Here is a 70670-nt window from a genome sequence, read left to right as displayed (position 1 = left end):
GTTTCAGTACAGTTCGGTGGTTTCTGTTACGATACCAGGGATAATTGTTTTACTGGTTTTTTAACATTTGTTTTTAGAATGGAAGAGCAACCTGTGTGCACCTACTTGGAAAAGATTCTTACTAAAAATATGGAACTGCTGGAAAAGAAACTTGTGGACTACATCGATCAGCGAATATATCGACTCCAGGAACACATGGATACGAAGATGGCTCTGTTGATGGACCTGCTGCAGCATCCCTACTCCCCACCCCCTGGGACGGCCCTTAGACAGTGTGACTCTGGAGAAAGACTTTCAAATGGAGAAAGATAAGTGCTCAACATGTAGGATGTACTGCAGATATTTATTACATATTTATTGCAAAGCCTAAACCCCCAGAGTTCAAAGCAAGTATTTAATGTCATTTGAGGAGCATCAGCTTACTTACATCACGTGACCTCAGTGTTCATTTTAACTGTACTTGTTAACTGTCAATCCAGGACTGTGCACTAAGATTAACATGATAGGGTCATCAATTATTTTTGTTTGCAATGTTGTTTACTCTTACAGAAATTTATGTGTATTTCTGGGTTTAGTGTTTAAAATGTTAAGGATTTTTAAGCAATTCATGAGTCTGTGTTGTATAACGTGTTTGATAGAAGTACATTTTTTATTTATAAAGGGGTTTATTTTATAGTCTTAGGAGTATGAAAAATAATGCTTAGAGTATTTGATAATTTTTCTTTTTCTAATTGATTTTTCATGGAAAATTGGATACTTACACTCAGATCGCTAATTTACATTTTGTAGTGTTTAATTCAGATAATGAGTAAGATGGCAATGTTTGACGATATACAGAGACACTGGGGCCACTCCTGGGGCTGCTATTTTGTGTTTCAATACACTGTAGTGGGAAGTTGGAAAGTAAAAATCAGAACTGGCTTATTCCTTGTTGGGATGAATACTTTAGTTTCAGTGTTTGATGTAAAATGGGAGAATTCATCCTGTTTTAGCTCAATAAACAGAAAGTATAAGGAACTCTCCCTTTTCTGAGCTTATGCAGGTGCTTCCCAGAGCCCTCCTCTGGTATGTTGAAAGTATGACGTGCCGTGGTTGTGCATGGAACGATTGAGGCGTGTGAATCAAGAAGATTGTGCTTCTCTCCAGCAGATGTCATTTTCGGGAATTAGAACTGTTGTATATGTGTTGAAGAGTGATCTGTTTGCACTTAAAAATAAATTTAACCACTTTGGAAACTATTTGTCTTAAGTAATGCTTTATTTTCAATGAATCTTTGCTTAAAATGTTTTATTTTTATGAAAGTGGGGCATTCCACACTCATTTTTTTTTATTTTTTTATTGTTATGTTAATCACCATATATTACATCATTAGTTTTTGGTGCAGTGTTCCATGATTCATTGTTTGTTCATAACACCCAGTGCTCCATGCAGAACGTGCCCTCCTCAATACCCATCACCAGGCTAACCCATCCCCCACCCCCTCCCCTCTAGAACCCTCAGTTTGTTTTTCAGAGTCCATTATCTCTCATGATTCGTCTCCCCCTCTGACATACTCCCCTTTTCTTCCTCTCCTGTTATCATCTTCTTTTTCTTTTTTCTTAAAATATGTTGCGTTATTTGTTTCAGAAGTACAGATCTGTGATTCAACAGTCTTGCACAATTCACAGCACTCACCGTAGCACATACCCTCCCCAATGTCTATCACCCAACCACCCCATCCCTCCCACCCCCAACCACTCCAGTAACACTCAGTTTGTTTCCTGAGATTAAGAATTCCTCATATCAGTGAGGTCATGTGATACATGTCTTTCTCTGATTGACTTATTTCACTCAGCATAACACCCTCCAGTTCCATCCACGTCGTTGCAAATGGCAAGAGCTCATTCCTTTTGATGGCTGCATAATATTCCATTGTGTATATATACCACCTCTTCTTTATCCATTCATCTGTCGATGGGCATCTTGGCTCTTTCCACAGTTTGGCTATGGTGGACATTGCTGCTATAAACATTGGGGTACACGTACCCCTCGGGTCCCTACATTTGTATCTTTGTCCACACTCATTTTATGTTTTGGTGAATTTATTCTTTAAAATAAGTGCTCGTTTAGATCCTCTGTTCATGTTGCCATAGCACAGCAGGACTGCCCTCCAGGGACCAGGCTGTGACCACAGTCACTGGGAGGATTTGCATTTCACCTTTTCTAGTCTTTTCTAACTCAGGGGACATTCACAGCATATATTACAATAGCATCATATTTCCTTTGTCATTCAGGAGAAATGTGTCTCACCAGGAGGAGTGCTCCAGGGCTCACATTAGCCTCACAATTTACAAAGTAGTAAAACATCTGTTCTCATCAAAACCCCTCAAACATTAATAGCTGCCATCACTACCACCCTCATCAACCATGCAGCATCCAGGATCTCTTCCCTTTCCAGAAGAAGCAGGGCTCAGGGGACTGAACTGCTTTGCCAAGGATTCTATAAAGTCGGGGAGGGGGAGTGGGCCTGGAATCCAAGCCCCTTTCCTTCCCTTTCCATCTCTCCTGTTCCTCATACTCATGTGGAAATTGTCAGGTGAGATCTTATTTAGAATTCATTCCCCTTGAGGTTTGAAATCCAAGGCTGTTGAAAGTGGAAGCAACTCTTCTTCCCTGGCCCCCTCTCTCAGGGTAAAGCAGATTTAGCATCTTCCCAGATGCCCCTTCCTTCCCTCCCCTCCCCACGTCCTCATTCGTAAGGACGGTCCCAGGCCCTGCCGTTGGACAGGGCAGACCAGGATGACTGTTTTCTGCCCATTCTGACAGGGTCTCTCCACACGCCCTCAGAATCCCGACAGAGGGCCAAGATGCCCTAGAGGGAAAACACGAGGGTGGACAATCCGCAGTTCTCCTTGCACCTTAGTCCCTTACCTGCTGTGTAACTTTGGAAAAGTGATCTATTTCCTTTGCTCACTCTCTCTTCTGTAAATGGGGCTGTCACAGCCTTTGTCTGGTGGGGTGGGGGAGCATCTAAGAAATGTGAACTGCTCATCTCCCTTCCCTCACTCTGCCACACTGCTGTCCTGTCTTTCTCGACAAACCAAGAATAATGTATAGGATTCTTAGCCCTAGCAGTCTAGGAAATATGGAAGTCCCCCTTCTCCTTTGTTTCTGTGGGGGCCAAAGAGAAGTACGTTCCACCTTCCAGGGCATAGGGCCCCGACCTGGATTGGAATCTGGGCCCAGGGCCCAGCAATTGTGCTTTCGCAAAACCCTCCCTCCAGGTGCTCTGAGACTCTCCAGCTTCAGAACCACGGGGATTGGGTAAGACTTTGGGCCCTGGAACCAGGTGGCTTAGATTCCAGTCCTCTCCCACCTGTATTAGTCTGTGACTTTGGGCACATTGAGTGATTTCCCTGGGATTTCTTACCCACTGAGTGGGGATTAGATTGCATCTACCCCAGAGGGCTGTTGAGAGGTTTGACAGGGAGTTCTCCTGGAGCCCTGAGGGAGGCTCCTGGTGCGGGGCCCTGTGCTCAGCTTGGCCTCACGCTGCCATGACTGGGCACTCAGGGAAAACACTGGTGAGTGGATATTGATTTCAAAATGAAAAGTTAAAGAAAAAACACCCGATGGCCTGGTTCCCACCCCCAGGGATTCTGATCTAATTCTATGGTGTTCAGCCTGGGAATCTGGGTTTTGGGAAGCTCCCCTGCTGATTAGAACGCATAGCAAAGTCTGGGACTACAAGTTTAGTGTTTTAGGGCCTGGAATCCAGAACTAGACTAGCTGGGTATTAATGCTGGTCATTCCATTTACAACGTGACCTGAGACAAGTTCTCCACCTCCCTGTGAGCCAAAGCTGGGAGCACAGTCTTTGGGCAGGCACTTGTCAGCCATTCCCTCACCAGGGGTTTGGGATTTACTACCACAACTTCTAAGAGCACCTGACATCTTTCCACAGAGATTTGCCAGGATGGCCAGAGACTTCAGCCATCCTCTTTAGAAGCCCAAACCCTCTACTTGAAGCAGGAAAGGTGATTCTGATGCTTTTGTGTTCTGATCTTTCTGGTAGCCAGGTGCAGTCCTCGTTGGGATTGAATTGAAGGATTAGGGCTTTGTAGGTCTTACTTCCTACCTGGGATCCCCATACAGCCCCCATACAACTATGGAGCTAAAAGTAAACTGTATTTGGCTCATCACAGCGTAAGCTACCAGAAATGGATTTCCCCTCCATGAAGTTCTGAGGAGAAAAGCATTTATGATTTCTCTGTGTAGAGACCATAAAGAGTAAAGTATATTAGGGCCTGAAGAAAGATCATTTTAGAAAGAAGCTTTAATTGAATGGGAATAAACACATACCTCCTAAAAGGACCTAAGGGTAATATTCCACTTTTAGAGGAACAAAGCTTTTAGGTTTTTTTTTTGTTTTTTTTTTTCTGGACCGGTGAGTGATATTCTTACAAAAATAGTCTTTTACACTAAACATTAGTCTTTTTACTAAAATATAAAACTTATTGTTTTGTAGGTATTATTTTATTTTTGAGATGTGATTGACAAATAAAAATCCTATGTTTTTAAGGTTGTACACCATGATGTTTTGATATATGTGTATATTGTGAAATGATTACCCAAATCAAGCATATTTACATATCACCCCAAATTGTTCCCATTTTGTGCGTATGTGTGGTGAGAACACTTGATATCTACACACTCAGCAAATTTCAAGTATACATCATAGCCATCTGTAGCTATCATGCTGTACATTAGGGTTGCAGAATTTACTCATCCTGTAACTGCAAATTAGTACCTTTAACCAACATCTCCCACTTCCCCCACACCTGGTCCCTGGTAACCACCATTCTACTTTCTGTTACAATAAGTTCAACTTTTTTAGATTCCACATATAAGTGAGATCACGCAGTATTTGTCATTCTGTGTCTGGCTTATTTCACCTGGCATAATGTCATCCAGGTTCACCCATGTTACTGCAAATGGCAGGGTTTCCTTCTTTTTTTTTTTTTTAATAGTTCATATACAGTATTACATTAGTTTTAGGTTTAATATAGTGATTCAGTTCTATATACTACTTAGTGCTCATCAAAGGATTTCCTTTTTAAGGCTGAACAGTAAACTCAAAATGGATTATGGACCTAAAGGTGAGACGTGAAACCATAATAATCCTATAAGAGAGCACAAGCAATAATTTCTCTGACATCAGGCACTGCAACATTTTTCTAGGAATGTCTCCTAAAAGGAAATAAAAGCACAAATAAATTATTGGGAATACATCAAAATGAAAAGTTTTTGCACAGCAAATGAAACAACAAAACTAAAAGGCAACCTACAGAATGGGAAAAGATATTTGCAAATAACATACCGATAAGGGTTATATATCCAAAATATATAAAGAATTTATGCAACTCAATGCCAAAAAACCCAAACAATCCAACTAAAAAATGGGCTAAAGACATGAACAGACATTTCTTCAAAGAAATGAAGAGACCAACAGAAACATGAAAAGATGCACAGCATCACTCATCCTCAGGGAAATGCAAATGAAACCCACAATGAGATACCACCTCACACCTGTCAGAATGGCTAAAATCAAATTGACCAGAAATAACAAGTGTTGGCGAGGATGTGGAGAAAAAGGAACCCTTGTGCACTGCTGATGGGAATGCAACTGGTGCAGCCACTGTGGAAAACAGTATGGAGGTTCCTCAAAGAATTAAAAATAGAACTACCATATGATCCAACAATTGCACTTCTGGGAATATATCTGAAGGGAGCAAAAACACTATGTTGAAGAGATATCTGCCCTCCCATGTTCATAGCAGTACTATTTACGATAGTCAAGACATGGAAACAACCTAAGAGTCCATCGATGAATGAATAAAGATGTGGACACACACACACACACACACACATACACAGAGGAATATTGTTGAACCATAAAAAGAATGAAATCCTGCTGTTTGTGACAACATGGATGAACCTTGAGGCCATTATAGTAAGTGAAATAAGACAGAGAAAGACAAATACTGTATAATCCCACTCATATGTGAAATCTAAAAGAAAAAGAAAAAAACAAACTCCTAGAAATAGAGATCAGATTCGTGGGTACCAGTCGGAGTGGTGAAGGAGGGGTAATTGAAGGGAGGTGGTCCAAAGGTACAAACTTGCAGTTATAAGATAAGCATTAGGTCTCTAATATATTCAACATGATGACTCTAGTTAACACTGCTGTATGGTGTGTGGTGTATGTGAAAGTTACTAAGAGGGTAAATTTAAGAGTTCTCATTTACCAGGAAAAAAAATCTTTTTTTTTTTTGCATCTATATGAGATGATGGATATTAACCTTTTTGTAATTTCACAATATATGTAATTGAAATCATTATGCTGCACATCTTAAACTTATATACAGTGCTGTATGTCAATTATATCAGTAAAACTGGGAAAAACCCCAACGGTTACTGTTTTTCATTAATCTTTTCTATAGTTTTTCTGATCTCTTTTATTATTTCTTCTCCGATCTTTGTTATTTCCTTCCTTCTGCTCTCTTTGGGTTTAGCTTGGTTATCTCTTTCCAGTTCCTTAAGGTGTTTAAAGTTAAGCTATTTATTTGAGAACTTTTTTCATAATGTAGCCATTTATCACTATAAGCCTCCCTACTAGGATTGCTTTTGCAGCATCCCATAAGGCTTGATATATTTTGTTTCCATTTTTATTGGTTTCAAGATATTCTATTTGCCATTTGGATTTCTTCTTTGACCTATGGGTTGTTCAGGAGCATGTTATTTAATTTCCATATTTTTGTGAAATTTTCAGTTTTCCTTTATTATAGATTTCTAATTTCATATCATCATGGCCAGAAACTCAATATGACTTTATTCTTTTTAAGTTTGTTAAGACTTGTTTTGTAACCTAGCATATGGTATGTCCTGGAGAATGTTTCATGTGTGGTTGAGAATAAGTGTATCCTGATGCTCTTGGATGGAATGTTATGTGTATGTTTGTAAGGTCCATCTGGTCTAAAGTGTAATTCAGTTCTAATGTCTCAGTATTAATTTTCTGTCTGAATGATTAATCCATTGTTAAAAGTGAGGCATTAAATTCCCCTACTATTATTGTATTGTAGTCTATTTCTCTCTTCAGATCTGTTAATATTTGCTTTATAAGTTTGGTGCTTTGATGTTGGGTGCATATATATTTACAATTCTTCTATCCTCTTGAAGAATTAACTCATTTTTCATTAAAATGACCTTCTTATCTCCTGTTACAATTTTTGACTTAAACTTTATTTTGTCTGATATAATTAAAGTTACCCCTACTCTCTTCTTGAATGTCCTTGTCATGCTGTTGTATCAGGGTAATGCTGGCCTCCTCAAATGAATTTGGAAGTGTTCTTTCCTCTTCTGTTTTTTGGAAGTGTTTGGGAAGGATTGATATTAATTCTTGAAAAATAAATTTTTAGAAGTAAAACACCTGGTAGAATTCTTTGTGCTTTTTATATTTTTACATATATTTACATATATTGTCACATTATCTTGAATAAACCTGGGACCCATTTAATGTCCTACTAAATACATATGAGTACTTTTTTTACATATTGAGAGTAGCAGAAGGCTTAAAACTAAAGATCTCTGGCAGGTGCCTCTCGAATATCCCTGTGTTGATTCTTACTTTCAGGATGTTCAGTGTTCTTACCTTCAGACTTGGTCCAGTTCAACTCCGCCAAACATGGCACAATGAAGACGGCCAAGAGGACAAGCCTTCTCATGGCCTCCATCGTTGTCAAGGGAAGAACAGCCTGAAGGGTGGGCAGGCTTTATACTTCCCGGGGCTCCGTATCTGGCTTCAGAGCTTTCTGGAGACCTTCAGGGAATGTGTCAGTTTGACCATGCGAGGGCCAGACGTACGTGAGAACAGAGCAGCTGTCTGGCTGATTTATTATCTATCAGCAATCCCGAACAGTGAGTGTTCGGCTCTCCCCAACTCATTCCTGGGACATTCACAGGAAGTTCCCAAGTAAAGCTCTTCCTAGGGGAGCTCCAACACGTGGCGCACAGTAAGCACCGAGTAATTCTTCCGGGCACCGACCTGGAGTTGAGCCGTGGCCCTCTTGTTTGTGCAGATCACGAAGCGGGTAGCGCTACTGCTATCTTAAGCCTTCCCTGCTCTTCTCTAAAAATTAAAGACTTTGGGTTCTAAAGGCAGGTAGTATGGCACCTGGGCAAACCCTGGGTCCAGCAGGGTTGCTCAGATATCCAGCCAGGGTGCTAACACTGAGGAGGGGGTGGCACAGGATGGGGAGGAAAAAGAAAGTGCAGGTCCAGATTCAGTTGCCAGGAATTTCAAACCATTACGTCCACAGAGCCCGAAGCGGGTGGATTAAGCACTACGCTTTGCAGATGATAGAAAGGAATCCTGGTGTCCAAGGTGAGACCGGGAAGAACAAGTAGGTGAGTACGTGGTGTTGCCCTCTCCTTTCTCCTCCCTCCCCCGCTCCTTTCTTTTTTTCTCTCAACAGATATTCATTAGTTAATGTTTTAGGGCTTGAGAATACTTGAACATGAGAGACACAGTCTTGCCTTTATGGAACTCATATTCTAAGTGGGAGAGACAGACAACAAAAATAAACAAAAAATTCCAATAGGGAGAGGTGCTATGGTGTAGGTATAATACGTATACCATAAATAAGGTATAATACAGCAGGTGAGGGGATAGAGAGTGACTGCCTCAGCGGTGGGTGGCGGGGGAGGGGGGCAATGCAATATTACAGTGGCCAAGGAAAGCATCTTGAAGATGAAATCTCAGCAAACAGGGAGTTAAGGGGGAGGCTCTCATGTATGATCGGGGCTAGAGGGGTGCATTAAGGCAAAAGAAAGAGCAAGTGCAAAAGCCCTGAGGAAGCAGCAAGTTGCTTACTTAACACATGCATAAAATACGGGCAGTGTGGCCAGTGTGGTGGAGGTCAATGAAGGGAAGGGAGATGGGAGGGAAGGTAAGGAAAGGCAGATAATGAGCAAATGGTGAAGGATCTGTAGGTCAGATGAGGAATTTGGATTTTATTCTAAATTCGATTGGAACTTCGAATAAGGAGGAAGCAGTAGGTACAGACGGGATATTCTAGGTTGAAACCCTTTCTGGTTGCCCTCAACCCTTCTGCGATAGACTGACCATCCTGCAGCCGAGAACCCATCACTGGGCTCTAAGGCTACTGGGGTTCTTGGGGAGGACACAACTCTATGCAGTGACTCGGGGGATACCATTCCTAGTTAGGGCCCCAGATAAAGTATTTGGCTTCATACCCGCACCACAGCGGCAAGGCCAGCACCTGTGACATTGGGAAGTTGTGCTCACAAGGAGCTTGGACACTCACCAAGGTACCTGGCACCGCTCCACTTGGTTCCTATCGGCTCGGAGACTCCTGGGGCTGGCCACGTACCAGGTGGGACTGGGTGTCCTGGTGTGAGAGTGAGCAGGGGCAGAAGTATAGGGTAGGGACCCTTCTGATTACTAAGGGCCGCTCACCCTCAGCTGTTTCCACAGACCCCCATCCTACCCCCACTTTCTTACTAAAGCCTCTCCCTGTCTCCTATATGGATGTGATCTGCTAGCTCCCTGAGCCACCCTCACTGAGTGTGGGAGCCTGTGGTCACTCTCCTGGGAGGGGGAGGGGGACTGGCAGAGGGAAAACACTGATTCCTTCCCCAGAAGAGGAGGTGAACAGTTCACTGATGTTTACTCTTTTTCTGGTATCCCGTAACTTAAATACTACGATACAAAATTAAATAGTACTTAAATACTGATATAAAGTCAATACCCGTTATGTTACGTGATCTGGGAGTAAAAGAAAGAAAACAAAGATATTTCCTTAATATATGTATTATGTATATGTATACATAAATACATATGTGTGTGTATATATACACCAGCATGTTCATAATAAATGAGGAAATACTCATGTTAATTAGTCCTTGTTTCTGTAATTGATCCCGTGGCAGGAGGTGGGATTGTAACTACCTTCTCCTGCTCATTCTGCATTCCCTTTGCATTCATCAGCAGGATTACACAAACCTGCGTTCCCCAAGGGTCTAGGCCATGAGTAGTCCTGCCTGGATTGCGTCGTTGTAGTTTTCCATTGACTTTAATCCTAGAGTGTGGTATTACGAAGGGATACCCTTTCAGACCTACTCCTCACCTCCATTGTAGCATCTAGTTTCTCCTTGGGAAGTCTGGATCAGTCACCCCTGCCAGTACCGTAACTCCCCTTCTTGGCCCGTTGACTCCCAAGGCTTGGTGGCTCAGAGTGGCCGGGGGGCAGTCCTAACTTACAGTTCAATGGAATCGTTGTATCTCCTAGCAGAAGCGTTCCTCCTTTGGAGCTAAGACCTCTAGCCTGGCCAGCAGAGCAAAAAGTTGCCGGAACAGGAAACAAAGCTTTTGCTGGGAGTGATGGTGCTAGAGGTAAGGGGGAGTGGGGCCACGCCCATGTCCTCCCCTTGATTCCTGCAACTGTGACTCCTGGACGCAGATTCAGAGCACACACCTCCTCCTGGAGAACCCTGCCCCCAGATCTGTGAGCTACTGCCACCCAGCTACTGTGGGGTCTTCGAAAGGCCATTCCACCATTCTGTGAAGCCGGCGGCTTCAGGGTGGTAGAGAAAAAGCCCCATCTAAGCTGCAGGATGTGGCCTGAATGAGCACGGTCCCTGGGAGGGAACCAGGCTGTGGGCATGCTTCCTTTAGACCTGACCACCTCATCTCTTGGGCCCCACAAGGCCCAAGGTGACTTGATCACTCTGTTTGATAAGTCCTAGAGGGTATGGTGCTTTGTGGGCTCTTTTCAAGGTGTTTAGGAGCACCTGAGAGCAGCAGATTCTTATCTCTGGAATAAGTGCCTAACAGAAAGCCTGGAACCCATTAGGTGTCATGGGCAATGACCCCAAAATGAACTTTGTCAACATGGTAATAGCTTTGCTCACCCAAACCTCTAAATTCAAACACAGCAGTAAACTCAAAACACAGGAATAAACCCTGTTAAATTCTTTCCATTACTATTTTTTAAAAAAATATTTTATTTATTTGAGAGAGAGCATGAGCAGGGGGGAGGGAGAAGCAGACTCAAGGAGCCCAATGCAGGGCTCGATCCCAGGACCCTGAGATCATGACCTGAGCTGAAGGCAGATGCTTAACCGACTGAGCCACCCAGGTGCCCCTCCGATCACCCACATTCAGCTATTGACCTCACTATCATCCAGTGTGTTCCCAATTATCCTTTTGAGTTCCAATGGAGATACAGTGGCTCAAGGCTCTTTTAAACAGAAGCGGACACCAAGCTCAGAGAGCAGATGTGACTTCCATGCTCCACTGCAAGTCAGGGCAGATCAGGACCCAGGGCCTGGCTCTGTGATCTTGCTCACCTTGCCCCCCACCCCAGTCCCATTCTCTGCACCACCTGACCTTTGTGGGCCTTCAGAAATGTTCTCCTTTCCCATCCCTGTCCCTCTGATTCTGTGAGCTAGAATGCTCTGGCTCTGAGCTGGAACGTCTGTAAAGAAATTCAGTTGCAGGCAATTTAGAGAGAGGAAGGTTTTTTTTTTGTTTGTTTTTCATTTTATGCCCTAAATACTACCTTCCTGGCAATGCACATTGAATGACATCTAGGAGTGGTGATGAACTCCGGAGGTGTAACAGAGGTGGTGGTGAGTGGCTCGTGTTCCGAATTAGGCAGTTGGAACTTGGTGTTGTGATCCAGGTGACAGGGGCGTGTTTTCTCTGTGGCAAATTCCTTAGAAGTCACACCCACAGGGACTTGCAGCCACATCACTTTTCTTGCCAAGTGTCCATCCTGTGACTAACCCCTGATGCCTACAAAATTGCATCTCTGACGCCAGAAAGGGGCCTGGGTCCCAGGCTCCTAGGAGTAACCCTGTGAACCCCCTTACTTGGCTCAGATTCCATCCCTGTGCCTCTTCCACAGCTCCTACTCTGCTCCCAGGAGTCTCCTCTTTACCCTCAGACTCCTGCACCCCCTCCTGAGGCCGTGGCACGGGTCGGGAGAAGAGTCCAATTCTGCCCACGGGAGGGGATCTCCCTACAGAAACCCTACATCTGCAGAGCCAACTTTGTGCCCAAGGCCCTGGAAGAAATAAGTGTCTGGTTTGACAGTGGGCCCTCAGATGTTAGCACCTCCTGGGGTTGAAAACTGGTTGAGTCTTTGTAAAACCCAAAGGAAGAGGGTTCAGAGTCTCAAAGAGAGGGATCCAGGTAATAAAATCCAAGCAGAATGAATCACCAATAGTAATCAGGAAAAAGTTTGTCTCGTTCAGAAATGCCGTGTTTCCCTTTTGGCCCTGTCTGCTGTGAAGCTTAGTCTAAACTTAGTTTTCAAAGGCTTTGATTTTTCTATCCCAAGCACCTAACACAGTACCCCTTCCTGTGAAGTTGTTTATGTGCCCTTTTTCTTTTCTACTCTAACTCTCCTTATCCTGCAATATGATATTACAAGCTAGTTGCCCCAAGACTCAATGTGGGTAGTACAAAAATTTAAGTAATTTAAGTACATAACCATCATCACCAACAAAAATACTGCAGGCAGAGAGGATTATTTTCAGTATTGCACATTTATTCAAAAATACATAATGTTATAGAGTATATAATATGATGTAAACACTATTTGAACCTGACTTGAATAATAAATTCTACCGGGAAAGAAATACTGCGCATGAAGATACCTGTGCCCACCCAAGTCAGAGTCCCTCATTTACGTCACAGAAGCACGGTGGCAGGCGGTCATAGTCAGCATACAAGCTACATTCGTCACAGCACTGGACGTTGGGATAGGACCCAGTGGTGAGGGCTGCAGCCGCGGCGACCTTGTCCTGAGTGAGCATGGCTGGATTACTCTTTAAGGCCAAACAAAGAGGTGCCTTTGAAGGTCTTAAGAAAAGACATACACAAAGCATGGGATTAGAATTTTTCTTCTCAGTCCACTGGTCACAATTATCAGGGGTATCTGTGAAGTTTAGGCCTAGAGCCAATCAAATACATAACAGCAGCCCAAAACTAGAGCTCTCTGCCCCTGTCCCAAGCTCCTGTCTAATCGCTTCCTCTCCTAGGATGCTAGAAATGTAGAATCAGGTTACAGCAAACAAGGGAGAGCAAACTGCAAGTGTGGATCACCCAGCTGATCGCTGCAGGCCCATCCAAGTGCAGAGCGTGACCGGGAAGGGGCCGCACTTGGCTGTCCCCCCAACATTCTGGGATTCATCTTCTAGCTCCCAGGCTTAACTTCCCTAGCATGGGAACAGCACTGCTTCTAACGACCCATCTCTCCCAGATTTGAAGGTTCCTCTCCCCCCAAGTTAATTATCTTTTGTCTATACTCCCTTGTCAGGTGTCCCCCAGGATCTTCACACAGCTCAGCTTCCCCACAGTCCCACAGGCCCGCCTCCCTGTCCCCAAGGCCATGCACAGTGAATGAGAGAACACCGTGAGAGCTCCCCAACTCAGCTAAGAGGAGATCCAGTCAGCCTGTCCTCTGAGTGAATCCGAGGCACAGACTCATTCACAGCCTCCCCCACGGTCTGCAGTGCTTGGGACGGAGGGAGGGCCCAGCCAGTGTGCTGAGTAAACCAGCTGGGGGTCCACTCTGGGAGGGTAAGTGGAGCAAAGCAGCACGGAGCCACCCAGCTGAGAACATTCTACTCATGAGCTCACAGCCCTAAGCCAGAAGGGGAAAAAAACAAGATTCTACACTCACCTGCTTTTATCTTTTCAAACCTACCTGCTGTTCCTGACCTCACTCTGGGTGCAGGCACAGGGCAAGGAATGACCTTGCTCAAGCAGAGAGCCCCAGGTATCCTATTTGAGGGGGTATTTTTCACCCTTACCCACATCACTCACTTCACTGCGTCGGATATTTTGTAGTAAAGACAGATGACAACACCCATCAGCACAAGAATGGCCACCAGGATACCGCCACCAATGGCAATTATAATCTTGAGGTCAAGCATGTCACACACACCTGGGCAGAGAAGTGCCACTTGGCAAGGAGTGAGTGTGGCCTCCCTCCCCACCCAGCCGCCTCGCCGCCTCAGTGCACTTCCGTCAGCGGGGGATCCAGGAGCCCCAAACCACAGAGCCTTCCACGTGTAAGCGTGTGTGAATGCTCCTAGGCAGCTGGCCGTGGCGGGGAAAGGGTTTCTTTGTGGATGGAAAGCGACTGAATGCACAGTCTAGAGAAAAGGAAATCAGGAGAGAAATTGGGAAGAATCTTTTTCCTTTTCACAGGCAGCGGTGTGTAGCTACAATTAAGACCTCGTGCAGGTAGCTTTATTCCCAAACACCTGGGCCTCCCGACATATAGTCACTGAGAGAGTCAGGAATGACCCCTTGCTGTTCATCAAGTTTAAAATATTTTCTGGGAATGACTAAGTAAATGTCTTTTTTTCAAAATGTCCTGCTGTGCAATGCTGTGAATCTGCAAACCCACATCGTAAGTGATGTGGGTTAAGGGAAAACCGTGTTTCATTCTCCCACCGACACCTGTCATGCCATATTACGGTTTAAGGAGATTCTAGGAGCCCTTGACCTTCATTCTGTCTCTCCAGGAGACCACAGGCCCTTTGGACATTTTTCCTCCTCAATCCTCCCAGGAAAATTTGTCTGGACTCAGCAAACTGTTTAACACTCAAATTAGGGAACAGTGAGCCAGGAAGGAAGAAGCATAAACAAGGTAACATACTTACTCTAGTTAAACTGTCCAGATCTGAAGGCCAACTATTAAAAAAAAATTTTTTTTAATTGAGGGAACAGGATATTTTATGAAACCTGTAATTTGAGAAGGAAGGATCGAATCATCCTTGCTAGAAGGAATTAAGATCCAAGGTCGAAGAACTCGCTTTCGAAGTGCAGCCACCGTCCAGCCCCATGTTCTATGTCATGGGCATGTGACATCAACTCTCGGGACAGCAGCTCTTCCGCAGGGTTCTGAATTCTGTCCCATGCGTAGGTGGACTTCAGCCCCCAGGGAATAGATATGCTATGTTGAACCATTTCTTTCTAAGTCTTTCTCTTTTCAGATCTTCTTTCCCTCACACTGATTCTCAGGATTTGACTGCTCCTCAAAAGCAGGTTTAAGATCAATGGAAAAAAAATAAAAAGATAGAAATATGGGGAGGCTAAAAATCCCCTTACACTTAAAAGTTCAGTTAGAGAAAACCAACTGGATTTTATGCTTTAGCTACACAGTGCAATGCCATTTACAAGGATTCGTTGATCTTGGAAGATTTTCACACTTAATCGGGAAGATACAAGGGTTATAAGCTAGTAGGTGTGTACGATACAGGCAGGCCCCAGCCAGCCAATCCAGTAACATTAAATAAGGAGACTCCAGGTACAGACGACATGGCCTAGACCTGTTTCTCCTTGCCTCTCCCTCCAAAGTACAACTGTAATCCCTAGAAAAAATACAAGAGTCAAATAAAGAAATACTCTGGAAGTTGGAAAGAGGAAAGCAAACAGGTTAGAGACCCCGAGCCTGGATGAGCAACTCCGCAGCAGAACAGAAAGAGGCAGCCCAGGCTGACTCTAGCAGCCGCAGGCGGTACGAGTGGGTTTACTGCCCTGGGATGCCGTGCACGTCTTGCCCACAGCACCACGCCAGCACAGCGACAGTGGCAAAGGTGTGTGGTGTAGGAGCCGCACTGACAGTAAAAGGCCTCACTGGTGCCAAGACGCCTCTGCGCTGGGAGACAGTGGGGTGGCTAGCTGATAGCCGGAGGGGGATCCACCGTAAGAAGCACCTCTGTTCCTATGAGCCAGATTCCCTTCTCCCACTTAGATGTACCAGATGGCTCTGGCCCGAGGAATCTCCTGCTCCTCCTGGCCGCACTGTCAGGGCCCTGAGAGCGCCAGTGGCACCACAGAAACCGAGCAGATCAGAACAGCACCACAAAGCCTCTGGACATTAAATTGCCATTAGAACCTAATTCCACAATCGTAGACCAGGACCTGCATGCTAAACCTAAGCAGGTGACTATATGATAAACTTAAAGATTTACATAGGACTTAGCCAAAATATCCAAGATTCAAGGGAAAATCACCTGCCGGACCAAGAACCAGAGAAGTAACACCTGAATGAGAAAAGACCATGAACTGATGCTAACAGCAAGATGAAGCAAATGTTGGAATTATTCAAAAAAGGATTTAAAGCAGCCATCATAAAAAAGCTTCAACAATCAGTAACAAATCTTCCCACAACAATCAAAATATAGGGATCTCAATAAAGAAATGGAAGTCATACCAAAAGAACCAAATGGAAATTACAGAATTGGAAAAAAAAAAAAAAGCCTCACTGGATGGGCTCCATGGCAGACGGAGATGCCAGGACCAAATCAGCGAACTTGAGGACGGAGCAAGAGTATTTACCCAATCTGAACGAAACTTTAACATAACCTCAAGGACCTGTGGGACTATGACGAAAGACCCAACATTTACATCATCAGTGTCTTAGAAGGAGAAAAAGGATGGGGCTGAGCTTCTGATGAAATAAGACAGATTCAAGAAGTGAAGAAAACTCCAAACAGGAGAAACCCAAGAAAATCCATGGCAAGACACATAATTACATTTCTGAAAACTAAAGACAAAGAAACAAGCTTGAAAGCAGCCAGAGAGAAATAAGACACTACCTACAGGGGCACCGGTCAAACCAGACTTCTCATCTGTAACTGCGGCAGCCAGACAGAAGTAGCACGCGACATCTCTCGAGCGCTGAATGAAAAGAACTCCAAATTCTATATCCAGCAAAACTATCCTTCAGGAACGGAGGGGGAGAGAGACATTCTCGGATGAAGAAAAAGAATTTGTTCTAAATATATCTACCCCTTAAAGAATGGTTAAAAGAAAACTAAAGTGAAAATAGCTAACCCAAGTGATGGGGATGGGGAGGAGGAATTTAGGGATCATAGTCAAGAAAGGCCTTTCTGAGGAGGGGACGTTCCAGCAGACGCCTGGAGAAAGGGAGAAATCAAAGTCAGGAGGCGCATTCCAGGCAAAGCAAATAGTAATGACAGACATCTTGATGCTGCAATGGGTTTGGTGTGCTCAAGGAACAAGAAAAAGGCTGTTGGGGCTACAGTGGGACGCGTAAAGGGGAGTGGGAGCAGGACACCAGTTGGAAAATTAGCCAGATATCCAATTTTGTGGAGATTTAAAGCCTTAGTAAAAAGCCTAGATTTTCTCCCTACCAGTTGTAGAACACCTTTGCGGTATAGCAACAGGAGTTTTAGGAAGGAACTCATGCACCTGGCTGCAGAGTGAGTGCTTTTAGACAAACCAATAAAGTGAGTGGGTACCTGTGTCAGCTGGTGGCCTTCAGGAAATGCAAGGCCTGGCCCCACCCTCAGAGTCTGATTCAGTAGGTCTGAAGTGGTCTGCATTTCGAGTAACTTCCAAGGTGATGCTGATGCTGCTGGTTCCTGAACTAGACTCGAGGACCACTGATCAATAGAATTGATTCTGAGTCCCTCCCACACCTAAGGTAGGATATAGAAGGGGGACTTCAAAATTGCTGGAAAAGTAATGATATTAAGAAACACGTGTGTCATTCTTGCCATTTAAGAAGACAGCACAGTAGAAAAAGGGAGAGAAAAATTTAATATTTGCCATTTAACATCTACTGTGTATCAGAGGTATCATGCTCAGAATATCATAAGCCTCATGCCATAGCATGAGGCAGGCTGTGATTGCCCCCATTTTACAGAAGAGAAAACTGAGGTCAAGAAAAAGGTAGAATCCCTCATCCAAAACTACACTCACTACAGGTGAATGGCTAAGGTGGAAGGAGAGTTCAGGTTCGTTCACCCTTGTGTATTTTCCTCTACGCCATCTTGGAAATATGGCATTTGGAGGGACAATGTCAAAACAGTAGAAAACATGTAGAAGATGCTAAATTTGCTTTACCTTGAGAGAGGGGACCCACAAGAGTTGCTTCCCCTTTCAAAAGCCTTGAATTTCAAATGTCAAAGGGGATCAATTCTAAGTAGGAAGGTCCCACCCCACAATCCACATGAGCCTAGAGAACAAGAGAGGTGAATTCCAGGCCTACCTTCCCCCCATGACTTGTCAGAATCATTGGCAAAGCCATTCAGCTCCCTCAGCCCATTTCAAGACAGTGGGTGCTGTGTGGTTTGACAGGCTCAGGGTGGTGGTGGCTGTAGGTCTTTGAGAGGTTTCAACCTAAACAGACATGTCACACTTTGGAAATTGAGACACACTCATGTAAGAAATTGGCCCCTCTGCTGGTGGCTCATCTCCAGCCATACGTGTGTGGTCCCCAGGCTTGAACCCAGTGGAAAGTGTAAAAGTAAAAACATGAACATTTCTGATGGAAATTCTACCAAGGGCTCTCTGCTAAGGCAAGTCTGCAGTAAAAACAACTATGTTCCACTTGAGTCATTTCATGGTTCAGTCTGACTCTCAAGAAGTCAGAGTTGCCTTAATCTTCCACTACTCTTCTGGAACCCCTGGTTCTCATTTAAACATAAACTTCCAGGGGCATTTCCTACACACACAAGTTTACACAGATACCTGTCCTGGGTGTTTGAAATCATGGGTCTATTTCTTCAGAGACATCCATTCATTAAAGCAGAGGTTCTCTAACTCGTGTGCGCGAGAATTGCCTGGAGAAATCAGATTCCTGCCCCCCCACCCAAGACTCCGCTTCACTGGTTCTGGGATGGAGCCCACGAATTTGCCTTTCCAACCAGCTCCTGGTGAGGTGGATGGAAGGGGCTGATCAGATGGCTACATGTTGGGGTGTATCGTGTTACAGAATTGCCTTGTGAAATCAGATTCCTGCCCCCCCACCCCCAGACTCCGCTTCACTGGTTCTGGGATGGAGCCCACGAATTTGCCTTTCTAACCAGCTCCTGGTGAGGTAGATAGAAGGGGCTGATCAGATGGCTACATGTTGGGGTGTATCGTGTTACAGACCAAAGCAGACTCTCCGAGTTCGGCCTGTTTTAGAATAACCCTGAGATCCTCTGAAATGCCCACTCAGGGGCCGCTCCTCCCTCTGGTCTGATTCAGAAGATCTGCGTTGGGGCTCGAGAAACCTTCACATCTGACAAGTTCCCCAAGTGACTCTGACAAAGACTGGAGGGCAGATGATGAGAAATGCTGACCTAACTTGTCAGGCAATCAGATGTTACCCTGGTTCTGCTTTCCCAGCACCCAGATTCCACTGCAGCGCAAAGCAGAATGCCGAGAAATTCTGCAAGTGGGCTCATGAGCAAAGCCCCGCACTGGCTTGCTTTCTGAGGCCCAGAGCTGACCGTGTCAGTCTCCTCTTAAACCACACAGATCTCCAGAGTGGAGCAGTCACGGTTTTCCAAAGCCAGACCCAGGCCACCTTTTCAGGCCTTACCTCTGGCCGCTACCTGACATGCCTCCTATGCTTTAGCCGACCTCGATTGTTTTACGTGCCCCGAGAGAGAGCCTTCAGCGTTGCCTGTTTCTCTCATCCAGCTGCTTGCTTCCCGACTGGGGAGGGAGGGACCAAGGATGGCTTCATGTTGGCTGCATCTGCGCTGACCCGGACCGACAGCGTAGGGTAGGGAGAGGTGAGACCCACAGGAGGACGACTCCTGTCTGCTGGAACCAACAGCCTGAGGAGCTGCGGGAAGAAAGGACACGTTAGAACAGCAGGGCACGTGGAGGTGGCCGATGAGGCTGGAAAGCTGGGCTGGGGCCAAGTGAGGAAGAGCCTCCCGTGACAGTCTCTGCGGCCACACTTTCAGGGGAGTCCTAGGGCAGCAGCATGCAAACTCACTCTCTGCCCCGCACCCAGAACACCGACAATCCACTGATGAAAAGTGGGAGGGAAACCTCAGCATGCCCCCACGGGAAAGAGGGAGATGAAGTAACACTCAAAGTGGTAAAAACGTGGAAATTAAAATACATAACCTGGATCTTGATTCAACTTCTTGATCATCACACATCCCTTGCAGCTACTTCAAACTGCGGTGGTTACCCGTGAAGGTGCATTTGCTAGCCCTTACTCTGCAGACCCGGCTTATTATATGTGGAGAAAACTTACAGGAGAAAAAAAGACTTAATAGAGAGTTTGTAAGTACTATAGTCTGCTGCTTCTGCTGAGCGAATTCGGGCAGTATTTTCTTAGAAAATAATACTATAGCAATAAACAGATTTATGCACAGCAGTTTATAAATACAAGAAAATCAGTACCTCTGAATTTCTGATACATACAAAATATAAGTTAGGTCTTCATTAACATGGAAAAATTAAGAAATGGAAAATCAGGAATTAAAGCTCATCTGAATTATTTCTAGTACTATAGTCATGAATATTGTATTATTTTCATCATTTTATAACATACCTTGTGTGTTCTAGTTTTAACTATTTCAAGGCAATTTCTGAACCAAAGAACAGAGCACAACTAACAGAAACTGTACAGCTTTTAAACAGGAGGGTTGTGCTTTAAGTGCAACAAGCTTCCCCTGAGTGTAGGAAGAAATGCTACTTACTGGCTACATAGGTTGTGAATAAATTAGGAAAACCTTGATAAAAGTGATATATAGACCTCCCGTCACTGAGTGCAGAATGATTCATAAATGAACACTGTTATGAGCTTTCACTTTCAAGAACTAAATTCACCAAAACATGAAATGAATGTAAAACATCTTTTTCATGTTAAACAAATACTAGGTGAAAGGAAAATATTTCTGGGCTGCCTGGCTGGCTCAGTTGGTCAAGTGTCTGCTTTTGACTCAGGTCATGATCCTGGGATCCTGGAATAGAGGCCCTGAGTCAGGCTCCCTGCTCGGCGGGGAGTCTGCTTCTCCCTTTGCCCTACACCACCCCCACCCCAGCTCGTGCTCTCTCTCTCTCTCTCAAATAAAAAAATAAAATCTTTATATAAAAAAGAAAATCTATTTACTTAAGACAGTTTCCAGAATAGATGATTTTTTAGAGGCAAATACACCACATCTCAACACATATAAAATAGTCATAATTTCTGAAAATTACGTCTGCCAGAGAGAAGTGCAATCTCCTTGATTCATATGCCTCTATCCTCGAGCGCAGAGGTTCAGCACTTCACATGTTAAACATACCAGAGCAGGGCTCTGGAAAGAAGAACCAATATCAGAAGAGAAGAGTTTCTTACACTTTCTGTGTTTACTGAAATGAAACAAGATGACTTCTCTTGTTTTACATCAAATGCAAAATCTAAAGTAATAATCTTAACAAAAAAGGCCAGTTCTGATGTTTCTTTCCTACCCACAGTAGAGCTCCAATGTGACAGAACATAAAACTAATGGCCCCAATGTATACTAATGTTGCAGAAATATCACATCTAATTTTTTATCTGAAATAAACAACATAAAATGTAAATTGGTGACTGGAAATTAAAGGTTGCAAGGCTTAAGTACTCTAAGGTTTCCAAGAACAATCAATAAGGAAAAGAAAAATACATCAAATACTGTATTTTTTTCATATCCCTAAAATATAAGGCCTTTGTATAAATTAAAACAGTACTTAAACACATAAAATACAGACTCATTAAAATAGAAATCCTTAAGAAGTTTAAACACTTAAACAAAAATAAAAGTAAATACAAGTAAAAAATAAAAGTAAACAACATTGCAAACAAAAATAATTGATGACCCTATCATGTTAATCTTAGTGCACAGTCCTGGATTGACAGTTAACAAGTACAGTTAAAATGAACACTGAGGTCACGTGATGTAAGTAAGCTGATGCTCCTCAAATGACATTAAATACTTGCTTTGAACTCTGGGGGTTTAGGCTTTGCAATAAATATGTAATAAATATCTGCAGTACATCCTACATGTTGAGCACTTATCTTTCTCCATTTGAAAGTCTTTCTCCAGAGTCACACTGTCTAAGGGCCGTCCCAGGGGGTGGGGAGTAGGGATGCTGCAGCAGGTCCATCAACAGAGCCATCTTCGTATCCATGTGTTCCTGGAGTCGATATATTCGCTGATCGATGTAGTCCACAAGTTTCTTTTCCAGCAGTTCCATATTTTTAGTAAGAATCTTTTCCAAGTAGGTGCACACAGGTTGCTCTTCCATTCTAAAAACAAATGTTAAAAAACCAGTAAAACAATTATCCCTGGTATCGTAACAGAAACCACCGAACTGTACTGAAACAAGCAGCCAACGTACACTGCGGAAATCTGTCTCCGCAACGGCGCCGTCTGGGTACAAGGTATTTCCGGGTGCCAAAATACACCTACCAACAGCCAACCACAACCCCGAATGCCCAAAGCATTCTGTATCTGATTCTTTCAACATTTCAACATACAAGTGAAATGAGGATAGAACAACGAAGACAGAACGACTACCCTCACAGAACAAGTCTCTTACAAAGGGTCTTTTGATTTTGAGCCCCAAGTCAAAACTGATCTGGCCCATTTTTTTTTAAGGTCTCCACGTATGTCTTCCAAGAACTTCCCCAAACAACCCTACAATTTCAAGTTTTGTCCTCGTCACCCACACCACCTCACTAAATAATGGAAGGTTCTTTTCTAACCTAATATGAAAACATTTAAAAATGAATGTAACTGGAATGGGCAGATAGGAATAAAAATAGTAAAAAGGGGCGGCTGGGTAGCTCGAGTCAGTTAAGTGTCTGACTTCAGCTGGGGTCATGAGCCCAAGGTCCCTGCTCAGGGAGGAGTCTGCTTCCCCCTCTGCCCCTCCCCCCGGCCATGCTCGCTCTCTCTCAAATAAATAAAATCTTTTTAAAAAATAAATAAATAAAAAGCGCTCGTTTCTCAAGCTCACAACCAATGAACACCAGGACAGTGACTTTCAGGGCGTGGTCCACAAACCCCCGGGGTCGCCATGACTTCTTCAGCTTCCGTAAGTGCCAAGTGTTCTTACACTACTACTAAGACGAGGTCCGAACTCTTCATCCTCGGATCCTCACCAACATACAGTGACATTTCCCAGAGGCTACACGAGGTGTAATGTCACTGCTCAGGTGATCAAAAGAAGTTGTGGTTGAGTATTTTTCTCTTTCTTAGACTTTCTGAAGGTAGTCAGTTGAAGGTATAAATATTTTCTTCAGAGATCAACCCCGTTTATTCATTTATTCTCAGTACTTCTGTGGTCTTACTAGCTACTGATGCTATAAGCTGGAGGGCCACATAGATGAGAATGCAACCAGAAGCTAGTATCGATTCTATACTTTTCACATAATACCATTCTAAGGTTGCTTAGAAAACATATTTCTCATAAAAATTGTTATGTTACTGTATAATGGGTTTGTTATCTTTTCTTTAAAGACTTTATTTATTTATTTGACAGAGAGAGAGCACAAGCAGGGGGAGCAGCACAGGGAGAGGGAGAAGCTGGCTCCTTGCTGGACTCGATCCCAGGACCCTGGGATCACGACCCGAGCCGAAGGCAGCCGCTTAACCGACTGAGCCACCCAGGCACCCAATGGGTTTGTTATTTTTAAACCAATGAATCCTGTGCTCGCTTCGGCAGCACATATATTAAACAAATGAATCCTTTCATATACTCTACATAAATAAAGGGCCTTTAGAGTCCTCAATCATTTTTCAGAATATAAAGACCAAAACGTTTGAGAACCCTCTAGAATATATGAGGGGTTTTTAAAACGGTTATTTTTTTTTCCAAATAACTCCAGATTCACAGGAAGTTGTAAAGATACTAGAGTTCCCCAGTACCCTTTACCCAGTGGTCACATCTCACCTAACTCTGGCAGAGTACAAAAGCAGAAAACTGATGTTGGCACGCTGTGCGTGGATGCCGTTCTATCACACGTACACACATTCACGTGAACATCACAACTGAGCTGCACAACTCTTCCCTCATGACGAAGATCTCCCTCCTGCCACCCCCTACACTCACACCCACTCCCCTAACGCCCTCCACCCCTAACACCTGGCAAGCACCAATATGGTCTCCATCTCTACAACTTTGAGGATGTTATGCAAATACAATCACACAGAATGTGACCTCCCGAGATGCTCTTTTGTTCCTCAGCACAATGTCCTCAGGAGCCATCCAGGTTACTGCGGGTGTCAGTGGTCCGTTCCTTTTATTGACCACCACCCTGTGATGTGGATATACCACAGTTTGTTTAAGTGTTCATCTACTTTAAGACATTTTGGTTGCGTCCAGTTTTCGGCTGTCACATAGAAATAAAGCTTTCTTTGCATGAAGAACTGGGCATAGTTTCCTGTGTGGACCTAAGTTTTCATTTCTCCAGGGTAAGTGCTCAGGGGTAGGACTGCTGGGTCACACGGTAAATGTTTACTTCTCAAGAAACTGCCAAAGGGTTTTTTAGAGTGGCCACAGCATTCTACACCCCCACCGCCAATGTAGAAAAGACCCAGTTTCTCCACATCCTCATCAGCATTGGGTATTGTCACCATTTTTTGTTTTTATTTTAATCTTCAAGTAACTGTGCAATAGTATCTTGTGGTTTTGATATTCATTTCCCTGATAGCCATGAGGTCAACGATGATCATCTTTGCACTTGCTTATTTGATATGTGAACCCCTTCTAGTAACATGCCTCCATGTCTGTTGCCCATCTTCTGATTGAAATTTTTTCCAACGTGAATTTTGGGAGCTACAGAAATGCAGGCCATTTGTTAAATTTGTGACTTGCAAATAGTTTCTCTCACTTTGTATCTGTATCTTAATCCTCTTAACGGGGTCTTTCACAAGGCAGAAGTTTTACATTTTGATGGGATCCAATGGATCAATGTCTCCATTACCGCGATTCTGGCATCATCTAAGGGTCTTTTCCTACTCTCAGGTCCCCAAATGTTCTCCTACATATTACTGGAAAAGTTTGATAGCTTTATGCTTGTTTGTTTTTAAAGATTTTAAGTAATCTCTACACCCAAGGTGAGTATCAAACTCACAACCACAAGATCAAGAATTGCACGCTCTGCAAAAAATAAATTTAAAAAATTAAATTAAAAATTAAAAAAAAAAAAAAAGACTTGCACACTGTGCCGACTGAGCCAGCCAGAAGCCCCTCTAGTTTTACGTTTTATGTTTAAGTCCATGATCCATGTTGAGTTATAGCTCCTAAAATTACTGGAAACAGCTACAGGCAGCAGTTAGTGAAACAAATCTGTTTTCCTCCAACTGATTCTTCTATCTACGAAACCTAAACCACATTTGTCTGAAATACTTACGCGACACCAACCACGCCTTCCCCAGCCTTCGTGATGCCTTCCTGCCACTTGGTGTTACGTCCCACACGGAGATGGTTAACCTGACTACATAAATTCTGGAGAAACGGTAGCAACTCAGAGTTAGGTACATTTGAGTTGTCACTCGCTTTTTTCGGCAGGAAAGAAGAAACTGCGTTTCTGAGGTCACTCTCAAGAAGAGAACGGTTTTGTGGCACAAGGTTATACTCTTTGAGGTTTGTAGTGTTTCCTCCACCCGGTGGCTGTGGACTTTTATCAACGTAAGCATTTAAGTCTTCAGTCAGGGTTCCAGATGTCAATCCGGTTCTAAAAGGGAAAGGCGTGGAGGGGGACTTGTCTGAGGCTCCTGAAGCAACTGACGACTGCAGGTCGATCATACGTTTGTAGCCAGTATTTCCCAAAACCGACTGAAGCTGCTCTCCGATGGGAACACAATTCTAAGCAAGGTAAATAAATACATGTTACTATTGGTAGTAGCGACAGCTAACTTTTGGGGTAATTACTGTAAGTCAAGCAACGTGCATTCGTTCATGTGATCCTCTAAACATCCATAGGATGTAGGCTACAGTCTTAAGTTGAGGAGACCACAGCGAAGGTGAAACCAAGGCTAAAGGTAACCTGGCTAAGGTAACACAACTAGTGTAACACACCTAGTAAGTGGCAGAACTGGGACATGAACCCAGACCACCTAACTCCAGAGTCAAGGCTTTTAATGGTTTCACTGTAGTTTTTGCTAAAGGAAATATTAAATGCTTAGTAAAACTGCATTAGCATTAATGCCTCCACTACGAAGGCCTCCTTAATTTACGGTAATAAAACACAGTACTCTCAACTGAGGCACAATAATTAATAATATTCTTAGATTTAAATATCACCCATCGAGTTTCCCATATAATAAGCTAGCCTAAGGAAATCTTTTATAACTAGCTTATCATGGAAGATACACCAGTAGCTTATACACTAGAAGGTTGATGTTTCAGGGCACCCGGGTGGCTCAGTCATTCAGCGTCTGCCTTCGGCTCAGGTCATGACCCCGGGGTCCTGGGATCGAGCCCCGCATCGGGCTCCCTGCTCGGCGGGAAGCCCGCTTCTCCCTCTCCCACCCCCCCCCGCCCCGCTTCTGTTCCCCTCTCTCGCTGTGTCTCTCTGTGTCAAATAAATAAATAAAATCTTTGAAAGAAGTCCGATGTTTCATCAGTACAGTTGCGACATCTGCAATGACTAAAATGAGCCAACTTTTGGCTATGTCTGCCTTAATGATTTGTAGGATAACAGATTATGTTTTACGGCCTCAACTGAACTGGCCATGCTATATTATTTCATGACAGGGTTCTGGCTCACTTCTGAGATGAGGTTACAGGCTCTCCCATACAGGGGCATGTTCTTCCTATGCTCCTTGCTATGCTCTTCAGTTTTTCTACAAGAGCAAAGCAAAACTACCTCTAGCCTACTAAACTGTTTAGTTATAGGGCTGTATCCTAAATTGGAAACACAAAACTCTATTCTTATTCGGGAGATATCAACACATCCGTACTCCTGCTCAACACCTACTGAAAGAGACTGAGACAAATACTATACAGCTTAGCTAAAGAAACTCGGCATGTACATTGTCTAGACACTCTAAAAAATGATCCCTGGACTGAACCAAACCAAAACGCATTTGGTCAACAAGTATTTACCAGAAATCTACTCTGTGCTTCCGGCACAGAAAATAAGTGGCTGAACAAAACAAATGAAAATCACTGATATGTGGAACCAATACGGGAGCAGGGAACAATGGAAAGAAGCAGGGAAGGAAGGAAAGTAGGCAGGAAGGAAGGAAAGTAGGCAGGCAGGCAATAGATCATGTGGACGGAGATGGTGATAAATGCTTTAGGGAAAAATAAAGGAGGCAAGGGGAATAATGAGAGCCAGGGAAGTCGGTGGTGTGGGGGCGGGGGGGCGGGCAGCAGGAGGGTCTCCATGAGACTTCTTTTACTGATCTGTACTTTGGAGGAATACTCTCTATAAAGAAATGTTATCTTCTACCGAATGCAAGGTTTGGATAAACCTTAAATTATTCCTAGAAGACGGACTGTATATAATTATATAAATTACATGTATTGTACATTATATATACAATACATACAATTATATACAAAATTTTAAAATTCAACAACTCTCCTTTGATAGAAAGGAGCCTTACTCAATCATGATGACAAAGCTAAATTATTTTTGGTAGTGGTAAACAGTCCACAAAAACCTTCATGACAGAAAAATGAAAATTCTTTTAATTGAATTTTTTTTATAGAGAGAGAGAGAGAGAGCATGATTGAGGGGGTTGGGGAGAGGCAGAGACAGAGAGAGAGAGAGAGAGAGAGAGAGAGAGAGAGAGAGAGAGAGAGAGAATCCCAAGCAGGCTCCATGCCCAGTATGGAACCCGACTCGGGGCCTGATCTCGTGACCCTGAGATCGTGACCTGAGCCAAAATCAAGAGTCGGACGCTTAACAGACTAAGCCACTGAAGCACCCCAGGAAATCAAAAATTTGGTATAAACAGCAGTGAAATCAATGTCAAAATTGTGTATGGCAACTAATTTGGCAGAAATTTTAATTAAGAAAATGTAAACGCAAATAAGGTATTTGGTATGTGAGGTTTTTCTTTTCTGATATACCAAATCTGGATTAGAAGAAATCCACTGATTATAAAAATCAGTCATATTTTTCTCAGATGAGAGCTTTTAAGGTAATTTCCTTTTCCTTTTCATATTAAATATCACGGAATTCACAGGTAAGTCTATATGGCAGTGCAGTGAATAAGCCAACTTTAGGGGCTGGTGGCTATTCTTCTGTTTCCTTTTGTTTCATTTAATTCAATTCTTTTAATTTTCTTGTGCTGTCTGACACATGTTGCCATGCAAGGTCCACCAAACCCTTTTCAAAGCAGGCAGGGGAATATGTATGAAATAATTTATACATATTTATTGCTTAGGATCCATGTCATATGTTGTATGGGAAACACTGACAAGAGTAGCTGAAAAGGACATAAAAGCATTCATGCGAAATTATGTCCATATACCTATACGTGAATATGTAAAGATTTAGATGTATGTATGTGTATCTGTGCATACACATCATTTTATATGTGCGCATATTTACCCCCAGACTCGTGAAAACTTAAGGGTCTATTTCTGAACATCTCGTCAGATATCTGAAAGGACCAACTTTTATTATAAAAAATGTAAACAGGTATCACCTTGAAAAAGCAAGAAAAAAAGACATTTGTATTTCAGAGGTGAAAAAAGCAAACTGTAAATCCTGCATAAGTATGTTTTCTTCGAGAAAAATGGGGTGCATCCTTTCATTCAGGCAACATTACATGAAAACTATAGGCTAGGCACTTTGATATAGAATTCCTATTCAATTTTGCTAAGTTGTGAAGCAAAAACAAATCAAAGCCAGCAAATGTTAACTTCAAATATAATGAAATAAGAAAAAACTTTAACAAAACTTTCAAGAACACAAGCAACCCCAAAGCACAGGTGAAGCCGGGAAAGGTAGAGGGCTTCTAACGAAGCTTCCCAGGTCACTTCTTTCCCCTTCAGGACAGGCCCTGCCCAAATTAACGTAGGAAGGTTCTAAACAGTGTACGCGGTTACACAGCTTCCGCCGAAGGAACATTTTGGTCATGAAACATCCCTACTATATTTATTTAAGATTTTATTTTTAAGTAATCTCTACACCTAACGTGGGGCTCAAACTTATAAGCCCGAGACCGAGAGTCGCACACTCCACCATCTCAGCCAGCCAGGTGCCCCAAAACATCCCTACTTTAGACTTAACAAACGGTTACATAGCTTACATGACATTTTCCAGGGAGACAGTCCGTAGATTCCTGCTTGTTAGTAACACGCAATCCTAGAAAACCAGGTATGCCCCGTAAGAATCATCCCATAAAGAGAGCCTCCCCACTTGGAAGAGGTCTTTTATTAGCATGTTTAAAAGAACATTTAACTGAATCACCTTCCTTCTTCCGCAGGGTTCCCCAAATGGCCCCGTATACAATGAGTTAGTGGGGGGAGGGGGGCACGTCACAACACGTACACTGGATGGAAGGACTTGCAGGTATTTCTACAGACGCAGGAAACTCTAGGATACACACCAAGCTGGGGAAGAGAATGAAAGCTGGGAGAGCACTTTTATGATTTATTTAAGGCACTTCTGAATGGACTGAAATTAATAGCAGGGAAAACAGGTTATTTTTGGAATTCAACCAACAAACTTAAAACCATGACACACACACACAAAAAATCTATCCATGTTATCTTTTTCCAAAGTTAAGTGTTTAGAACATAAAGATCAGTCCACGAGCTGACTGTACCTCATTAACCCTCTCTGATGTTTCCAAAGTCTTGCACACAAAAAATAATTTCGTCTTGTTTCACATTTTCTATCTCCATGGGATCCTTCTCCTCGATCACTTGTTCTTAGGATTCTTAACTATGCGTTAAGAATCATCTGGGGATGCCTGTTTGATACAATGCCTGGATCCCACCTTCTGGGTTTCAGGTCATTGGTGACAGCCAGAAATCGGCACCTTATAAACATTCCAGGGGATTCCGATACAGGGAAGCTCCTTATCTCTATCATTCTTGAAACAAACCCATTTAACCCGGGTACCTCCACATTCCAACTACCCCCATTTACTGCCCAATCCCTCAAGATCTGGTTTCCATATCACGATCATTCAATCTGAACCCTGAAGATCTCCAAGAAGCACTTAGTTGATAACCCAAAAGGCACATATATCATATTCTTATTTGGAGCCACAAACAGGACAGACCAGCTCCCCGTTTGCATGAAGCTGATATTCTAATGAGATAAACAGACCAACATATAAACAACAACAAAATAGTCAAGAAGGCTCTGATGAAAATATGATGCAGATTTGGAGGGAAAGGCTATTTTAAACCGGTGGTTGGGGAAGGTCTCACTAAGGATGTAACATTTAAGTTGAAATCTTAATAAAAAGGAAAAGCCAGCCCTGCCCCAGTCTGGGGAAGAGGCTTCTGGAGAAAGAGAAAAATTAAGAGTGCAAAGGTCCTGAACACACTTGAATATCTGAGGACTACACACATCAACATATCTGGAAGCCAGGTGTCCCAGGAGATTTGGCAGGAGATGGGGTTAAGGAATCAAAGAAGGCCCAGACCTTAGACGCCAGGGTAAGGAAGCTGGGTTAATTCTGAGTGTGATGAGAAGAAGTCAGAGGGCTTCACACAGGGAAGGATGAGTCTGATTTACCCTTTGAGATTATTCTGGTCACCCTGTGGAGAATGGACTGCAGTCGAGCAGGAGGACCAGTCAGGGACTTCCTGAGGATCGAGGTGCGGTGATGGTACGAGAGAAAGAAAAGTATGGAACTGGTACTTTTTTGAAACCCTTCTTTCCAGGGTTCCCATGATAACCATCAACTCTCCCATTTTCCCTATCTTGCCCATTGCGTCAGTGACACCTGTACTAAATTACTATTGGTAAAGCTCACAAAAGGTACACAAGTTGTTTATTTAGACTATTTCTTTTAAACTCTCCCATGACTCCTTTATCCTAGCAGTATTACCGTTTAGATTTAGAACGTGACAAAATTTACGTCAAAAAACAGGAAGCAGGGGCGCCTGGGTGGCCCAGTCGTTAAGCGTCTGCCTTCAGCTCAGATCGTGCTCCCAGGGTTCTGGGATCGAGCCCCGCATCCAGCTACCTGCTTAGTGGGGAGCCTGCTTCTCCCTCTCCCACTCCCCCTGCTTGTGTTCCCTCTCTCGCTGACTCTCTCTCTGTCAAAAAGATAAATAAAGTCTTAAAAAAAAAAAAAAAAAAGACAAAGCAATGCCAAATTACGCAACTACTTATGTCAGCACCACAACCTGAAATCAGGTCTCCTGACATCAGCTCTTCCCTCGCGCCCCTCGGTCACACCGCTGGTCTGCCGCTGTTCTCCTCCTTTCCTCCTCCCTATTATCCTTACCAAACCTAGCTACTCCCCATGGGCCTTTCTTCCTTGCTCCGGCTCTCCCTTCGGCACTTTCCCTGTCCTCTACTGGGTACATCTCTCAAACCTCCCTTCCGCTCCTCCACCTCCACCCGTACACCCTCTGGTGCTTCCAAGAGCTCGCAGCATCATCCGAGGCACTGTTTGATTCACATCTACAACTTAATATTCCCAAAATCAAGCTCCCTTTTTCCCAAGTGGTCTCCTACCTTGGGTTCCATTTATATCGTAGGTATCACCATCTTCCAAACCTCAACGTCCCCTTTAATTCTATTTTTCTCAGGCAATAGCAACATCAAGTTATCTAGAGCTGATGGCACCATCATGGCAACATCTCACAATCCAGCATCAGGTCATACGTCCAATTTTAGACCCTCCTGGACTCTCCTCTGGATGAGGAAAGGAACATGGAAGTGCTCCCCCTGGAGTCTCACATCCTACTGATTCACTGTTCCTTCTCACTCCTCTCACGCATAGCACTGGGTTAGAGTTTCTCAAAATGTGGGCAAAACCAGGCATGTACTTTTAAAAGTAACGTTCAAAACCCTCTACGATCCAACCCCAAGCTAAACTCCCCCAACCACTTCTTCACCCCAGAGAAGTGAACTTCTATTCATTTCCTAGCTATAGCCTGTTCCTTCTAGCACTGAAGAGTTAATCCATGCTATTTTCTCTCTCTCGAATTGCATCCCTCCAAATTTACTCGCTCGGTCCCATCCTTCTTCCTTAAAGACCTAGATAAAATGAGACTATATAAAGATCCTTAAAGACAGGCTACAAACTAACTGACCTTTGAACTTCCTAACGTGCTCAAAACATTGCCTTATTCACTGAGAAGGTGCTTAATAAATATTTGCTGAATGAATGAGTAAATTCATAGAAAATTGTAAAGATCTGTAGTAAGATATTTTGTAGAAGAGAACGTCTACAAAATGTTATTTTACAAAGCAAATAAAGGTAACGGTCAGATCAACAGTAAAAGTTCAAAGAAAAAACTTAAGTTAATACGTGTCCTTATAAAAATCCGTCATCCTGAAATTTTTTTTTTTTTTAAAGGTGTTCTGGAGGTTTTTTTTGTTTTTTTTTTAAGATTTTATTTATTTATTCATGAGAGACACAGAGAGACAGAGAGCGAGAGAGAGGCAGAGGGAGAAGCAGGCTCCCAAGGAGCAGGGAGCCCGATGCGGGACTCGATCCCAGGACTCTGGGATCATGACCTGAGCCGAAGGCAGACGCTTAACCATCTGAGCCACCCAGGCGCCCCATTCTGAAATTTTTAATGGTACCTGGACAGACTCCATGTCTACGTACCTGCTGCTGAAATTTAACCATATTCATCAGTTGCTGAGCGCCAGGTGACAACTTTGACCCCATGGCCTCCATGAGAGTTTGGACCCTCTGCAGGTCTATCCTTGATCCTAGAGCAGGAGGGCTGGTTGAAGAATTTGTTGAAACCCGCCTCAATTGTACCACAATTTTACTGATGAACACACACTGCTTTTCACCAAAGGAGAGCAACTATTATAAAACAAAGAAGTTCCGGAAAACAATAATATTAAACAGTAATCACTATTTAAGGTCACTTTTCTCTATAAGCTAGCAATAATGTACTTAGGAAAATAAACTTTAAATACACGTTCATTTTTAAGCTTTCCTGAAAACTGTAACGATCCGCACTTGTAATTTACCACAAGGCTCGTAGGAACGATTTACAAAAAGAATACCATGTCAAACTGAATACATACACAGAATATACAAAGGGGCTACGATAAGATTTCATTCACTTAAACTAATGAATAAAAATAAACTATACCCATCTGAGAACTTAACACAGCACAGCTGTAATAGTATTTAATACAAAAGAAGGCTTCACAAAAGTCTTTACTGAAATACGAAAACTAAGTCAGTCCTTTAGAATTGAGAATTTTAAGAGAAAGTTAGATATGGTCTAACATAACCTACTGGTTCACACACAAAAAGATGAGGTCAGGGGTGATTTTCCGACTTGTCAGAGGATTACCAAATTGGTAAAAGTCAAGCTTGGAACCTAGCCCTCTGGCTTCTATAGCAGCGTCCTGCCCACTGCTTTAGGCTGCCTTATTTCTGAACCAAAAGACATTTCTTGTGTGATATGGACAACAAAGTAGCAAAGTAGGAAGGGACCACGATTTAGAATCAGACAGAGTCAGTGATGACTCCACTTAGAGCCTGTGTGACCCCGGGAAAAAGGCAAAAACCTGAGTCAGGAATAAAATGAGGGAGGCTAAAAACAATGATTTTACATGGTTGTTAGGAGGATTAGGTGTTCAAATTCCCAGTACCTACCACTGGGAGTAAGTGCTCAAAAAGATGGGTCCGTGACTTTCAACTTTCATATACCACTGCCCCAGAACAACCTTTAGTAGGCCTAGGATTTCTCTAATGAGATTACTCTTAGCAGTCCCATAGAACTTCCACAGAATAGGTAACAAAAAACACTTACCTGCAGAGACACATACAAAACCATATGTAACGTGACAACACAGGTCAAGAACCCATAATCCAAGAACTCTGAGCGTGGCACCAAAAAGGTGACTGTCCTCAGCAATTAAGGAACCTCCGCATTAAATTTACACACCTACCTTCTAACCTCCCTGCTACCCCCCCTCTGCTTTTTCATCCCCATTGCTCCACCACTGAATATGGGACATATTTTACTCATTGAGTCAGCTTAGAATCTATTTCATCACACTAGAATGTCAGCAACATGAGGGCAGTCATTCATTATGTTACTGCTAATTCCTACATGCCTAGTTACAGTATCTAGCATCAGTAGGCATTCAAATTCTGTTGAATGCATGAAACACTTCATTTAAATAAATCTGGAAGCTATTGATATGTACTATATAAACCAGTATCTCGGAATAATCAGTTCTGTAAATTTGCTACCAGCAGGCTATGAAATTACTTACTGTTTCTTATTCTAAAGTCTCGTAAGCTTGTATAAAAAGTCACGTGGAGATAAAAAGATAGCAAGGATTTATTTCCTCTTTAAAAAACTTAAATTTAAAAACAGCTTTATTGAGATATAATGAAAGTGCCAAACAACCAAATGATTTCAAGTGTACAATTCAGTGGATTTTAGTACATTCACAGAGTTGCGTAGCCATTATAGTTTTATTTTATTCTATTTTTTTTCTTTTCAGATGTTTTTTAAGTTCTAGTTAGTTCACATACAGTGCAATGCTGCTTTCAGGAGCAGAATTCAATGATTCACTACTTACACAGAACACTCAGTGCTCCTCGTAACAAGTGCCCTCCTTGATACCCATCATGCATTTAGCACATCCCCCCACCCCCCCCCTCCAGCAACCCTGTTTGTTCTCTATCTTTAAGAGTCTCTTATGGTTTCTTTTTTCTCCCCCTACCCCATATGTTCATCTGTTTTCTTTCCTAAATTCCACATGAGTGAAATCATGTATTTGTCTTTCTCTAACTTACATCGCTTAGCGGAATACGCTCTAGCTCCCTCCATGTTGTTGCAAATGGCAAGATTTCATTCATTTTGATGACTGAGTAATATCCCATCATATACATACACCACATCCTTAACCATTCATCAGCTGATGGACATTTGGGCCCTCTCCATAGTCTGGCTGCTAGAAACATCATTGTTGATAATGCTGCTATAAACACTGGGGTGCACGTACCCCTTCCAATTGTATTTTTGTATCTTTTGGGTTATTACCTGGTAGTGCAACTGCTGGGTCGAAGGGTACTTCTATTTTTAACTTTTTGAGGAACCTCCACACTGTTTTCCAGAGTGGCCGCACCAGTTTGCATTCCCACCAACAGGGCAAGAGGGTTCCCCTTTCTCCACATCCTCACCAACACCCGTTGTTTCTTGGGTTGTGAATTTTCGCCATCCTGACACCTGTCAGGTGCTATCTCATCACGGTTTTGGTTTGCATTTCCCTGATGATGAGTGATGTTGAGCATCTTTTCTACGTCTGTTAGCCATTTGTATGTCTTTTTTGGAAAATGTCTATTTATGTCTTCAGCCCATTTCTTAACTGGATTATTTGTGTTTTGGGTGTTGAGTTTGATAAGTTCTTTAAAGACTTTGGATACTAATGCTTTATCAGATGTCATTTGCAAATATCTTCTCCCATTCCGTAGGCTGCCTTTTAGTTTTGTTGTGGCCTTCACTGAGCAGAAAGTTTTCATCTTGATGAAGTCCCAATAGTTCATTTTGGGTTTTGTTTCCCTTGCCTCTGGCAAGAAGCTGCCGTGGCCAAGATCAAAGAGGTTGCTGCCTGTGTTCTCCTCTAGGATTTGGATGGTTTCCTGTCTCACATTTAGGCCTTTCATCCATTTTAAATTTATTTTTGTATATGGTGTAAAACAGTGGTCCAGTTTCATTCTTCTGCATGTTGCTGTCCAATTTTCCCAACAGCATTTGTTGAAGAGACTCTTTTTTCCGTTGGATATTCTTTCCCACTTTGTTGACGATTAGTTGACCACATAGTCGTGGGTCCGTTTCTGGGTTTTCTATTCTGTTCCATTGATCTACGTATCTGTTTTGGTGCCAGTACCATATTACCTTGATGACTACAGCTTTGTAGTATAGCTCGACGTCCAGAATCGTTAACGCCTCCAGCTTTGCTTTTCTTTTTCAGGATTGTTTTTGCTACATGGGGTCTTTTGTGGTTCCGTACAAATTTTAGGGTTGTTTGTTCTAGCTCTGTGAAAAATGCTCATGGTATTTTGATAGGGATTGCATTAAACGTATAGATTGCTTTGGGTAGTACAGACATTTTAACAATGTTTGTTCTCCTAGTCCATGAGCATGGACTATTTTTCCATTTCTTCGCGTCCTCTTCAATTTCATTCGTAAGTTTTCTATAGTTTTCAGAAAACAGATCTTTTACCTCTTTGGCTAGGTTTATTCCTAGGTATCTTATGGGTTTTGGTGCGAGCCATCGCACTTTTAGAACATCACCCAAAAAGTAGCCATGTTCCCACTGGCAGTCACTCCCCATCCCACCAATACCCACCTCCCCCAGCCCCAGATAGTAAGTAATCTACTTTCAGTCTCTGTGGATTTGCCTATTCTGGACCTTACATATACATACACACAGAACCATACAATATATGATCCCAGCTTCTTTCCCACAGTATGTTTCAAGGTTCATCTGTGTTTCTTTTTTTTTTAATTTTTTATTGTTATGTTAATCACCATATATTACATCATTTGTTTTGGTGTAGTGTTCCATGATTCATTGTTTGTTCATAACACCCAGTGCTCCATGCAGAATGTGCCCTCTTTAATACCCGTCACCAGGATAACCCATCCCCCTACCCTCCTCCCCTCTAGAACCCTGTTTGTTTTTCAGAGTCCATCATCTCTCATGGTTCGTCTCCCCCTCTGACTTACTCCCCTTCATTCTTCCTCTCCTGCTATCTTCTTCTTTTTCTTTTTTCTTAAAATATGTTGCGTTATTTGTTTCAGAAGTACAGATCTGTGATTCAACAGTCTTGCACAATTCACAGCGCTCACCGTAGCACATACCCTCCCCAATGTCTATCACCCAGCCACCCCATCCCTCCCACCCCAAACCACTCCAGTAACACTCAGTTTGTTCCTGAGATTAAGAATTCCTATCAGTGAGGTCATTTGATACATGTCTTTCTCTGATTGACTTATTTCACTCAGCATAACACCCTCCAGTTCCATCCACGTCGTTGCAAATGGCAAGATCTCATTCCTTTTGATGGCTGCATAATATTCCATTGTGTACATATACCACATCTTCTTTAGCCATTCATCTATCGATGGACATCTTGGCTCTTTCCACAGTTTGGCTATTGTGGACATTGCTGCTATAAACATTGGGGTGCACGTACCCTCGGGTCCCTACATTTGTATCTTTGGGGTAAATACCCAGTAGTGCAATTGCTGGATCGAATGGTAGCTCTAATTTCAACTGTTTGAGGAACCTCCATACTGTTTTTCAGAGTGGTTGCACCAGCTTGCATTCCCACCAACAGTGTAGGAGGGTTCCCCTTTCTCCACATCCCCGCCAACATCTGTCGTTCCCTGACTTGTTAATTTTAGCCATTCTGACTGGTGTGAGGTGGTATCTCATGGAGGTTTTGGTTTGGATTTCCCTGATGCCGAGCGATGTTGAGCACTTTTTCATGTGCCTGTTGGCCATTTGGATGTCTTCTTTGGAAAAATGTCTGTTCATGTCTTCTGCCCATTTCTTGATTGGATTATTTGCTCTTTGGGTGTTGAGTTTGATAAGTTCTTTATAGATTTTGGATACTAGCCCTTTATCTCATATGTCATTTGCAAATATTTTCTCCCATTCTGTCGCTTGTCTTTTGGTTTTGTGGACTGTTTCTTTTGCTGTGCAAAAGCTTTTTATCTTTTCATCTGTGTTTCTATATGCTTTTCATGACCGAATACTTTTCCATTGTGTGGGTATACCATGTTTTGTTTACACATTTAGTGATGGACCGTGGGGTTGTTTTCTTTGCAACCTTTTGGCTGTTAGGAATGATGATGAACATTCATGTACGTACCAAGTTTTTGTTTTGTTTTGTTTTGTTTTTGGTCCTCTAATTTATCCATGAAGTAGTTCGAAAGAAATACAGAGATTTGCCCAAGGTCACCTGACTAGGCAACAAAACAGGAGGAATATTCTGGGCCTATGCCTTCCAGCTCAGTAACTTTTCTCTGGGCTCCAGTGAGAACACTAAAGTTCACCTCTATGATATTTTTCACATTCAAGACATCAGTCCAAAGCCCTTTAACTTTTGGATGCTCTTCTCTAAAACTTCCCCAATTCCCTTCTTTCTTGATATACCTCCCTCTATCTTTCTTGATACAATAAAGCCAAAACTGCTTCTATTTTCATGACACCATATTTTTATACCAAGATAATAAGGAACAAAGCTGGACTAACCATATTACTGAACCAACAGAAAACAAGTACAAATTACACACAAACATTTGCAGTTGTCAAACTAGTTAAAATCTAGTGATGACTTACCTTTACTTTACAAGCATGACTGGAGGACTCCAATTTTAAGTACTTTTTGTAGAAAATAATTTTGTGCTCACTAAAAATAAAATAGAATTTAAATCAATTTTACTTCTATTAGTTTTAATAGTTACATTTAAAAATGAACTGTTCCAAATGAATAAACCAAGAAGTACCCGAATCAGCGATAAATAGAGAAAACAAACTGACGGTTGTCGGAGGGATGGGCAAAATGGATGAAGGGGAGTGCGAGGAGATACAGGCTTCTGGTTATGGACTCAATAAAGAGTGGGAATAAAAGGTACAGTACAGGAAATACAGTCCCTGATACTGTAGCAGACTTGTACGGTAACAGATGATATTGTAATAGCAGTATGTCAATGATATTGTACAGTAACAGATGGTAGTTACACTCGTGGTGAGCCCTGCATAACCTATAAAGATGTCGAATCACTGTGTCGTACACCTGAAACTAATGTAATGTTCTGTCAACTATACTCAAATAAAAAAAAAAACAACAACACTTTTTCTAATTGTGTTTCTAAGCCATTACTTAAATCCTGAGATTGAATTCGGGTAGAATCCTTGTATCAGAACCTAGAGGAAAATCACACGCTAACGGGCGGACTTGTGGGTTACACACACTGGCGTCTGGCACAGTCTTGGGCCTGTGCACCATTTGTAACGGACTTCCTTTCAGAAAAACGTGTTCAACGTTCCAGACTAACTGCCAAATTGCTTTTGGGAAACAGACCACTGTGTGTTCACGGAGAAAGCCAAGAAGCAGGAGTAAGGACTGACTCTAGTCTATACAGTCTGACTAACTGGGACCACCCGCTACCCAGTCACCTCCCCCAGTCAGCTCGAAATTTCCACATTTACAACAACGAGAAAGCTTAGACTATCTCGAAGAGCCCGTAGAGGGAGAAACGGAGAAACTGCTACTCCTGCTGGTACGTGTTTCTCTTCTCTCCCCCGGCGTCTGGCATCTATGTCAGGCAATCAACAAACACCACAAGGGCTGAGCAAAGTCACACCGCTGCGCGAGAACACTCCTGCGTCAAGGAGTTACAAACCTGTCATCCAGATCACTACAAACAGTCTTGCCCCTACTGGTTCCACAGTACTCCTCTCCTAAGTATACTTCCATATTTCTTGCTGAGCTCAAAATGCCAACAGAAACGATTTCTTCGCCTCCGTTAGGGTCACATCTCAGGTAAAGGAAGCAGGGCTTTTCATCGGGGCTGTTCAGGCTGCTCTTCAAAACCACCAGATCTCGGCTGAAAAGAAAAGCGTCCAACATTTTCCTCAGTCTACTTGTCCGAACACCGCTCACAACCCTCTTATTAGGCCACGGTCCTCCTCCTGACTCACTTCTTCATTTACCACTGAGGTCCCCCCACCTTCCCAAGCACCCAACGGACGCTCGGTACAGATTCCCAAGGAAATGCACACTCCGGACACCAGGGCTTCGCCCTCTGCACTTTCCTCGATTGCCGACGCGACCCCCGGTAGTTACTTCCCATTTCAACACAAAAAGTTCGCTGGGACCTACTGCGTGCACCAGAGTGGGAAACAGAAGACACTACGAGGCAAACGCCTATCTTTTCCATAATGAAGCTGATGGGGGCTCTGGACAGTCACATTTACTAACGCCGACGCGGGTCCACAGGAGGCCTTTGCTGGTTTTGCGCGGGGAGGGGGAGGCGGAGCCCGGTTCCGACCCGGCGGAGGGTCAGCCCGGCGCCCGACACTCACGCCCCCGGCCCCGCCCCCCGGCCCCCGCTCCCGGCCCCCGCCTGCCGCCCGCTCCCCTCCCGGATCCCCGGCCCACACCCTCTCCCCGCACGGCCCCCATCTGCCTTCCTGGCTTCCCCAGGAGCGCCACCGTCCCGCACCGGCGGCCCCAGTCCCCGCCGGCCCGGCGCACCCCGGGGCAGGCGGAGCCAGCGGCTCCTCCCAATCCAAGTCCCGGGCGCCGAGGTCAGCCCGGGTGAGACGGAGGCTGTGGCCCAGGGCTCCGCAGGCGGCATCCCAGGAAGAGGCCAGCATCGGGCGGCGGGTCAGTCCCACGTCCTCGGCCCCGGTCTCCATTCTGCGGCCTCCAGCTCAGGCTGAGCCCGGAACCTCTCCTCCAGGGCTTGCGTTTCCGCCAGGGACGGAGGGGAGGCGAAGAAGCCGACCGACTTCCGGCTCGGCTGGCTTCAAACCCAAGCCCCGGGGCTCCTCGCCCAGTCGGGAAGAAACCCAGGTTACGGAGACACGCATGCGCGAGCCAGCCGGGGGCCGCAACGCGCTTCCAAAACGGGGGCGGGCGGGGAAGTGGAGGGGCCTAACTGCAGGATGGAGCATGCGCCCCGACGGCACCTGGGCCTACCGCTGAACTGTGCGCCGGCGCAGCGCGGGCGCGCGGGAACAGGGCGGTTTGGGCACGTGGGCCCGCGGACCTAGCCGGCTTTGTGGACGATGGTTGCCGGCCGCCTCGGAGGTCGGCCCAGTGAGGCGAGTCGATGTTCGGGTAGGAGTGGTGCGGTCGCTGCACGCGCCCCGGAGGACCTGCTGCCGACCGTCGCTGTGTCTGCAGTGGACGCCGCGGCCTTGCCGCCGACAGCGGCGCAGCGAGCGTGCGGTGGGTGCGTGCCTGCCGGCAGCTTGGCTGTAGCAGGCGGAGGTTTGCACGGCGTCCCCGAATGGCAGTGGGACCGCGGCGCCGGCCGGACGTGGCCGAGCCAGTGACCCGCCGGCGCTTGGGCGGGACGGCGACAGCGACGGGGCTGACCTCGCGCTCTGTGGCCTCAGCGCTGGAGGGGAGGTGGAGACCGGGGCCCCAGGGCCGGCCCCCGCAGCCGTGGTCCGCACCCCGGGCCCTGGCAGGAGCGGGCAGGAGCGAGCAGGAGAGTGGCCTCGGGGCTCTGGTGGAGTAGCCTCTGAGCGGCGACTTGAAGGATTTCTAAGGTTTGGGTTCCGGAAAGTGGGGCAGATGGAACTTTCTAGTTGCCCCTCAGGGTAGAGGAGCGTAACTGGTGTCTCTCTGCTCCTTCCTGTTAACCTCATCTTGAAAAACCTGGATTATCAGATTTAAATAAAACTGGAATGTCAACCTTCTTCAAATTTGGGCTGTCTGTCCTGTATTTATGGTGGTATTCTCTTTAGAAAATAGAAATTTTACTCTGTCTCATGTTCATTTTGTTTTAGGACTTCCTTTTCTGTCTTTTTGTTTCAATGTCAAGTAATTTTTAAAAATTTTTTATTGTTATGTTAATCACCATACATGACCTCATTAGTTTTCGATGTAGTGTTCCATGATTCATTGTTTGTGCATAACACCCAGTGCTCCACGCAGAATGTGCCCTCTTTAATACATCACCAGGCCAACCCATCTCCCCACCCCCCTCCCTTCTAGAACCCTCAGTTTGTTTTTCAGAGTCCATCGTCTCTCATGGTTCGTCTCCCCCTCCGACTTACTCCCCTTCATTCTTCCCCTCCTGCTATCTTCTTTTTCTTTTCTCTAAACATATGTTGCATTATTTGTTTCAGAAGTACAGATCTGTGATTCATCAGTCTTGTACAATTCACAGCGCTCACCGTAGCACATACCCTCCCCAATGTCTATCACCCAGCCACCCCATCCCTCTCACCCCCCCACCACTCCAGCAACCCTCAGTTTGTTTCCTGAGATTAAGAATTCCTCATATCAGTGAGGTCGTATGACACATGTCTTTCTCTGATTGACTTATTTCACTCAGCATAACACCCTCCAGTTCCATCCATGTCGTTGCAAGTGGCAAGATCTCATTCCTTTTGATGGCTGCATAATATTCCATTGTGTATATATACCACATCTTCTTTATCCATTCATCTGTCGATGGACATCTTGGCTCTTTCCACAGTTTGGCTATTGTGGACATTGCTGCTATAAACATCGGGGTGCACGTACTCCTTCGGATCCCTACATTTGTATCTTTGTGGTAAATACCCAGTAGTGCATTTGCTGGATAATATGGTAGCTCTATTTTCAACTGTTTGTGGAACCTCCATACTGTTTTCAATGTCAAGTAATTTTTATTTTCCTTAAGGTCTAAAGAGTTTTGTTAGGATATGTACCTAGTGAGTCTACAGATTTCCCTCATAGCCGAAAGTAGAGCATTCATGTAAAACCTTTTCAAAGCTGAAATGGCCTAAAGGGAAGAGTATCCTCTGCTTCCCAAAGTTCCAGTGTTTCCACTTTGCTTTTTACAAAGACCTACATTAGTGCCTGTTTTCGATAACCAAAAGAAAGGTGAACAGGATTTCGTTTTTCTGAACATAAAACCTCAGTTTTAATGTAGTTCTTTTATTAAAAGCTAAGTGCGACCTTTGGGAAAGCAGGAGTTCCTTCGACAATACTTGTTTCATTGTTTTTTATCTGTGGAGCGGTGTTAGAAAAATTGGAATGTAAATTTTTGTAAGTAATCTGTTATCCAGAGTGTGTATTAGATGGATTCACCAAGTTTGAAAGAGAAACCCCACCAAAGGATCAGATGTGTAGAGTATTCAGCAAGTTAGAAGTCTTTGGTTGTATGTATCCTAGTTTTAAGGTTTTCAGAGATTAGTATTGATTCTAAGTTGTCTGCAGCAGTGTTTTGTTTTGCTTTTTCCTCTGTATGTCCTGCCTCTATGGTCATAACTTAACTTAGATCCATGTTAATCTATTGGACAGTCTCCAAAGGAAAATAGACTCTTTTTTACCAACCTGCAAGTTAATGAACAAGATGAATACCATGAACTGGGTTTTGACTTCCTTACATAATGCTGAAAGCCACAGGCCAGAAAACTAAAGACTGCTATAGTCTTTCCCTTTCTTTCATTCCCATATATCCAGTAAATCACCCCAAGCCTTGAGATATATATATATTTTATATATGGTATATATTACATATATAATTATATATAGTTATAAGTATGTGTTATATATAATTTCACATATAATTTTATATTATATATATATTTTAAGGCAAAGCTTCCTATCTTTTTCCATCTCTGCCTCTTCTGTTTCCAAGCACTTTCTTTCTTTCTTTTTTTTTAATGTTTTATTTATTCATGAGAGTCAGAGAGAGAGAGAGGCGCAGAGGCATTGGGAGAGGCAGGCTCCCCGCCTAGCAGGGAGCCCGATGCGGGGCTCGATCCCGGGACCCCGGCATCATGACCTGAGCAGAAGACAGACGCTTAACCATCTGAGCCACCTAGGCGCCCTCCAAGCACTAACTTTCATTCGGATAGTTTCAGGAGTTTCTTCAACTGGTCATTAGTTCCCGTTTTCATCTTCTTTTCATTCTGTGGACTGTCCTCTGATTTTCCTGCTCCTTAGCCACCATCATCTTTGCCCATTAGCACAGTGTATAAAGCCTCTGGTACTCACGACTCTTGCCTACATCCCAGGCTCCTCTACTTTTGCACGAGGTTTCCTCTCTACCTTTCTTCTCTACCTACCTGTCTTTTCTTTTGGATAGCAAGGAAAATCTGTTTATCATTGAAAACCAAGTATAGAACTCCACTTTGTTACAGAATCAATTACTACTTTTTCTGTACTACACTTAGAATCTTCAGGTACTATAATGTATAATTCTCTTGTGGTTCAGGACTGTATAAAATAATTCTCACATTTGTGTTCCCTACCATCTGAATGATTATTGAGATGAGGAATTATTTTATACCTGGTGGACATGTTCAGAATAGGTTTGTTGAATGGAATTGATAAGGAAAGCAGTATGGGTTCAGAACTTTATTACAATGTAAGAGGAGCAGAAAAAGGAAAAATCAGTAGATTCAATCTTATGCTTTTTTCAAAGCCAGAATACTTGTGGTAGTACAGAGGTCATTGTGATTTTAATGTGCTAAATTATTCTTACCATGAATTTCAAATGTTTCTTCTTGCCTTTTTTTTTCACTTTAAATAAAGAATAGAACATGTTTTTGAAAACTTCCCACTAGGATCACAATATAAGTTTTTGGCTTGCCTATTTTAAGGAGCAGTTTATTGTTAATTTAGGATTTATAGTGTGGATCATGACTGACGGTGTATTGTAACACAGTAGTTCACAGACTCTTTTGGTCTAGGACCCTTTACATGCTCGTATGTTGAATACTTCAAAGAGCTTTTGTTTATGTGGGTTTATATTACTAATTTAAAAATCAACACTTCTGGCTTCAGCTCTGACATGAAAAGAGTTTGGAATTTATCACAACCATCTTTACAACAACAACAAAAACGCTGAACAAACTGAAAATCAACGACTTCTTAAAAATCCACCAGATAATTGATGTCACAGGGCAAACAGCCATTCTGACCACTGGAGAGACAGGTAAATGCAGAAAATCCCAGTGGAGATCCACTTACTGGGAACAGAACCCTTTGGAGGGAGTAACTGAATTGCTGGAGGCTGAGTGTGGACTAGCTTGAGAGCTAGATACTCCTAGGAGCCCACTTTTAGGAGGCGCCATACTTCTGTGGGTTTGACTTCCAGGAATCCCACCAGATTTGCACAGTGAAGATTGGAGAAGAATTTCCTCATGCTCTCTGCAGGGGGAGGGAAAAGTAGCCATTTTGAAATACAGTCCACAGTGTTCTCCTGAACCAGGGTGTACTGTCAGGGAACACTACCTGTCTTTTGTGACCTGGCGGTGGGGGGGGAGGTGAGCAGTTAGACAACTCCAGCCTTCCTGCCACGTGTAGGGAGAGGGGGAAAAAAAGGAAAACAAAGACAAACACTTTTGAAGGTGACAAGCAAGGGACTCGGTCTGCTAAAAACCGATTTAGTCTTAAGATTAAGGAAAAAAAAAAAGATCATGGAATGCTTTCCTTCCCCAGTGCCTTGCCACCACATCAACAGGGCTCTGGTATAAATAAAAACAGTAGATTGCCATCAAGAGAGTAGGATGCAGACTATTTTAAAAGGAGTTTCTAGGGAAACCAAAAGACAATAGGGGGGACAAAAGCAAGAATACTAGAGGAAATTGAAGCCTCTGACACCTATAGTTAGAGCAAACATTAAACATAGCCTAACTCCTAATCAGATTAACCTAAAACTCCACACTAACAATGTGATTACCTTGATTCTTATGCATTTCTCCATTTCCATTATGTCTGGCTTTCAACAAAACATTACAGTGCACGCTAAAAGGCAACAAAAACTTATGCCGAAGAGACAAAGCAAGCATTAGAACCAGTCTTAACGTATGACATGGATTTTGGAAATATCAGGGAATTTAAAATAACTAACATGTATAGATTCTATGCCATACTGTAGTAGCATGTATTGCTACAATAGGATTTCAGTTTGGAAGATCCTCTCTAGGGCAAAACAGGGCCCTCCTCATGGCAGTTGCCAGGACCACCACAAAGCCCTCAGCTGAGCAGGAGTCTGAAGGTAAAGATGAAAATCCTGGGAGCAGAGCAGTTGCTGTGGAAGAGGCACAGAGATGGAACTTGGGTCAAGTAAGGGGGGCTCACAGGGTTACTCCCAGTAACCTGGGCTCTGGGCTGCTTTCTGCCACTAGATATGCAGTTTACAAGTAGGAGGGTATTTTTTTTTTAATCTTTTTTTTTAAAGATTTTATTTATTTTTATTTGAGAGAGAGAGAATGAGAGATAGCACGAGACGGAAGAGGGTCAGAGGGAGAAACAGACTCCCTGCTGAGCAGGGAGCCCGATGCGGGACTCGATCCCGGGACTCCAGGATCATGACCTGAGCCGAAGGCAGTCGCTTAACCAACTGAGCCACCAGGCACCCAGTAGGAGGGTATTTGTAGCCACCCGCCCCAGTGTTAGTCACAGGATGGGCAGTTGGCAAAATAAGTGATCTGGGTGAAAATCCTTGTGTATGTGAATTACTAAACATTTGCCACAGGGAAAACGCCCCTGGAACCTGGATCACACCACACAGTTCAACTCATGGATTCTGTACACAGCTGCTGCCTACTCTTTGCCATCTGGAACACAGGGCCTTCCCATTACTCTCTGTGCTCTTGCCTAATCACTACATGTGAGTTGCCAGTGAACACTTAGGATGGAAACACTGTCAATCATCAGGCCCTGCCCTAAATGAAATGCAACTGGATTTCTTTGCATATCTTTCTGCTCGGAGCCAAAATCAGAGCCTCTGTATAATAGAGTTAGTGGGCACTGGGAATGGGGAACAACACTTCATTTCAGAGGTTTGCAGAAAGGTTGGGGGTGGGGGTGGAAAGGCACTGGACCTGGGAGGAAGGGGCTGGAGGAATAGGTCACAGAACCGGGAGTTAGTTCCTGCCCTGTAGTGACTTGCTAGGGGACCCTAGGGAATCACTTCTGCTCTCTGAGCTTCTGTTTCCTCATCTGTCAAACAGAGTTTTAGTCTTTGCATTGTCTTCTGGCCATCTGCAGTGAAACTCAGAAATTGCTAAAACACGGGAGTAATAAGGTGAGTAGGTTAATGTTGCTGACTTAAAAGAAATGTGCAAAATATTTTTATCAGTAAAGGAAGTAATAATGCTCTTGGTTTACTGTTATGGTCTGATTTTTTTTTTTAAGATTTTATTTATTTGAGAGAGGGAGAGTGAATGAGAGCACAAGCCAGGGGTAGGACAGAGGGAGAGGGAGGAGCAGACTCCCTGCTGAGCAGGGAGTCCAATGTGGGACCTGATCCCAGGACCCTGGGATCATGACCTGAACTGAAGGCAGACGCTTAACTAACAGCCACCCAGCTGCCCCTGTTATGTCTGAATTTATTGCTCTATCTGAATTTAGAGGCTTAGATCAGGAAAGTTGTTATCAGACTGACAAAATTCATATTTGGGTCATTGCCCATGAAATGTGTCAGCATCTAATGGGTGCTAGGCCCTCTGTTTGATACTGAGGATCCAGAGTTTCTGCCTCATGAAACTCATACCTTGAAGAAAACAAATTTTCAATGTATAGACTCATCAGATGGAGCAGTCAAGTAACCACAAGAATAAAAGGAAACCAAGAAATGAAGTGGTCATCTTTGTAGGGAAGGACTACATAACCTGTCTCCTTAATTATGACTAAGCTCATTCGAGGCCATGTCCCTCAGAATAGTTGCTGCCTTGATGGAGGGCATAGAAAAGAAACTTGGAAAAATAAACCATTTTGAGTGAGGTAAAACAGGAAAAAAACCCATAGTTAATTCAACTCCAGAGTATTGGCTTCAGTGAGGGTGAGCATCGTAGGTTCCTGTAGTCAAGACAAATATCTCTTCAGAGTTAAAACAGGAATCAGAAATCCTTATGACAAATGAAATTCAAATGTTTAGAGAGGTACAAGCAAATGGCATAGTTACAGAGGAAAAGCAGTAGTTAACATGGGGGACAGATGGGAATCAGTGAAGATTTTACAGAGGAGTTGGCACTGAGTGAAGCCTTGTAGGATTAGTATTACAGCAGATAGAGGAGGAGAGGGGCTGGGAGAACCATCTAGTCAAGGCTCAGAGGCATGAAAATACATGGGGTATGGGGAAATGCAGGGGGAGATGAAGCTGGAAAGATAAATTATGTTGAAATGTGGACGACCCAGTCTAGTATGACACACGTGAGGCGCCTGGGACACAAAATTTAAGGAGGCATTCACTCTTAGGGTCAGACAAGTGCAGGGTCAGACAAGTGCAGGGTCAGCGCGGTGGCTATGGTCATCAAGTAGAGGATTGATTTCAGAATCTCCCATATGAGGAACTTCTGCTTCTGGGAAGATGGAGTAGATATATGTTTTTGTTATGCTTTCTATCAAGTGCAACTAAAAATCCTGGACATTATATGGAAAACAAACACAAGACCCTGACAGGTGGAGGGAAGAAAACAGACAAGTTGGAAACTTGAAATCCAAGGAACATGGTGGTGAACTCCCTGGGTTTTGTTTTGCCTCATATTTCCAGACTTGGAGATGAAGAAGCCAGCAACCGGGAAACACCAATGGGTGCAGACAAAAAAGCTCCCAAGAAAATCCTGCTGTCCCTAACCAAAGGACCAAGAAAAGGGGAGCCTCACAAGTCAGGGAGCCTATATTCTAGTCAAATATCCCAGAAAAAAACTGGGATAAAACCACCCCCAGGCCAGCCTTTCCCCCAGCCAAGACTAAGTGGAGAGCCTAGACTTTCACTCTCACCAGGCTATGGAGTTGTCCCAAATGGCCCCTTCCTGCCAGAGTAGTATCAGAGAAGACTGGGTGATAACACCCCACCTCCCCAATCAGTGGAGATCTTGGGAAGTCTGAGCTTTCACCCTGACCCAGTGGTAATGAGGTACAATTCACCTAACTGCTGGGCTGGCATCAGAGAAGACTTACTGGAAATTCAGGACTTTCACCATCAACAGCAGCAACAGGGTCACCTCTACTGTGGTATCAGTGGAGACCAAAGAATGAGGAGATTTTTCTGCAGTCTTCACTGTAAGAACCTCATTGAGCTCCTTGACGTAAAATTCATGAAAAGTGGCTCTCCCCCCAACCCTGAAAAACCTGGGCCCCCAGGATTTTTTTTCTTCTCATGCTGGTCTTTCTTCCGCCTCCAACAGTTTATCACTTACCATTTTATTCCTACCAGTTGCTGGCTCCAGCAGTGGCTTCTGATCCTGAGAAGCTGTGATTCTTTATATTCATCTGTCTCTTCACTTTTGGGGTATCTGTTTGCTCTGTGACTTCAGTTCTCTGGTCAACCTGGGAAGACATGTTGATTATCAAGTTTGTTCAGCTTTTTTCTTGTTTTGAGGGTGGCAGCTCCCAAGCTCTTCATATGTTGTAGTGGAACTGGAATTTCTGTGCTCATTTTTATTCATTCTTTTTTCTTTCTGTTCCTCAGACTGGATAATCTCGATTGATCTATCTTCGAGTTCACTGATTAGTTCTTCTGCTTGCTCAGATCTGCTGTTAAGCTCCTCTAATGAATTTTTTTCAGTTATACTTTCCAACTCCAAAATTTCTATTTGTCTCTTTAAAAAAATCATTTCTCTTCATTGATGTTCTCTATTGGAGACATTATTCTCATACCTTAGTTCTTTAGACATGGATTCCTTTGAAAATATTTTAAATAGTTGATTTAAAGACTGTCTAGTAGGGCCAATGTCTGGGCTTCCTAGGGAAAGTGTATTAATTGCTTTCCTTTACCTTTTATCATTCATACTTCTCTTTGTTTTTCTTCTTTCTTTCTTTCTTTCTTTCTTTCTTTCTTTCTTTCTTTCTTTCTTTCTTTCTTTCTTTCTTTCTTTCTTCTTTCTTTCGTCTTATAGTCTTGTTGAAAACTAGACATTTAATATAATATGGCAACTCTGGAAATCCGTTTCTCCCTGCTCTCCAAGGTTTGTTGTTGTTTAGTGACTTTTCTCAACAAATTCTATAAAGTCTGTGTTCTTTGTTGTATGTTGACACTGAAGTCTCTGTTGATTAGCTTAGTGATCAGCTAATGATCAAACAAAGATTACCTTAAATGCCTGGAACCAGTAAATCTCCCAGTCTTTCATGAGGGGCTCCATGTGCATGTTGGGGCACGCCTTTAACAATCAGCTACGAAGTTAAAGACTCTGCCATAGCCTTCACTTTTTGCTTGGACAAAAGCCTTAGGTCAGTCAGAGGTGAATGCTTAGGACCATCTTGTGTCTTTCTTGAGGATACTCACAGCCTTAGACATGCACACAGCACATGTGCATGGCCTAGAATCTCAGGAATGTGTCAGAGCTTTTCAAAACTCCTATGGACAGCTAATTTACCAGCTTTTCCTTTAAGCTTTTTGGCTACTCTGTGATTTGCCCCAAATGTTATCCACTACCTCAGGCAGCCAAGAAGTTGAAACAGTTGTAATTGTTTTTGCCAAAATCCCCTTAGAGGAGGACTTTTTGCATTAGGAGAACTCCAAGTTAGTCAAATACAGATAGCTTTGCAAGAGAGGATTTCCAGGTAACCAGAAGACAGTTCAAATAATGACAGTTCTTTGGGAATGAGGCTTTGAAAGAGCTCTACCTCTATTTTCCCTTTGGTGGCTGCATTGCAGGTTGGGTTTTATTTTCAAGGTTGCCATGGAGCCGGACAGTGAATGATGGAACAATGCCGCAAGCCTGCTATTCATACTGAGATTCAGTTGTTCTTAAAAATAAGTGTTTCCTGAGCTGCAGTAAGCTTTTAATTTCCAGAGTCTGAAAAAGACAGTTTTTCTGTCCGATTTTTCATTGCTTTTATAGAGGAAAGAATTTTCAGAGGTCTTATGCCACTAGTTTTGTTGATAAGTCCCCTGCTGTTTGTGACTTCACCCAGGGTTTAGCCAGAGCAACAAGGAATAACCCTTCATAGTTAAAATGATTTCCTCATTTAATTGAACCAACTTTGCTGAGTGTGAATACCTTAAGATAATAGAAACCTGATTTATAACAGACATCCTATTCATATTGCTGTTTGAAATCCTTTTGTCTTAGACATAAAATCTGATAGTATTCTGAAGTCAGTGAACCTACATCTGACTCCTATTAAATGACTACAGCTATATATTATTCTGTTGTGTTGCTACAACATAAAGTCTAACCAGTCTTCCATGATTGAAGATATATGAGTATTTTTAGATATGTGAGTATTTTTAAGATATTAGCCTCCCCATATTACTGTCCTTTTATTTAATTGAAATCCCAGATTGACTTTTGATTAATAGTCAAACCTTAAAAGGTTCTCTGAGAGAACAAAACTTGAAAAGGTGAGACTGAGAGTAAATGATGTAGAGTAGTATTTGGACACTCATATTTCTACTGGTCCTAAAATATATCTGAACATGGAATGGAATTCAGAACTCCATGATAAGGAGTTGGTGTCCAGGGTGTTGATGTCACACAGCCTCTGGCCTGACAGGCATAGAAGTTGGAGCTGGACAGTGGCTGTACATTTTGGTAGCTCTCATGGAGACTATGCATCTAAAAGCAAGCTCTTCAGACTTACATCTTAATTACTCCTAACAGGGATAATTAGAATTTTCTTTCTCAAATTAAAAGTTTGAGAAATTCCTGATAGGATGTACTATTCCCTGAAGTTTATATTAATTACAATTTTTTTTTACTGCCGGCCTTCATCAAGCATGGAAGACTTAGACACTAGTAAGTATGTTTTGGCAGTGGATTGTTTTTCAATCCTTGCTCACTTTTCCCGGTTTCAGGGCGTGAGATCAAACGAATTGCTTATTCCACAAAAACTGGATTTCCTGGGAGGATTGAGGAGGAAAAATGGCAGTTGTCAGTGGGAGAATAGAAGACTTTTCCGGAAACACGTATCATTTACAAAATAGATTTGTATATTCTCAGCACTGTTGAACATAACATTTTTAAAAAGTTGTCCCCTCAATCATCCCCATAGGAGATTGTTAAGCCTGAGGTAGAGTGAGGAGTTAATTCTGATTCTGAAAGTGAATGTATTTCAGGATGCCCAGGTATTCAGGAGGAAAACCATTTATTTTAGTGAGACCTGTTTTGTTACTTACAGCTGCACAGTACTGCCTTTGAAAGGAAGTAAAAGATTCTCCTGTTTCTTTCTCTCTGGGTTTTGCATTTCAGTCTCGTCTCATTCATAAATAAACCCTTTCCCCCTCTCTGGGCCAGTTTAGGGTCCTGTGCCTTCCTGGGAAGATTCATTTGTATTTTACACGCACAAGGAGCTGTGGTTTGGGATTCAATTCTTTTTCCACTAGAGGAAGCTGTTGAGGTGGCAAGGTGGCTGGGTGGGGAAGGGGAGCCCATTCATTGCCTGCACTTCTCTGCCTAGATAAAGCTCAGTCTTCTAAAGTCAACACGATAATTACGTTCTGCATTGGTGGCAGTATCCTGGTGGCCATTCTTGTGCTGATGGGTGTTGTCATCTGTCTTTACTACAAAATATCCGACGCAGTGAAGTGAGTGATGTGGGTAAGGGTGAAAAATACCCCCTCAAATAGGATACCTGGGGCTCTCTGCTTGAGCAAGGTCATTCCTTGCCCTGTGCCTGCACCCAGAGTGAGGTCAGGAACAGCAGGTAGGTTTGAAAAGATAAAAGCAGGTGAGTGTAGAATCTTGTTTTTTTCCCCTTCTGGCTTAGGGCTGTGAGCTCATGAGTAGAATGTTCTCAGCTGGGTGGCTCCGTGCTGCTTTGCTCCACTTACCCTCCCAGAGTGGACCCCCAGCTGGTTTACTCAGCACACTGGCTGGGCCCTCCCTCCGTCCCAAGCACTGCAGACCGTGGGGGAGGCTGTGAATGAGTCTGTGCCTCGGATTCACTCAGAGGACAGGCTGACTGGATCTCCTCTTAGCTGAGTTGGGGAGCTCTCACGGTGTTCTCTCATTCACTGTGCATGGCCTTGGGGACAGGGAGGCGGGCCTGTGGGACTGTGGGGAAGCTGAGCTGTGTGAAGATCCTGGGGGACACCTGACAAGGGAGTATAGACAAAAGATAATTAACTTGGGGGGAGAGGAACCTTCAAATCTGGGAGAGATGGGTCGTTAGAAGCAGTGCTGTTCCCATGCTAGGGAAGTTAAGCCTGGGAGCTAGAAGATGAATCCCAGAATGTTGGGGGGACAGCCAAGTGCGGCCCCTTCCCGGTCACGCTCTGCACTTGGATGGGCCTGCAGCGATCAGCTGGGTGATCCACACTTGCAGTTTGCTCTCCCTTGTTTGCTGTAACCTGATTCTACATTTCTAGCATCCTAGGAGAGGAAGCGATTAGACAGGAGCTTGGGACAGGGGCAGAGAGCTCTAGTTTTGGGCTGCTGTTATGTATTTGATTGGCTCTAGGCCTAAACTTCACAGATACCCCTGATAATTGTGACCAGTGGACTGAGAAGAAAAATTCTAATCCCATGCTTTGTGTATGTCTTTTCTTAAGACCTTCAAAGGCACCTCTTTGTTTGGCCTTAAAGAGTAATCCAGCCATGCTCACTCAGGACAAGGTCGCCGCGGCTGCAGCCCTCACCACTGGGTCCTATCCCAACGTCCAGTACTGTGACGAATGTAGCTTGTATGCTGACTATGACCGCCTGCCACCGTGCTTCTGTGACGTAAATGAGGGACTCTGACTTGGGTGGGCACAAATATCTTCATGCGCAGTATTTCTTTTTTGTAGAATTATTCAAGCCAAGTTTTATAGTGTTTACATGCTCTATTATAGAACATATTTATGTACTTTTGAATAAATGCAATACTGAAAATAATCTTCTGCCTCCAGTGTTTGTTGATGTTAGTTATAAATGCACTTAAATTTGTGTACTAGTCACTTTGGGACTTGGGGCATCTATCTTGTAATATTATATTGCAATATGGGGAGAGTTAGAGTAGAAAATAAAAGCATCCAGTACATCTCCAACCCCAGAAGAAGAATATGTATTGATCTTGGAGCATTTCCAGTTTCAGACTCATCAAAAATTCCCAAGCTGGACGAGTTCATTTGGCTCTTCTTGTGAGGGCTTCATTCACTGGCCTCTAGCTACTCTACTGCAGACAATTATGTCACACTGTCCTGAAGGCGAACTCCTGTCATCTTAGAGCGAGAACAGACAAATGGGACATCTCTGGGTTTAACGTGTGACCTTAGATGATGGGGTTGAACCCGATGGTGTCTAAAAGATATTTTGAAAAACCTGAGATTCTTCCTTCTGCCCTTCTTCAAGTCTTCAGAAGCAGACTTCCTCCTCTTTAGATCATTTTAACATGGATTTTGCTGATTCAGCGGCCAATGCCTTTAAGTGCTAACAGGAATCTCCAGCTGAAAGCCAAAGCCCAGGATTCTCTTGATCTGAGCAGTAGGCAGTAGGATGTACTTCTCTCCACTTCTGCTCATCAGCCCCCTTCTGTTCCTGCTCTTTCTACTGAGCCTTCTGGACCCCCTTCTATTCACAGACTCCCCATCTGCGACCACAGTTTGTCTTGTTAACAAAACCCTTGCTTTGTGAGCATCGCATATTGTACTTAATAGAAAGAGTTAACTTGTAACAGGTGCTTAGCCACTAGAAGGGGAGGAAAAGGACAACAGGAATGAATGAAGGAAACAGCTTTTACCTCTAGGCTGTGGGGAGTGAAGAGCGATGCAATAAGCAGTTTCAGTTCTCTCAGCAGAGGGCTTGGCCGATGAGGGCATTTTTAGCACTTGAGTGGTGGAGAAATTTGCCAGAAGGAGTGTGGGAGCTGGAGCTGCTCTCACAGAGCAGCCCTTGGAACGGCCGAGAAAATCCATGGCAGCGGAGTGCCCTCCAGCCCCAGCATGAGTTTCAGGAGGCAAATTCAAGGCTGCATCTTCCCCGGATCCTGCCCTGAGACCTTCCACCTGGAAGTGACCTGTCCCTCTTGAGTTCCTGAAGCATTTTGTCTGCCTCTCTGCCATCCCCTCCTCTGGCCTGGTCTTCGGTGTTCACGTGCGCTTCGATTTTCTCCTTGCCAGCGAGCTCCCATTTCCCTCTGGCCCTCACCCAGTGGGCAGCACAGTGCCCAGGACCCTGGAGGCCCTGTGCAAGCAAGTTCTGTACGGGAATTTCACGGGGACTATGCCTGAAGTTCAGGCATCCCAGGGTCCATGAAGGGGGCAGGATGGGGCAAGGGCTCTTAGAGACATCCCTCTCATAGGCAGTAGGGACAGTGTGTAACATGGCTTTCAGAGCCAGATAAACTCTGTTCCAATCCAACTCTGCTTTTCATTAGCTATGTGCCATTGAGGGGAGTTTCTTAACCTCTCTGAGCCTCATTTTTCTTGATGTAAGCTGGGGGCTTGCATAGGTGATGGTGAGGATTAAGCAAGATAAAATATACTGGCCGCACAGGCCCTGGCATCCTGTGATCTCATGGTAAGTTGTCACTGGCCTAAACTGCTTGTCTCCTGATTTCTAACCCAGGGTTCTTTGCCCTCTGTTAACCCCCCTGCCACGGCCCGCGTGCAAGGTCGAACAGGGGTGAGGGTAAGAGAATGAAACATAAAAGTATGGGAACAGGAGGGTTGCCCACGGGGATGCCGCGAGCAACAACTTTATTCTTACTTACACACTTTATATAGGTTCAGGTTACATAACAGTAGGACATAAACAAGTTCCACAGTTTTCTCCCTGCCCTCTCCTGGCTCCGTCCCAAGTTTTTGGTCCAAGGCCAGGTTCCTCAAGGACATAGTTTCTTCCCATGCCTTCAAAGGGCCTGGTGCGCTATTTTTCAGGGCTTATCAATAACACTGTAGTTTCTTAGCCTAAATACAACTCGGGCTAGCCAGTACCACATGTTCTTGTATGGGGGCAGCCAGGTGGCCATGGTTCAAAGGGATCAGGGAGCCTTTGCTCTACACGATTAACCCCTTTGTTGCTCATGGCTCCCGACATTTCCCCCTTTTATCTTTAAACGCAACATGTGTACATTTGCTTGGGTACTGGCCATGAAAGCAAACAGACAGCGACTCCAAGCACACCATAAGCAGAGTAATAAGGTTACCCCTACAACCAGAGCACACATAATCCAGAAGGAATGTTGGAGGATATTAAAGGGGTTAAACCCCTGTAGCTTTTGTAGAAAGGATTGTGCCATGTCTCCGGGGGTGACTACATGCAGATGGGAGGAGGCTATATTGTTTATTTGTTCTTGCAATTGAAGCAGATCTAGGCTTACATTTGTCTCATGCCAGATACCTTGCAAGTGCCTCTGCACTGTTTCTCAGGAGACATTGTCAGCCTTTAAGGGGGTTACACAAATGGAACCATACCCGCCGTGGCATACAAAGGACAAACGAGTATGTAACAATGAATATTGGGTGCCCAAATATTCGACCGCCTGCTCTAAACCATCCAGGCGAGCCAAGATCTTCCTATCTATGCTTCCTTGTGTAGCGAGGGTCTGGGAGACATTATGAGCTAAGCTATTTACATGGGAGGCCGTATGTATGCCCTGGGACAGTGCCACCGTGGAGACAGTAGCTGATGCTATCAAAGACACCAAGGCAGTGATGCCAGCTATTAGGAGGCCTAGGAAACGTCGTCCCCGGCTAAGTAGGCCCTCCAATTCTTGCGCAAATTGATAGCCATAATCTCTATACCAGGGCCCCCCTCACCTCTACAGGCATCATTAGATAAGGGGGCTGCATGGCTAGGAAAACCTTCTTTGTTGGATTTGGGGCGCTGGGTAAAGGCAAACAGTTGGTGAGATAACACTCCTCACAAGTTATTTTGTAAAGGGTCCTATTGGCCTTAGCCTCGGGTACTACAGATCCGTCCCCCACTACAAACAGGAACGGTGGGGAAAGACATGCCCGAATTTGAAATGTCAATGGGCCCGTGGGGAAGCCAGGGAAAAGGGGTGAATTAGTTTTAACATCTCTCATGGCCGCAACAATTTTCCATAAGTCCGGGTGTCTCATCCTCCCCAGTGACAGCAGTCCCCCGGGAGCAGAATTATTGTGGTCGTACGGCCCATATCCTGAAGGCGGGGGGGAGCGGCGCAAAGGGAGATCCCCGTCTTTTGACCAGTCAATTATATAAGTATCAGGTATGCCATGGGGAGTCACAATCTCTGGGTTGTGATGAACGCAGGTTTTCCAAGAGGGTCCGTAGGTTTTCCACGTTAGGTCAGATTTACAGAGGGGATAGTCAAGGTATGGGGTCTCAAGGGATCTGGAAGCGGGTCCGAAACGGCCAACAGGCAGGGGCCGTCGATGTTGAAGGACAACCTCGTTGATGTCCCAATTCTCCACCATTACATGAGGTGTCAAAGTGTCTCCTCTAGGTGGCTCAGTTCCATACCAAGAGCGGATTCTTCGGGAGACTGATGAAGTGACCACGCATCCATAATGGGGCGCCTCAGGGCCATCGATGGCCTGGAAACAAATGGGGGGGGCAGAAGCCAGGCTGGTCCAGTCAAAAGGCGCCACAGCATGAGTGAGGCCGGAAATCTCAGGCCCATCAAAAATGTCTGTGAAGTTAGTAAACACCTTGGGTGTGGGATCCTTCCAGGTGACTGCCCTCGCGGTAGGAGGGTCCGGGACAAAAGCCCAGTAAGGAGAGGCCTGGGCAGAGTCAAGGGTTAAAAGTGATAGCATGGCAAGGAAAAGGGCAACAGTCGTGACTGGCTGGCCCGACTCACGCACGGTGGCCTCAGCTCGAGCGGTCAGGGCTTTGATGTCTCCCCATGTTATTTTCCTCTGATCCGAGGCGGGGCGTCTCCTCGTCCTCCCGGAGCGGATCTGGAGCCGCCCCATTCTGCAAACCATCACGGATAATGCGGACGCATCGGAGCGGGAGCCAGCGTGGCGTCTCCTCATCCTGGGGAAGGATACAAGCGCATCCTCGGCCCTGGCGTAGGACCGGGTCGGGTCCCCTCCATTCCGCGGTGGCGGGGTCACGCCACTTCGCATAGAGGAGGGGAGCCCGCTCAGGCTGCCAAAAACGCTCGGCGGCAGTGCGGCCAACCGAGTCAACATTCAAAAAATTTAAAACAAAGAGTACTAATGAAAGGTGTAAATGAGGTGAATATTTTATTTTCCCCTGTAGTATTTCCCCCTCTTTTAATTTTTTGAGGTACATTTTGAGGGTGGAATGGGCTCTTTCGACAATGGCCTGACCTTGAGAATTATAAGGAATACCTGTTGTATGAGTGATGTGAAAATTTGCACAAAAGGTCTGGAATGCTGAAGAGGTATAGGCTGAACCATTGTCGGTCTTAAGAGCCTTCGGCATGCCCAGAACTGCGAATGCTGCGAAGAGATGATTTTGGACATCTACAAAAGCTTCACCGGAGTGTGCAGTAGCAAAAATATAGTTAGAGAAGGTGTCGATGGAGACATGGATGTATTTAAGGCGGCCAAACGGTAAGTAAGTGGTTACATCCATCTGCCAAAGGTGATTAGGAAGGAGCCCTGTGGGGTTAATGGCATATGAGGGGGGGTTAAAAAATTGGGGACAGGACTGGCATTCTCGTACAATTTGTCGGGATTCCTCCCGGGAGATGCCGTATTGACGCCGTAAGGCCTGTGCATTTTGATGGAATTTTGCATGGCTGCTTTTTGCTGCCTGAATGGTGTTTGTAGAAAATATATGTGTATTTTCATCAGCTATGCGATTGCCCTCCGCTAGGGGGCCAGGAAGGTTAGTGTGAGCTCTGATGTGTGTTACAAATAGAGGGTGCTGCCTCTGTAATAAGAGGAGCTGGATTGACTTGAATGCCGCAAAAAATCCTCAAGGGTGCCCGTGGACTTCCAAGGCCTTATGGCCGCCTGACATGCTGAATTGGCATTCTCAAAGGCTAGCTGCTTCACTATAATAGTTCCTGCCTCTCCGTCCACAACAATCCTACTCACGGCTTGTAACAGCCGTGAAACAAAGTCTTGATAGCGTTCATCGGGTCCCTGTCTTATTTTGGATAACTCCTCTGTCCTTGTGCCAGTGGTCGGTAACTTTTTCCATGCAGTCAAAACAGCCTCATTGATTTGAGCATAGGCAATCTCAGGGAAATGTATTTGGTTACCCACTTCATAATAAGCCCCAATACCAGCCAACATCTCATATGTGACAGGGATTTGGGTCCTTTTGTTATAGATAGCCAGATTGTTACACTTTTCCTCGAATTCGGCCTTCCACAACAAATAATCTCCCCCATTAAGGCAAGCCCGGGCAACAACCTTCCAATCTCCCGGGCAAAGAGCTTCTCTGGTAAGGTTTTCCATCATAGATAGGGTAAAGGGAGCAGTGGCCCCGTACTGACTACAGGGAGCCTTTAAGTCTTTTAACATTTTAAAATTTAGGGCAGTATAAGTCCGTTGGCCTCCCTGTAAGGTTACTGGGTAGGCATTAAACTCTCCCACGTCCTCTCCCGCTTGCTGCGCTGTTAGTAAAGTTCTCTGTAAAGGGCTAATGTTGGACACAGAGGACTTGGCAGCGCTCTGCTGATTGGTCATAATGGGAAAAGCCTGCAGCGTGCTAGTTTGAGTGCACCTAGTCACGGAATTAATCCCTTGACCAGAGGTTGTGACTGCAGGCAGGACCGATTTCAACGATGTGGGCATAGTCAGAATGGGGTCATCATCGAGATAAACATCATCGTCGCCAAATTCATCCCCACCACTCTGAGCCTTAGGGGCTTTCCCCGCCAAGGGCATAGGCGGTGGTGGAGGAGGGAAAGGGTCCTGGGCAGGTATGTTGACATCATCGCCCAGAATCTCAAAAGAGGACATCCCAGTGGGAGTCAGGGGTACTTTAATAGGATCTTTTTCCTCATCTTCAACCCATGATTTTAAAGATATCAGCTCAATTTTTTGTTGTGGCTCCAGGATTTCACAAATATGAGACCAGAGGCCCATTGTATTGGGCGGCAAGGCACCGGAGCCCCGCAACTTTATTTGATTTTTCATCTCTTGGCCCACCCGTGTCCAATCCTCTGGGTTTGCTGTTCCTTCTAGTGGGAACCAAGGGCACAAATCTTTTATGTTCCTGAAAAATTCCTGCAGTGTGGAGGAAGACACCTTATGCCCTCTCTCTGCCAATAAAATCTGCAGGGTCCGCAGAAAATATGCATGACTAGCGGACTGACTTTGTCCCATAATTTCTTACTCCTGTCGTGCCGGTTAAACGACCGGTTCTCTTACCTGAATGTTTACAATGTCAGTGTCCAGGATCCTCTTTCATGTGCTCAGGTCCCTGTTCGGGCGCCACTTGCCACGGCCCGCGTGCAAGGTCGAACAGGGGTGAGGGTAAGAGAATGAAACATAAAAGTATGGGAACAGGAGGGTTGCCCACGGGGATGCCGCGAGCAACAACTTTATTCTTACTTACACACTTTATATAGGTTCAGGTTACATAACAGTAGGACATAAACAAGTTCCACAGTTTTCTCCCTGCCCTCTCCTGGCTCCGTCCCAAGTTTTTGGTCCAAGGCCAGGTTCCTCAAGGACATAGCTTCTTCCCATGCCTTCAAAGGGCCTGGTGCGCTATTTTTCAGGGCTTATCAATAACACTGTAGTTTCTTAGCCTAAATACAACTCGGGCTAGCCAGTACCACATGTTCTTGTATGGGGGCAGCCAGGTGGCCATGGTTCAAAGGGATCAGGGAGCCTTTGCTCTACCCGATTAACCCCTTTGTTGCTCATGGCTCCCGACACCCCCCTCCCAGGAGAGTAATCACGGAGCTCTTACACCAGTGGTGGTGGTTCAGGGAAGTAGGAGATCACATCCATAGGAGACAGGGAGAGGCTTTAGTGAGAAAGTGGGGGTAGGATGGGGGCCTGTGGAAACAGCTGAGGGTGAGCGGCCCTTAGTAATCAGAAGGGTCCCTACCCTATACTTCTGGCCCCTGCTCACTCTCACACCAGGACACCCAGTCCCACCTGGTACGTGGCCAGCCCCAGGAGTCTCTGAGCCGATAGGAACCAAGTGGAGCAGTGCCAGGTACCTTGGTAAGTGTCCAAGCTCCTTGTGAGCACAACTTCCCAATGTCACAGGTGCTGGCCTTGCCACTGTGGTGCGGGTATGGATCCAAATGCCTGATCCAGGGGCCTGACTGGGAACAGTCTTCCTGGGTCACAGCCCTGCCCGGGAGCCCAAGTGTCCTAGAGCCAAGTAAGGGTTTCTGGGCTGCAGGACAGAAAGACATGGAAAGTTGAGGGCACCCAGGAAGGGTTTTAAGGTAGAAGTTCAGTCTATAGCTACCATTATTACCTCCACAGAGCTGCTGGGAAGGTCCTTAAATATTGGCCATCATTTTCCTGCTTAAAAAGTTCCATCAAACTTAGAATCAAATCCAAATGCCTCATCTGACCTACAAGTACTTCACAGTCGGACCATTACCTGCCTCTCCTCACCTTACACCCCACTCCCCTCCCCTTTACTCACACCCACCACACTGGCGTGCCTGCCCTTATTTTGTAGACATGCCCAACTGATTCCTGCCTCAGGGCCTTTGCACTTGCCCATTCTTTTGCCTAAAATGCATCTCCTAAGCCCAGATCACAAATGAATGCCTCTCTTTTTCTGTTTGCTCAAATTTCATCTTTCTCAGTTTCACCCTAATATTGCATCCCCCCTGAAATCTATCCCATCACCCTGTTCCCTTATATTCACAGTACCTATCACTATTTGTAATTTATTTCAGTTTGTTTGCTGTCTGTCTCCACTTAGCGAGTAAGTTCCATGGGGACAGGGACTGTTTCTCTCATGTTCAATTCCAAATCCCCAGACTGTATAACAGTAACTAACAAAAAAAATTTTTTTAAAGAGTTATTTGACAGAGACAGTGAGAGAGGGAACACAAGCAGAGGGAGTGGGAGAGGGAGAAGCAGGCTTCCTGCTGAGCAGGGAGCTGGATGCAGGGCTTGATCCCAGGATCTGCTCTGTTCTCACGTACGTCTGGCCCTCGCATGGTCAAACTGACTGGGATCATGACCTGAGCCGAAGGCAGACGCTTAATGACTGAACCACCCAGGCGCCCCTAACAAATATTTTTGAATAAATGAATGAGTGAAAAGAGGGCAGTCCCATATAAAAGCTTCTTGTGAGTATGATTTCCTGATGTCACAGGTGCTGGCCTTGCCACTGCAGCACCAGTCTCACCTTGGACACCAGGATTCCTTTCTGTCATCTGTAAAACACAGTGCCTAGGGGACTTTAATTCACCCGCTCCAGGCTCTCTGGGCATAGTGGTTTGAGTTCCTGGAAGCTGAACTCACACTTGTACTTTCTTTTTCCTCGCCATCCTGGGCCACCTCCTTCTCTCCCTCAGTCTCAGCACCCTGGCAGGCTGACCCACAGTGTGCCCAGGTGCCAACTCTCTCCCCAGCTGATCCTTTGACTCTAATTTTTAGAGAAGAGCAGGGAAGGCTTAAGACAGCAGTAGCACTACCCGCTTCGTGATCTGCACAAACAAGAGGGCCACGGCTCAACTCCAGGTCGGTGCCCGGAAGAATTACTCGGTGCTTACTGTGCGCCACGTGTTGGAGCTCCCCTAGGAAGAGCTTTACTTGGGAACTTCCTGTGAATGTCCCAGGAATGAGTTGGGGAGAGCCGAACACTCACTGTTCGGGATTGCTGATAGATAATAAATCAGCCAGACAGCTGCTCTGTTCTCACGTACGTCTGGCCCTCGCATGGTCAAACTGACACATTCCCTGAAGGTCTCCAGAAAGCTCTGAAGCCAGATACGGAGCCCCGGGAAGTATAAAGCCTGCCCTCCCTTCAGGCTGTTCTTCCCTTGACAACGATGGAGGCCATGAGAAGGCTTGTCCTCTTGGCCGTCTTCATTGTGCCATGTTTGGCGGAGTTGAACTGGACCAAGTCTGAAGGTAAGAACACTGAACCCATTGTTTCCTATCAAAATCGGGAGACCTCCTTTCAAGAGGCCTCTGCCGAAAGTTTTTTAAAGTTTTAATATCTGCTAATGGCCTTAATAAGGGAACATTTATTTGTATGCTCTTCATGTGATTTTGAATTAGTACCAAGGTTTTTTTCAGGCCTATATGACGATATACATAAAAATGTAAAAGGATAAAGAATTTTACCTAGTAATTTTACTACTGAGAATTAAATATTTAGGAGATAATTATAAAAGTGCACACAAACACACTGCATTTACATAATTATAAGAAGCAATGTAAATTTCCCTCATTTATTCTGTAAGTTGTAAAGACATACAAAGGTATATACTTTGGCGATTTCTTACAAATCATAAGAAAGGTACCCAGGATCTACTTTAAGAGAAAAAACAACTACCTGAAATTTATTTATGTTTAAAATACATACATTGGAGCATCTTTAAAAAAATCTGGAAGTAGACGAGAAAAAGAAAGGTTCTGGAAGTTTTTACAAGAAGTTTTTAATGGTGATTTTTTTCCCTGGATGGGTGGGATTATACTTTTTTCTTTAATTGTCTTTGCTTTCTGATATTTTTTTACTAATAAACATAATAGTAGTTATTGTTAGGGGAAAACAAGAGACTATTGTTATAAGGATGTCACCCATCACAGATAAAAAGGAAAATGAAAAAGCTTTTTGTTTCTAAGTGGAGTTAACCATTTGTTGGGTTCCATTGTAAAGTATTTGATTTTCTTGTTCACATTCCGTTACAGCTGCTGCTGCTTCTCCTCCCCCCTCCTCCTTTTCTTTTAGTAACAGCTTTATTAGGATATAATTCACATACCATAAAATCCACTCTTCTAAAATGTAAAATTTACTCGTTTTTAGTACACCGTTATTTAATTTGAGAACATTTTTATCACCCCCCCAAGAGAAACTCCATACCCATTAGCAGTTACTCCCCATTTTTCCCAATGCTCTCAGCCCAAGGCAACTACTAATCTACTTTCTGTCTCTATAGATGTCCCTAATGTGGACATTTCATACAAATGAAATCCTATAACCTGCGGTCTTTCACTCAGCACAGTATTTACAAAGTTCATCCACGCTGTACCATACATCAGTACCCCATTCCTTTTCATTACTGGATCCTCCTGCATTGTATGGACAGACCCCATTTTATATGCATTCATTAGTTGGTGCCCATTTGGGTTGTTTCCCCTTGTTTGTTATTTGGCTAATGCTGCTGTAAATAAACATTAGTGTACATGTCTTTGTGGGAACATATGTTTTCCTTCCCTTTAGAGATATGCCTAGAAGTGGACCTGCTGGGTTATGGTAACTCCCAGTTGAATCTTTTGAGGAATTGCCAGATGATTTTCCTAGCAGCTGTCCCATTTTACCTTCCCTCGAGCATTGCAGGAAGGTTCCAGTTTCTCCACATCCTTGTCAACACTCATCTATTTCCTGTTTCTGACTCTAGTTTTGCTTCACATCCCAAACGGTGTGAAGTCATATCTCACTGTAGTTTTGAATTGCATTTCCCCAATGGCTAATGATGTTGAGTATCTCTTCATGTGTTTAATGACCTTTATGTGTTCTTTGGAGAAATATCTACTTTTGTTGTTTGTCTATTTTTTATTGGGTTGTCTTTTAATTGTTGAGTTGTAAGAGTTCTTTATATATTGTAGGTATAAAGCTTCTTTGTAAAACCATCTTTCTTTAAGCCCTAATACAGTCTTTATTTATGTATTTAATTTTTTAAAAAAAGATTCCATTTATTCATTTGACACACACAGAGAGAGAGAGAGAGCACAAGTAGGGGGAGTGGTAGGCAGAGGGAGAGGGAGAAGCAGGGTCCCCATTGAACAAGGAGCCCTGATGTGGGACTCAATCCCAGGACCCCAGGATCATGACCTGAGCCGAAGGCAGATGCTTAACCAAATGAGCCATCTAGGTGCCCCATAGTCTTTATTTTTTATGAACCATATATAGAGAAATCATAAATATTTTCTCCCCAAGGGCTCTAAGAGGGGGAAATCAATGGCTGGTGGCTTATTTTGGAATGAGCTAAATACCATCACAATTATGAGCATGCTTGTATGTGGGAGGTAGATGCCTAATCCCTGGAGGAGAAGGCCAGGGGCAGCTGACTTTCCTCAATGTCAACTGTGGTCTCTCCCAGGCAAATCAAGCTGCCAGTCCAGCTTGGGAGGCTCCAGCCAATCAGATGCCCACAGGGCCCTAATCCTGCAACTCAATCCCAATGAGGACTGTACCTGGACAGTAGAAAGACCAGAAAATAAAAACATCAGAATCATCTTTTCCCATTTCCAGTAAGTAGAGGCTTTACTTTCTAATAAGGGTGGTTGAACTCTGGCCACACTAGGGAGTCTGTGTCGGAAAAAATCAGCTGGTCCTAGAGGTAGTGGTAACTCCCATGACCACGATGATGATGACGATAATGGTTAATAGTCACTGACTGATGACTGGGCCCCTGGCTCTGGTCCCAGAGGTCCTGGAGGTCGGTATAGTTATCATAGGCACAGGGAAGTGGAGAACTAGTCTCAGGTCACATTGTAAGTGGAATGACCAGCATTAGTACCCAGCTAGTCTAGTTCCATCTGGAACAGACCCTAAAACACTAAACTTATAGTCCCAGACTTTGCTATGCGTTCTAATCAGCAGGGGAGCTTCCCAAAACCCAGATTCCCAGGCTAAACACCATAGAATTAGATCAGAATCCCTGGGGGTGGGAACCAGGCGATTGGGTGTTTTTTCTTTAACTTGAAATCAGTACCCACTCACCAGTGTTTTCCCTGAGTGCCCAGGTCATGGCAGCGTGAGGCCAAGCTGAGCACAGGGCCCCACACCAGGAGCCTCCCTCAGGGCTCCAGGAGAACTGCCTCAGTCAAACCTCTCAACAGCCCTCTGGGGTAGATGCAATCTAATCCCCACTCAGTGGGTAAGAAATCCCAGGGAAATCACTTAATGTGCCCAAAGTTACAGACTAATACAGGTGGGAGAGGACTAGAATCTAAGCCACCTGGTTCCAGGGCCCAAAGTCTTACCCAATCCCCGTGGTTCTAAAGCTGGAGAGTCTCAGAGCACCTGGAGGGAGGGTTTTGCGAAAGCACAATTGCTGGGCCCTGGGCCCAGATTACAATCCAGGTGGGGGCGGCCGGGGCCTGAGAATATATGTGCAGAGGTAACAACCTCCCAGGGGTGGTTCCTGCTGCCTCTGCTGCTCAAGGCGCCACACTGGGAGATGCGTGGCCCTACGCCCCGGAAGTTAGAACAGACTTCTCTTTGGCCCCCACAGAAACAAAGGAGAAGGGGGACTTCATATTTCCTAGACTTTTAGGGCTACTAAGAATCCTATACATTATTCTTGGTTCGTCGAGAAAGAGAGAATGGCACTGTGGCAGAGTGAGGGAGGGGAGATGAGCAGTTCACATTTCTTAGACGCTTCCCCCCCCACACACACCAGACAAAGGCTGTGACATCCCCATTTACAGAAGAGAGAGTGAGCAAAGGAAATAGTAAATCACTTTTCCAAAGTGTTTTTTTTTAAGATTTTTATTTATTTATTTGAGAGAGAATGAGAGAGAGAGAGAGAGAGAGAGAGCGTGAGTGGGAGGAGGGTCAGAGGGAGAAGCAGACTCCCTGCCAAGCAGGGAGCCCGATGCGGGACTCGATCCTAGGACTCCGAGATCGTGACCTGAGCTGAAGGCAGTCGCTTAACCAACTGAGCCACCCAGGTGTCCCTCACTTGTCCAAAGTCACACAGCAGGTAAGGGACTAAGGTGCAAGGAGAACTGGGGTTTGTCCACCCTCGTGTTTTCCCTCCAGGGCATCTTGGCCCTCTGCCGGGATTCTGAGGGCGTGTGGAGAGACCCTGTCAGAATGGGCAGAAAACAGTCATCCTGGTCTGCCCCGTCCAACGGCAGGGCCTGGGACCGTCCTTACGAATGAGGACGTGGGGAGGGGAGGGAAGGAAGGGCCATCTGGGAAGATGCTAAATCTGCTTTACCCTGAGAGAGGGGGGCCAGGGAAGAAGAGTTGCTTCCACTTTCAACAGCCTTGGATTTCAAACCTCAAGGGGAATGAATTCTAAAGAAGAAGATCTCACCTGACAATTTCCACATGAGTATGAGGAACAGGAGAGATGGAAAGGGAAGGAAAGGGGCTTGGATTCCAGGCCCACTCCCCCTCCCCGACTTTATAGACACATTGGCAAAGCAGTTCAGTCCCCTGAGGCATTTATAGATCGATGGTGTGTGGTTTGATGTTGAGGAAGGTGTGGGTGGGTGGCTGGTCTTGGAGAGGTTGAAATGAAAACAGATATGCCACTGCATTGGAGACGGATGCCAGTGTGAACAGTTGACACTGAACCCCCCTTGCCTGGTGGCTCATCTCTAACCACAGTGTGTTCTGTTTGCAGGCTTGATCCTGATGGAAGCTGTGAAAGTGAATACATTAAAGTTTTTGATGGAAACTCTACCAACGGGTCTCTGCTAGGGCAAATCTGCAGTAAACATGACTACATTCCTGTTTTTGAATCATCCAGTTCATTAACGGTTCAAATCATCACCGACTCTGTAAGACTTCAAAGAACTGTGTTCATCTTCTACTACTCATTCCCTTCTGGCACCTGTGAGTTCTCATTTATACATCCTACGCACATACCACTTACGAGCATGGAAGGTTACACACTCTCCTGCATGGGTTGTTATAACCTCGAGTCTGAGCTCTCTGTTGTGAGAGCAGAGGTTCTCTAGCTCGTGTGTGCAAGAATTGCCTGGAGAGCTTGTGAAATCAGATTCCTCCCCCACCACCCGAGACTCCGCTTCACTGGTTCTGGGATGGAGCCCACAAATTTGCTTTTCTAACCAGCTCCTGGTGAGGTGGATGGAAGGGGCTGATCAGATGGCTACATGTTGGGGTGTATCGTGTTACAGAATTGCCTTGTGAAATCAGATTCCTGCCCCCCCACCCCCAGACTCCGCTTCACTGGTTCTGGGATGGAGCCCGCGAATTTGCCTTTCTAACCAGCTCCTGGTGAGGTAGATGGAAGGGGCTGATCAGATGGCTACATGTTGGGGTGTATCGTGTTACAGACCAAAGCAGACTCTCCGAGTTCGGCCTGTTTTAGAATAACCCTGAGATCCTCTGAAATGCCCACTCAGGGGCCGCTCCTCCCTCTGGTCTGATTCAGAAGATCTGCGTTGGGGCTCGAGAAACCTTCACATCTGACAAGTTCCCCAAGTGACTCTGACAAAGACTGGAGGGCAGATGATGAGAAATGCTGACCTAACTTGTCAGGCAATCAGATGTTACCCTGGTTCTGCTTTCCCAGCACCCAGATTCCACTGCAGCGCAAAGCAGAATGCCGAGAAATTCTGCAAGTGGGCTCATGAGCAAAGCCCCGCACTGGCTTGCTTTCTGAGGCCCAGAGCTGACCGTGTCAGTCTCCTCTTAAACCACACAAATCTCCAGAGTGGAGCAGTCACGGTTTTCCAAAGCCAGACCCAGGCCACCTTTTCAGGCCTTACCTCTGGCCGCTACCTGACATGCCTCCTATGCTTTAGCCGACCTCGATTGTTTTACGTGCCCCGAGAGAGAGCCTTCAGCGTTGCCTGTTTCTCTCATCCAGCTGCTTGCTTCCCGACTGGGGAGGGAGGGACCAAGGATGGCTTCATGTTGGCTGCATCTGCGCTGACCTGGACCGACAGCGTAGGGTAGGGAGAGGTGAGACCCACAGGACGACTCCTGTCTGCTGGAACCAACAGCCTGAGGAGCTGCGGAAAGAAAGGACACGTTAGAACAGCAGGGCACGTGGAGGTGGCCGATGAGGCTGGAAAGCTGGGCTGGGGCCAAGTGAGGAAGAGCCTCCCGTGACAGTCCTAAATGATGTCTTTTTCTGTGGCTTAGTCCAGGTGACAGAGGGTCTCTAAAACTGGGACAGATCTTACAGGGTCACTGCCCTGCACCAGTGGTCAGGAAATCCAGTGATAAAGAAGGGTAAAAATCTCAATATGCTACCAATTCGGAAGAGGGCAATGGAAGAAAATTTGGGTGGGTGTGGGGGATTGCTGTATTAAGCTCAGTGCACAGCACGGAAACTAAATGAAGTCTCTCTCTTGATTTACATTCTTGGTCACCCTCACATCCCTTTCAGCTATTCCAAACTGTGGTGGTTACTTGGACTCCTTAGAAGGATCTTTTACCAGCCCCAATTACCCAAACCCACACCCTGAGCTGGCTTACTGCGTATGGCACATACAAGTGGAGAAAGGTTACAAGATAAAATTAAACTTCAGAGACGTTTTGTAAGTACTGTGGTCCATTTCTGCTGGGAGAAATGCAGGGAGCCCACCTGGAAATGGGGAAACCTGGGGAAGAGAAATGATGTGCACCCTCTCATAGATGGCCACTTTTCACAGAATTGGTGAATAGAGAAAACACCAATACTATTGCATTGAACTAAGTTGTCTACTTTTCTGAAGATTCTGAGGTCACATTAGGGACTGGCAAAGCCCCAGGTTTGTCCCAATCCTGAGATACCATTGTGGGGAAAAATCTTTAATCACTTAAGACTGGGACTGCTGAGAATTGAATTGGTTTGGAAAGCTTTTTCACCAGAGGCCCTACATCTCTAGCTTAGAAGGGGACGAACACTGCAGATTTGATTTCATTGCTGTCTATGATGGTCCCTCCACCACCACTGGCCTGATTGGACAAGTGTGTGGCTATGTGAGGCCCACCTTCGAATCCTCGTCAGACTCATTGACCGTGGTGCTATCGACAGATTACGCCAACTCCTACCGGGGCTTTTCTGCTTCCTACACTTCAATTTATGCAGAAAATATCAACACTAGTAAGTCATGTTCCTTAGCTATTTTGAGCTCTCTGAAGATTGTGTCCATAGAAACTGCTCCTTGATTCTTAGCCTACCTGTGGCTATTCCTATTTGCAAGCCTGTCATATATACTTTGGAACATATATTCATAATCTGAAGCTGGAGAATCAGTTCTGCGCATTGCTTAGTATGAGAGGAAATTAATGGTTTTATCAACTGGAAAAAGATTTCTGTAGAAAATAGGGACCGTTTTCTGTAATGCCACCTGTAAAGTCTCTATTAAAAATAATAGATTTACAGATTCAAGTTGCAGACACGGTCACAGTAAACATTGTAGAAGGTGGATCAAGTGCTCTGCTGTCTCAGGCTTCTGACTACAGTTCAAAGCAAAAAGGGTTTTGAGTTTTTATATAGTCTTCTCTACACATAGCTTTTTAAGATCCAAAGTTCCTAGCTGACATAAACATAATCATCCTCTTTTTTTTTTTTTTTTTTTTGTCCTGAACAGCATCTTTAACTTGCTCCTCTGACAAGATGAGAGCCATCATAAGTAAATCCTACCTGGAATCATTTACATACAGTGAGAATAACATACAACTGAATGACCCAACTTGCAGACCAAAAATATCAAACGTGGTGGAATTTTCTATCCCTCTTGATGGATGTGGGACAATCAAAAAGGTAAAGTGAGACACTGAGCTGGGTTTTGCCAAATGCCAATGGTGTGCTGGATAATGCTGGCAGCAGAATACTTGCTGGTGGCTTTAATGGGCAACTCCCAAATCTTTATGGCTTGATACATGGTAAGCCTGTGTGAACATTTACATGCACTCACTCATTTAAGCACAAGTGCCAAATCACCACACTTATTTTCAGGGTAACTAGAGGTGGTTCTCTTTCCCAAAAGGTGAAGAACTCTGAAAACTCACTGAAGAACATTTGAACATCTAGATGCTGCAGGTGTAGCAGCCTACCAGGAATACTGTTATAGAAAATGATTAGATCTCACATTTAGCAAAAACCTAGTTGTACTGTTAGGATTTTCTTCTTTCCCCTGCAACAGGAGAAGGTCAAAACATGATCCTTGTTTTAAAGACGAAGGACGTAAGTTTGTGATTTGTTTTCCATTTTCTAGAATTTCAAGATCTCAAACATTTGCAACCTGTAGGTCCCTTTAGGTTGTATACCCTAAACTTTCCACTCATGTCATTAAACAACAATCTTGTTGAGAAGAATGGCAGCTTACTCCAGAGAAT

The 70670-nt window shown here is 44.4% G+C and overlaps 4 protein-coding genes across 8 annotated transcripts in view; 3 read left to right on the top strand and 1 right to left on the bottom strand.

Moving 5' to 3' along the window:
• The window catches only part of LOC118356312 (ATPase PAAT-like), an 8445-nt gene extending 7207 nt beyond the window's left edge, over positions 1–1238 (top strand). The window contains exon 3 of the mRNA XM_035724097.1: positions 78–1238. Within this exon, the coding sequence (XP_035579990.1) occupies positions 78–312 (235 nt within the window). The 3' untranslated portion in view covers positions 313–1238. The remainder of the gene's footprint in view (positions 1–77) is intronic.
• Positions 1239–12899: 11661 nt separating this feature from the next.
• Positions 12900–40494, bottom strand: LOC113919304 (ATPase PAAT). 5 transcript variants are annotated; one of them, XM_035724242.1, is made up of 8 exons: positions 40150–40418; positions 39368–39571; positions 38301–38370; positions 32575–32781; positions 25221–25675; positions 19419–22109; positions 17347–17526; positions 12900–12928 (listed from the first exon to the last, which is right to left on the bottom strand). In XM_035724242.1, the coding sequence occupies exons 1-6, from the start codon at positions 40383–40385 to the stop codon at positions 21875–21877; spliced, it is 1407 nt and encodes a 468-aa protein (XP_035580135.1). In that variant the 5' UTR covers positions 40386–40418; the 3' UTR covers positions 12900–12928; positions 17347–17526; positions 19419–21874. The 5 variants fall into 5 exon arrangements, with proteins under 5 accessions (XP_035580135.1, XP_035580136.1, XP_027443952.1 ...); XM_035724243.1 differs by lacking the exon at positions 12900–12928 and having other exon boundaries at positions 14027–17526; positions 19419–19667; positions 19958–22109; XM_027588151.2 differs by lacking the exon at positions 12900–12928 and having other exon boundaries at positions 14027–17526; positions 40222–40494.
• A 10669-nt stretch (positions 40495–51163) lies between these two features.
• Positions 51164–53452, top strand: LOC118356344 (protein FAM24B-like). Its single transcript, XM_035724366.1, has 3 exons — positions 51164–51386; positions 52048–52174; positions 53141–53452. The coding sequence occupies exons 1-3, from the start codon at positions 51305–51307 to the stop codon at positions 53328–53330; spliced, it is 399 nt and encodes a 132-aa protein (XP_035580259.1). The 5' UTR covers positions 51164–51304; the 3' UTR covers positions 53331–53452.
• A 9008-nt stretch (positions 53453–62460) lies between these two features.
• Positions 62461–70670, top strand: part of CUZD1 (CUB and zona pellucida like domains 1) — a 12136-nt gene continuing 3926 nt past the window's right edge. Inside the window, exons 1-6 of the mRNA XM_027588121.2 lie at positions 62461–62542; positions 64738–64888; positions 66997–67208; positions 68734–68884; positions 69215–69432; positions 69923–70095. Of these exons, the coding sequence (XP_027443922.1) occupies positions 62461–62542; positions 64738–64888; positions 66997–67208; positions 68734–68884; positions 69215–69432; positions 69923–70095 (987 nt within the window). The remainder of the gene's footprint in view (positions 62543–64737; positions 64889–66996; positions 67209–68733; positions 68885–69214; positions 69433–69922; positions 70096–70670) is intronic.

Source organism: Zalophus californianus, chromosome 15 (genome assembly GCF_009762305.2).
Source record: "Zalophus californianus isolate mZalCal1 chromosome 15, mZalCal1.pri.v2, whole genome shotgun sequence".
Lineage (NCBI taxonomy): Eukaryota > Metazoa > Chordata > Mammalia > Carnivora > Otariidae > Zalophus > Zalophus californianus.
The sequence above is the reverse complement of the archived record's forward strand: the minus strand, read 5'-3'. Positions and strand labels throughout refer to the sequence as shown.

What these genes read in the sequence shown, in the direction of transcription:
- LOC113919304 (XM_035724242.1), bottom strand. Translation starts at nt 40,385, where the DNA reads ATGGAGACCGGGGCCGAGGACGTGGGACTGACCCGCCGCCCGATGCTG. An exon ending in TGGGGAAGCCAGGAAGGCAG is followed by an intron (nt 39,572 to 40,149) that starts ATGGGGGCCGTG and finishes TTTTCTTTTCAG; the next exon opens with CCGAGATCTGGTGGTTTTGA. An exon ending in GAAGGCGTGGTTGGTGTCGC is followed by an intron (nt 22,110 to 25,220) that starts GTAAGTATTTCA and finishes ATTTGTTTTTAG; the next exon opens with AATGGAAGAGCAACCTGTGT.
- LOC118356344 (XM_035724366.1), top strand. Translation starts at nt 51,305, where the DNA reads ATGTACTATTCCCTGAAGTTTATATTAATTACAATTTTTTTTTACTGC. An exon ending in CATGGAAGACTTAGACACTA is followed by an intron (nt 51,387 to 52,047) that starts GTAAGTATGTTT and finishes TTCTCTGCCTAG; the next exon opens with ATAAAGCTCAGTCTTCTAAA. An exon ending in AAAATATCCGACGCAGTGAA is followed by an intron (nt 52,175 to 53,140) that starts GTGAGTGATGTG and finishes TCTTTTCTTAAG; the next exon opens with ACCTTCAAAGGCACCTCTTT.